This window comes from Gorilla gorilla, chromosome 1 (assembly GCF_029281585.2).
Source record: "Gorilla gorilla gorilla isolate KB3781 chromosome 1, NHGRI_mGorGor1-v2.1_pri, whole genome shotgun sequence".
Classification (NCBI taxonomy): domain Eukaryota; kingdom Metazoa; phylum Chordata; class Mammalia; order Primates; family Hominidae; genus Gorilla; species Gorilla gorilla.
Window position 1 is genome coordinate 193,300,995 of NC_073224.2, and position 69,528 is coordinate 193,370,522.

At 49.0% G+C, this 69,528-nt stretch overlaps 2 protein-coding genes and 1 long non-coding RNA gene across 29 annotated transcripts; 2 read left to right on the top strand and 1 right to left on the bottom strand.

The window, feature by feature from the left end:
- Nucleotides 1-579: 579 nt before the first annotated feature.
- On the top strand, nt 580-47,090 carry MKNK1 (MAPK interacting serine/threonine kinase 1). 27 transcript variants are annotated; one of them, XM_055347949.2, is made up of 14 exons: nt 580-683; nt 10,606-10,773; nt 18,602-18,702; nt 21,209-21,310; nt 23,911-24,008; nt 27,892-27,971; nt 29,526-29,599; nt 32,371-32,475; nt 36,019-36,074; nt 39,395-39,490; nt 41,682-41,876; nt 42,876-43,040; nt 44,241-44,284; nt 45,719-47,090. In XM_055347949.2, exons 3-14 carry the CDS (start codon nt 18,687-18,689, stop codon nt 45,942-45,944), a joined length of 1,257 nt encoding a protein of 418 aa, XP_055203924.1. In that variant the 5' UTR covers nt 580-683; nt 10,606-10,773; nt 18,602-18,686; the 3' UTR covers nt 45,945-47,090. The 27 variants fall into 27 exon arrangements, with proteins under 27 accessions (XP_055203924.1, XP_063555172.1, XP_063555185.1 ...); XM_063699102.1 differs by lacking the exon at nt 18,602-18,702 and adding an exon at nt 11,038-11,111 and having other exon boundaries at nt 600-683; XM_063699103.1 differs by lacking the exon at nt 18,602-18,702 and adding an exon at nt 11,038-11,111 and having other exon boundaries at nt 616-725.
- LOC115934634 (uncharacterized) lies at nt 34,269-54,618 on the bottom strand. The gene is made up of 3 exons (XR_004070385.3): nt 54,459-54,618; nt 46,177-46,294; nt 34,269-35,922 (listed from the first exon to the last, which is right to left on the bottom strand). It is a non-coding gene; the product is annotated as an uncharacterized lncRNA (long non-coding RNA).
- Nucleotides 53,290-58,855, top strand: KNCN (kinocilin). The gene is made up of 3 exons (XM_004025735.5): nt 53,290-53,440; nt 55,232-55,306; nt 56,677-58,855. Exons 1-3 carry the CDS (start codon nt 53,290-53,292, stop codon nt 56,754-56,756), a joined length of 306 nt encoding a protein of 101 aa, XP_004025784.1. The 3' UTR covers nt 56,757-58,855.
- Nucleotides 58,856-69,528: the final 10,673 nt, after the last annotated feature.

A 69,528-nucleotide genomic window follows, 5' to 3' on the forward strand; every position in this document is an offset into this window, starting at 1 on the left:
CCTCACGATAATCCTGAGACAGGCAGGGAAGGGATGTTTACCTCCATCACTCAGAGTCAGCACCTGAATTAAATCCCAGTCCACACTCTCATCCTTTCTCATCGCAGCTGCAGACTTGGGAAGGGGATGTGGGGAGACTGGTTGAGGCATTAACCTATTTACAATTGTTTTTCCCCAAGAAATGAACTTTTAAAAGTTTTTAAAATTTTGAAATACTGGGGATAATGTTGTACTCAAGGAGAAACTCTTTTAGTGAAATTCTAGGCACTCAGACTTTTAAAGAAATTGTACAGAATTGGCCCCCGTTTTAGAAAAGACTAGCAGCATTTCCCCACATATAAAAGGCATTTTAAAATTCCTTCCTGGCCTGCAGAAGCTCTCAGTACATGTTAATTACACCTGTCGCTCCCGGCCTCCTACCTTCCCGGGCTTCTCCACCCTCCATTCGGAAAAGAAAGCGCCGGAGGAGCTAAGCCCCACCCGCTTGCCAGCAATCTCCCCTCTCCCCGCCTCTTCCCTGTCACGCCTGCGCAGTTCGCTCAGCTCGAGCCCCCTGCCCTCAGGCGGCCCTGGGTAGCCATCAGGGCGCAGGCGCAGCTCCGCCCCTCACCCTCCACTCTGGTCGGGCCCACCCCCTGGATCTAGCACCGCCTCTTCCGCGTTCTCGGAGGAGCGATCTGCAGGTAGGGGTGCGCGCGACCGCTCCCCGGCGGGAGCCAGCGAAGGTAAAAGTGTGACCTGCGAGGTATTCCTCCGAGCTAAATGGGGCCGGGGTCTGTGAGTGAGCTCGTGTGCCCGGAAGGGGGCAGTCAGGGCCTTCACCGCTGCCCGAGGTCACGACCCGATTCAGCTGCGGAGGGACAGCCTAAGGGGACGCTTTTCAGGACTGTCCCGAGCTGTCTACGACCTCTGTGCCTGGGGTCGGGGCGCGGCCGGTGTCCGAGATGGCGCTTACTCTGTGGCCCGTTTGAGACTCAGTCTCTCCCAGGGATCAGGACCGAGGCTATGGCTGGGCGCAGGGCTCAGGCAGTCCAGTATCATGAATAGTTTTTCACGTGAGGAATTTGTGGAATCTGTGTACTGCGTTATTTTTAAGTTAATTGTTTTCATTTATTTCCAGTATTTAAAGGCTCCTGCCTGTGTGGGTGGCTGTCCACAGGGAAAGGTAATAAGAGTGTCAGGTGCACCCTGTCTTCTAGAGAGCTCCAAGCTCCCTGACAGTGGCAGATCAGAGGCAGGCAGGCTCACAGGAATGAAGTGTTGTTAGAAGTGCTCAACTTCAGGGTCAGGGAGTCCTGGGTTTAGATCTCATCTCTTCCACCTCTTAGCTGTGTGTCCTGGGGCAAGTCTGCTTCCCCTCCCAGAGCTTCACTTTCTTCCCTAGGAAATGGCCATAATAGGGTCATTGTGAAGGGTGAATAGGATTATATGGAAGTCACCTAGTATGGCGCCTGTCATGTAATGGGTGCTGAATACATGGTAGCTGTGATTTCTAGGATCTTGGTCATTTTGGATTGGGGTACTTTAGAAAGGCTCTGAGAGAAGAGTTGATGTGACCTGGGCCTTGAAGCCTCAGTGGGATTTACAGATGGAACTGACCCTGCAGAATGGGAAGGACACCACTGCCCATGCGCCAGGCACATGTTGGACAGTAGGTGTAATGTCTCACTGGATCACCACCCATCAGCCAGGTGCTTTCGGCCCACTCTCCTTAGCTTCAGCCCTTCATTAGAGGGCTGGGCTGGAAGTGATGTGAACAGGAAATCCAGGGTTGGGTTTTATATGGAACTGAGCCAGCTAGAGGCTTTGGTGCCCCCTCTGCCCATCTGCTCCCACCTCAACACTTCTCTCTGTAATCCAGAGAGTTGGTTAGGAGTCCTGTTACTCTGGTATTTTGCAGATATTGACAGTTGTGGGGGATGGCAACTCAGATTGCATGAAGCGAAGCCATGGGAGAGGGAAGCTCTGTGAACAGGAGCTGTCAGAGCCCAGCACGTGCTTAGAAAGTGCATGTGGTCTCCTGTAATGTGGTCCCAGAGTAATTGAATTACTTGGTTCCTTTTGCATCCTCTTCATGGGTGCCCCTGTGCTCTTCCTGAGACACTGCTCGGAAACCTTGGTGGGCATCATTGCCTACTATATAGAGCAGTGGTGTCCAATCTTTTGGCTTCCCTGGGCCACATTGGAAGAAGAAGAACCATCTTGGGCCACACATAAAATACTAACACTAACAATAGCTGATGAGCTTTAAAAAAAATTGCAAAAAAATCTCAGTGTTTTAAGAACGTTTATGAATTTGTGTTGGACCACATTCAGAGCCATCCAGGGCCGCGGGTTGGACAAGCTGGATGTAGAGTGTGGACTCCAGCCTCAGACAAGTTCCTGCACAGTTTGTTCCCACACCTCTCCCCTCCCTGTTTCCCTTGGTTTTCCCAAACCTGCAACCTGTGCTTCAGTCAAAATAAACTAGTTGTCTCTGTTTCTCCTTTTTTTTGAGATGGAGTCTCACTTTGTTACCCAGGCTGGAGTGCAGTGGCGCAATCTCGGCCCACTGCAACCTCCACTTCCCAGGTTCAAGTGATTCTCCTGCCTCAGCCTCCTGAGTAGCTGGAATTACAGGCATGAGCCACCACACCCGGCTAATTTTTGTATTTTTAGTAGAGACGGGGTTTCGCCATGTTGGCCAGGCTGGATTCAAACTTCTGACCTGAGGTGATCTGCCTGCCTGGGCCTCCCAAAGTGCTGGTATTACAGGTGTGAGCCAACGTGCCCGGCCAAATCTCTGTTTCTCAAACACTCCCTGCATGTTCCTGCTCGAGCCTTTGCTTATATTCTCTCTTCCTGGATTTCCCTCCTCCTCCTCATCTTTCAAGGCTTACATCTCATGTGGCCTCCATGGTGAAGCTTTTCTGAGCTTTCTGCTGGATTAGTTGTTCCCCTTTCTGTCTTCTGTAGCAAAGGCTGACCCTCTAATATAGCTCTCATCATAGTCTGCCTAGGGATATGTACACTCCATACGTACTCTGAGTACGTGGGTGCTAAGGGACCATGTCTCTTTCCTTCCTCCTCTGTCCAGCATAGGGCCAGCACATAGTAGGCCTCTTCAGTGTTTGTGGTTAAGTGAGTCAGTGACATTTTTTATTTACTAGGTTTGGCCCTTGTTTTATGAGCTGTCAGGTTCTGAATTGGACTTTGTGTTTTTCCTCCTCTTTGTGCCTAAGGAGGGCCCCAGTTTAGACTGATGCCCTAATTACAGGCATCAAAAACAAGAAAGTACAAGAATTCTGCACAAGCAAGGATTCTTCATTGCAGCCATTGTTTTCAGGCTCTTGTCTTGCCTTGACTGTGAGTTTTGTTGGAAGGTAGGTAATGCTCTGTTCAGAGACCTGCACTGGGTGTATTAATAGTACAGTTCAAACAGGGGAAAGCTCACAGGTGGTTTTCTAATCAGTTACTCTGCCCTTGGCCTTGGGAAACAGTGGTTCCTCCCATCTGGGGACCAGCAGCTATAAATGCACATTTTCCCTTGCCAACAGCCTCAGCATGTGGAAGAGAAAGTTATTTCTTGATCATAGAAAAATTTACATGGTTGAAGGTAGAAGGAGCTTGGAAACCAACCATCTGGTTCTGCCACTTTCATTTTATAGATGGGGAAAGGACTTGATTGAGATTACACAAGGAGGCCGGTGTGTGGCTCACGCCTGTAATCCCAGCACTTTGGGAGGCCAAGGCAGGTGGATCACCTGAGGTCAGAAGTTCGAGACCAGCCTGACCAACGTGGTGAAACCCCGTCTCTACTAAAAATACAAAAATTAGCTGTGCATGGTGGTGGGTGCCTGTAATCCCAACTATTTGGGAGGCTGAGGCAGGAGAATCGCTTGAACCCAGAAGGCATAGGTTGCAGTGAGCTGAAATTGTGCCATTGCACTCCAGCCTGGGCGACAGAGTGAGACTCTGTCTCAAAAAAAAAAAAGATTACACAAGGAATCAGTCAGTAGTGGAGATAGTTCTAGAAGTGAAATGTCATGACTCTGTTTTTTCCAGTCTACTACGTTGTTAATACAACATCGAACATTTATTGCACACTTGCTGTGTTCCAGACACTGTTTTTAGTGTTTTTAACTCTATGTTATAGCTTGGAAACTAAGGCAGATCATTCAGATCTACTTTCCAATTCCACAACTCTGGGTTTTCGTGTGGTTTTAATGGCAGTCACCTCCTACCCAGTGGGGTGGAACAGTTCTCCAAAGAGCTTGCTCCCAGATCTCCGTGAGTGAGAAGTGTTGTCCCAGCAATGTCTCCTTATATGTTGGAGAGAGATCCCAAGAAGAGTCCAGAGTGTATTGGAAGAATGGATGAAGGAATGAAACAAGCCCACATGAGTATTACCGGATCTTAGTTTAGGAATATTCATGTACTTCAAAAATTGCCTATTAAGTTAGGCAGTAAATGCAGTTTTAGAATGAACGCAGTCCGGGATCTTTCTGTAAAGATTCCCAGTATAGGATGGAAAGATTCAATTCGGTAAGCACATATTGAGCTCCTGCTATGTACAAGACCCTGGTATTGAGAAATATACACAGAGGAAAACAACACATTTCCTGCCCTCCTATAAATAATTGTCTTCTCAGAACCTTCTCCCTCCAGTGTAGTTGGGAAGATAGATAAGTACATAAATAACTGAAATCAGACTGACTATGGTAAATGTAGTAAGGAATGTAAACAAAGTGGGAGTTTGGGAGAAGGAGAAATCAATCCCAGCATGACCAGAGGATTCCTGAAGGTGGAGAATTTATGCTGGGCCTTGGAGGGAGTTTATTCCTGGGAGAAGGAACAGCTTGAGCAATGGTTGAGAGGCAGAAATGCACAGGTGTAGGGGTGTGTGTGTGTGTGTGTGTGTTGTGGGAGGAGTTGGTGAGGAGAAGAAATAAGCCGAATTGGCAGATTTTGGCTAAAATGTAGAGAGTGGAGTAGGGAGCAGAACACTAGCATTTATCAAGTGTCTCCTTTGCTTTGTGGCTTGCAGTATGCTGGTTGCTTTACATCCTATATTTAATCCTGTAATATAGGCCTATTTATCTCCAATCTAAAGATGAGGAAACCAGACCTCAGAAAGATTAAAGTGAATTCCCCAAGGTTAGATAGATAGTAAGGGCACAGCTTGGTTCAAAACTAGCAGTGCTGAGTTCAAAGGCCCATGTTATCTTCCTTATGCTACGAGGCTCCAAATGCCCTGACTGGCGCTCTGTTTTCTCTGGCAGCAGGACGGAGGTTAGACTGGAGCAAAGATGGTCCCAGAATGGGGACATCGGTGAAGAGGCTTAAACGGTGAATCACTGGCCTAGTTTGGAAGCTGCATGGACTAGGTCTGCTTGATAGGTTTAATAGGTGAGCATTTTGGCAGCACCCACAGTGCCATAAATCAGTGCATTGCCATCCTTAGCTAGTAGAATCTTAGAACCAGTTTACAGAAGCTGCAGGACCCTGGTATTTCAGGCATGGGTTCTGATGGGAGATTGACATTACAAAAGGGTCTGTCGGGGGAGGCAGCCCATTTGGCACATCCTGTCTCTTCATTTTCTCACCCTCAAATTCAACAAGAGTCTGTAAGTAGGACAGAGCACTAACTTGGAGTGCAGAGGCTGGCATTCAAGTCCTGCATCTGCTCATTATCATCTGAGAGTCCTCAGTCTGTTTCTTTCCTTTGTATTTGCTGTCAGATTATTCCCTCCTGCAGCCAGTTATGGTTCACAGAGTCGTTGGGTTGCTTTCCAGAGCCACAGCTGATCTGGGGAAGCCATATCAGAAGCGGGAATAACAGTTACTAGTTATTGGGTGCCTACTGTATGCCAGGCACTGATGCCATGAGCTCCATATACATTAGCTCACTTAATTCTCATGACAACTCTGTGATGTGGGTGTAATTGCCCCCATTTTATAGATGCTGATAATCAGAGGAGTATTTTGGTTCGCTTCTGAGGCCTCAACTCTTGCTAATGCCCTGGCTTGGGACTGTATGAGGAAGAAATGAGAATATAAACAGGATTCAGAGAGACTAGAGTTTATATTCCAGCCTCTCATCCTTACAGAGAGACAGTAGTTAGGTATATGGACTCTAGAGTCAGACTACCTGGGTTTGAGTCCTGGCTCTGTCACTTGCTACCTGTGTGACTTGGGCAAGTTATTTAATCTTCTTGAGTTTCTGTTCCTTCATCTGTAAAATGAGAATACAAATATTACTTACCTCATGGGGTTGTTATGAGAATTGAGATACAACAGCACAGTGCCTGGCACACAGTAGGTGCTCAATGAATGTGAGCTTTAATAGTAATAATATTAATAAATATATGAATGCCCAGTTTGGTACTGTTTTTATAGAAAGTATATTTATTAGGGCCATTTTCCCTTCCCCCGCATTGTTACCTTCTCTTTCTTTCCATTGCCCTGTCAGGAACCTTTGAGATACTAGATTGTTCCAACACATGGTTGCAATGCATAACATGGCAGAAAGTGCCTATAGGAAATGGGTCAATAAAAATCAGTGGCTCGTTAGAAAATCTTACCTGACTTGTGTTTTCACCTCTCTCCACAGTAAACAGGAACAGAGCAGCACATGTATTACTTTTTTCACAGCCTTCAACAAGAGTGCCAAGCAAGACTCCTCCAATTCACTTGCCAAAAGTACAATAACAGTATCTCTGGAAAAGTGGTGCCTAATTTGGTTCTTCTTTCTGTCCAGCTTAAACCCTTCAGGCCTTAACTTAAGCCATTTCTTCTTGTTCCATTTTCCATGAATATGGAAAAGTTTCTTCTGATTTTAAAGGGAGGATGAGATCAAGATTTTCTCATGAGAACCTTTTCTGTACTTAAAGCCAGAATCCAGTTAGACCCCATCTTCTCTTCTCCTGGCTAAACAGCCTTGGTCTCTTTAACCTCACTCTTAAAACCTATTTTCCATGGCTTGGATCACATTGGTCATGCCTCTTTTCTTTCTCTTCGGTTTTTCTGCTTTGTGGCAGTGACCCAGACTGTACTCGGTCTTCTAATAAGAGTCCAGCTAAAACAGCTTAAGGGAAGAATAACTTCAGCTGTTTCCCTCCATTCATTAACAATTATGAAGTGGTTGCCCCATGCCAGAGCCTCTGATAGGTGTAGGGGACCCAGAGATGAAGGAGACATAGTCTCTACCCTGTCCCTGGCTCACAGTCTAGGGGAAGATGTGTAATAAAATGTTACAGGTAATTTAATTATGCACAAGTGTGGGAAGCTGGGAATTGCTTAGAGCAATTAGGTGGAAATACAGTCCCTTTTGACTAGACTGCAGGTTAAGACTCCCATAAAGGGTTGGTCTGGGACAAGTTGATGGAGGCCCTGAGTGACAGCACAGAAGCTTGGTTACTCCAGAGGCAGTGGACACCCATTAGAAGTTTTAGAGCAAGGAAGTGACAGGTCGAGATCTGGCTTTTTGGACCAAGGGTAGAGACGCCATAAATCTTAGCCTTACCTGTGCCTCACTGATGTTTTCTGTCTTGAAAGTAATGTGATGGATCTTTTGTTTGTATACATGGTGATTTTTTTTTTTTTGCTCTAAAACGTCCGTAGAAGGTCTAGTTCTTAAGCACTGAAGAAATTTAATTCCCAGTACAGCAAGAAATTCATGAACAATTGAGAGAGAGTTGGGTGCCTCGCCAGGCCCAGCCTACTTAAGACCCAGCTGCAGGCCGATGGATCTGTGTAGGTTTGGTCTGGCCATGGTCACCCTTCCCCACCCCAGCCCTATACCAGCCGGAGGTACAGGAATGAGGAGAGGGCTCCAGGGTCCATCTGGGTAGTTGGTAAAGAATGCTAAGAATCTTTAAGAACTGTGAGAGTCAGAAGTAATTTTTGAGGAGGAAAAAGGGACCAGAGGAATTTTAAATGGTGCCAGAAGGAATTAGGGCTAACCAGGCACTTAGAATCCTGTGGCATGTATCTGAAAACCTCCACATTCTCTCTCTGCCTTTGTATTTGCTGTCAGTTTATTCCCTCCTGTGGCCAACTGTGGTTCACAGAGTGGCTGGGTTGCTTTCCAGAGCTGCAGTTGATCTGGAGAAGCCATGTCAGAAGCTGGAATAAGAGTTACTATTGAGTGCCTACTGTATGCCAGATACTGGTGCCATGAGCTCTATATACATTAGCTCACTTAATTGCCATGACAACTCTGTGATCTAGGTGTTATTGCCCCATTTTATAGACGATGGTAGTAAAGCTCAGAGAGTTTGAATTTTATGTCCAAGGCTACCCGGCTGGTAGATGGTAGGGCCAGAACTGGAACCTAGGACCTAATGCCCAAAAGCCCTGTGCTTTCTACTTCCCCAGGCTAAGGTGGCTCCACATGGCAAAATAACACAAAGCCCATAAGGAATTCTGAGGGGTTTTTTTTCTACTGTAGGCCAAGGGTTGGCAAACTATGGCCCACAGGCCATATTTGACTCACCGCCTGTTTTTGTGTGGATGCAAACTAATGTACTTTTTACATTTTTATGTGGTTGGGGAGAAATCAAGAAAAGATCAATATTTTATGACACGTGAAAATCAAATGAAATTTAAATTTCAGTGTCCAAAAATAAAGTTTTATTGACATATAGCTACAATCATTGATTTACATATTGTCTACTGCTTTCTCTCTACAAATGCAAAATTGAGTCATAACAAAGATCATGTGACACACAAAGCTTAAAATATTTACCATCTGGCACTTTACAGAAAAAAAATTGCCAACTCCTACCATAGGTAACAAGAAGGGACCAGGTGGGGGTCTAAAGCTATGACAAGACTAAAGACAGAATGGAAGCTCAGGCCAGGCGTGGTGGCTCACGCCCATAATCCCAGCACTTTGGGAGGCTGAGACAGGCAAATCACTTGAGCTCAGGAGCTCAGTACCAGCCTGGGCAACATGGTGAGACCCTGTGTCTACAAAAAAATACAAAAATTAGGCGTGGTGGCTCGTGCCTGTAGTTTCAGCTACTTGGGAGGCTGAGGTGGGAGGATCACTTGAGCCTGGCAGGTGGAGGCTGCAGTGAGCCAAGATCATGCCACTGCACTCCAGCCTGGCTAATGGAGCCAGATCCTGTCGTTGGATGGTGTTCAAGGCTGTCCCTGGAAGTGTGGTAGTAGAAGTGAAGAAAGAGAGCATGCCCTGAGTTTCCTTAGGCCCTGGAAACAGTTTCACTGGGTTTCAGATTTGTTTGGGAATAAAGAGCATAGTAGGAAGGACTGTCCAATGTGCTAACATCTTTACTGGATGTTAAAGAGATATTTCGTGTATTAAGTAATTCATTCAGATTCACTAGAGCCCATTTTTGCCAGATACTATGTTAGATGCTGGTAATGCAAAGATGAAAAAGATAAGTGCTCGCCTTTGAGGAATAACTGGCAGGATGACGTGATCTGATAGGGAAGAAGAGAAGTCAGAGGAAGGAGGCAGTGGGTGGGGGTTGGGCACAAGTCCCACTTGGGGCATGTGGTTTGAGGTCATGGTGAAACACACCCAACTTCCAGTTAGAAAGCCTTTTTAGAAATTTTGGCTCAGAATTCAGAGTTAAACTGCATTTTCAGGGCTTCTCCACCGAGAAAAGGGGAAATGCATATTTATTTCATAGGGAAGTTGACAAAGCAACTTTGACTTGTATAGCTAGAGCCATGGTACTAAAATAACAGTGAACATAGAGAAAATGAAGTCATCAGATTGAAAACTAGCAATAATTATGTATTCGACACAAAACCTTGTTCCCATTCATGCCACCTCCCGCTCTCAGCATCTACTTTATCTTTCGGGCTCTGTTTCCTCTTGCCTGTGAGACTTGGACTTGGCCACTAAGAGAGAGAGCCCAGCTCATTTCTCTAAAAATGTGGATAGCAGAGGAGTGCCTCTCTCTGTCACCCAGGTTGGAGTGCAGTGGCATGATCTTGGGTCATTGCAGCCTCCACCTCCTGGGCTCAAGCAATCCTCCCGCCTCAGCCTCCCAAGCAGCTACAGGTGTGTGCCACCATGACTGGCTAATTTTAGTATTTTTGTAGGGATGGGTTTCACCATGTTGCCCAGGCTGGTCTTGAACTTCTGAGCTCAGTCAATCCACCTGCCTCGGCCTCCCAAAGTGCTGAGATTACAGGCACGAGCCACCACACCTGGCCTGTCAACTTTTATCTTTTGCCTGAGACTCCTCAGAGCAGAGGTGTCTTATCTCTATCATCCAGGTCCAGTTACATCTTTTTGGGTCTGGAATCCCATAATGGAAACAGAATCTGAAAAATTTCACTCAGACCTTTGTTAAATCTTCCAGTGCTTAATGGCAGTGGGGATAGAGAGGAATTAGAAGCCACCCCTTCCCAAATAATCATTGCTAATAATTTGGCCAGCCTGGGCAACATAACAAGACTCTATCTCTACAAAAAATTTAATTCAAATGTCTGATTTTAAAGATGGGAAACCTGTGATTGCTGTGTGTATATCTACTTAGTGGGGTAACTCATAGGTTTGGGGCACGTTCAGATTGATCTTTCTGTTTTCTGGTCCTTTTAAAGAAGTCAGCATTTTGATTTCCTTTCTATTTCTGCTTTTTCAAGGTTTCCATGTCAGAGGCCGATGGAGAACTGAAGATTGCCAGCTACGCACAAAGGCCATTGAGACACTTCGTGTAGCTGGAAGACACCAACTTCCTGACAGGAGCTTTATTTCATTTGGGATTTCAAGTTTACAGACGGTATCTTCTCAAAAGTTGGAAAAACCTGTAGGTAAGATTGGGTGTACATTTTAGTTATCCTTTTAGATTACTTCAAATTGAAATGATCTGATACATCCAGAGGAAGGGGCGGGTAAGAGACCGTGGTTTTCAGCACTTAGTTAGTTAGCTAGGAATAGCGGAGCTGCCCTGGTACGACTCAGATAACGCTTAGTAGGAGGAACACATTTCTACAGAATGACATGGCAGGGTCATAAGGAAAACATGTAACTAAAACATATTTATTTACTTTTTTTTCTTTTTTTTTTTTTTTCAGATAGAATCTCCCTCTGTCGCCCAGGCTGGAGTGCAGTGGTGCAATCTCGGCTCACGGCAACCTCTGCCTCCCAGGTTCAAGCGATTCTCCTGCCTCAGCTTCCTGAGTAGCTGGGATTACAGGCGTTCACCACCACACCCAGCTAATTTTTGTTTTTAGTAGAGACGGGTTTCACCATGTTAGCCAGGCTGGCCTCAAACTCCTGACCTCAAGTGATCTGCCTGCCTTGGCCTCTCAAAGTGCTGGGATTACAGGCATGAGCCACTGCCCCTGGCCAGATCTATTTAATTATGAAATTAAAACAACTACTTCATAACAAAACAAGATAAAATACAGCAGAAGTATATGAAGCCCCTCTTTGCCTGGCTCCATACTAGGCAGTGGGGATAGAGAGGAATTAGACACTGTCCCTCCCCAAATAACCATTGCTAATAATTTGGCCAGCCTGGGCAACATAGCAAGACTGTCTCTACAAAGAATTTAAAAACTGGCCAAGCATGGTGGTACACGCCTGTAGTGCCAGCTACTTGGGAGGCTGAGGCAAGAGGATTGCTTGAACCCGGGAGGCGGAGGCTGCAGTGAGCCGAGATTGTGCCACTGCACTCCAGCCTGGATGACAGAGCGAGACCCTAGCTCAAAACATAATAATAATTTGAGATGTATCTTTTCAGGTTTTTTTAAACATATATATGATATATATGATGACATTTTGAAGTGTTCTGTGTTACACTGTCACCAGAGGTTTTGTCATGCGTGGGAGATTATGAATAATGCCTCATTTGCAGATTTGGGTCAGATGAGGGCTGAGTGAGAGTGGTTTTAGCCTGATCGGTGAGTTTTCATAGTCCCTGGTGGCTGTGTGTCACCCTTCTTCATCTGAAGGTCCCCGGTGGTGCCATTGTCTTTCCCTGCTCCCCGTCCCCAGCCAGCTCCACTTCCTGAATTTTCCCCCTCTTTGATGGTCCTACTGTTCTTATGGTGACCTGACTTTGGTTAATAAACATGTAATCATAAGTATATGAGGCCCTCCTCTTCCTGGCTGCATGCTAGGTAGTGGGGATACAGAGGAATTAAACACTGTCCCTTCCTTCAAGGAGGGCTGTGGTCTTTGCCCCCACCTTCTTCAGTCATTTGGTAGGACTAGAACCAGTTCTGCCTCGATGACTTCATTCCCTCACTCTGTTACACACCTCACCTTCTCTTCCTTGCTCTCCCTGCTCTCCCTGTCTCTGTTGTAGGCCTTTCTCGCCCTGCCCCGGGCTGTTCCAGCAGCCTCTTTCAGCCCTCTTGCTCTAGCCTCCAGTTTATTCTTCACATCACAGTCAGTTCCGTGGCCCCGAGGCACAGCTCCAGTCACACCCAGTCCCTCCCCATCACCTAGGCCAGTGGTTCGCAGCATACACTGCAGACCATGGGGGTCCCCAAAACTCCTTTAGGAATCTGCACAGTCAAAATGATTTTTGTAATCATACTAAGATGCTGTCTGTTGCTGGAAAGCAACAATGAGTAAGACTGTTGGTGCCTTGGTCAAGGTGGTGATGCTGAACCGTGCCAGTGGCCACTGTATTCTCCACTGCTATGTACTCCCAGGTTTTTGTTTTTGTTTTTATTTTGAGATGGAGTCTCACTTTGTCACCCAGGCTGGACTACAACAGCATGACCTCAGCTCACTGCAACCTCCGCCTCCCGGGTTCAAGTGATTCTCCTGCTTCAGTCTCCTGAGTAACTGAGATTAGAGACACCTGCCACCACAACCAGCTAATTTTTGTATTTTTAATAGAGACAGAGTTTTGCCATGTTGGCCAGGCTGGTCTCGAACTCCTGAACTCAGGTGGTCTGCCCACCTCAGCCTCGCAAAGTGCTGGGATTACAGGCATGAGCCATCACACCCGGCTTTTTTTTAATGCCATTTTCACACAAGAATGTCTTTGATGAAGTAGCAAAAATTGTCAGTTTTATTGAATTCCAACCCTGAGTACGGATCTCTTTAATATTCTGTGTAACAAAATAGAAATGCTCATAAAGTACTTCTGCGGCAAACCAAAGTATAGCACTTGACTCAAGGAAAAGCATGTGTGGGATCCCTGGAATGGCAAGTGAAACTAGCCACTAGTTTCATTTTTACATGAAACAATGGCTGTGTTGGGTGCTGAGGCTGGAAGGTAGACAGGGGCTTGGGGTTGGAGAGCCTCGTGGGCTGCGTTTGTGCTTGGGGGCCTTGAGTGCAGCCCACCTTTGTCAGCTTTCTACACGCTGCTCCCCACTCCCATCCAGCCCTTTCCTCCTGCTTGCTCTTTCTTCAGCACACACTTCATTCTCCCTTTCCATGTCCTTCCTCTTGTTCCTTCCACCAGGAGATGCAGTGACAGCTCTGAAGGCTGCCTGTGATCCCAGAATCAGAACAGAGGGAGAAGACGGACTGGAGTTGTGACCTTTTGTCTCTAGGACTCTCAGGCCCCCAGTCCTGTCTGAGGCCTGTGGGGGATCCCTTGCTGGCACCCTAGCAGGCCTCACCTGCCAGTTTCATTGCAGCGGAGTGAGATGCTGCCACCTGCATGCTGCAGCCCAGCCTCCCCTCACACCAGACTCTTGGGGAAAGAATACCTTAGCCCCTTGCAGTATCGCTATGGACAGACGGTCCTTTGATTGAGCTGACTTTACAAGTGGCTCGTTTCATCCATCATGTGTTAAATCTGACTAGTGTCTGTTTGAGTGTACCCTTTCCTTGTCCCAGCATAATCATGATGCCACAAAACCAAATCTTCCCACTAATGGGTCAGGCAGAAGAACGTAGCCTGTCCCTGACACCAGAACTGCCATGAAATAATGTAGGTGGACTTTGGTTGGTAGCTCATCTTTCATAAGATGACAAAACACAAAATACAAGGCAAGCTCAGAGCAAGAAGAAGAAACTTCAGATAAATGAAGTTTTTGATTAATAGGATGATGATAATGTGGTAATAATGCCTTCATATTTCCAGAAGCTAGGGCAGTGCTGCCCAACCTTTTCACATCATAGCACACGCTGAAAATGATACTGTTCTGCACACCTAAGTAACAGTGAGTGACTGGAGGCCTGATGAGGGGATCAATACCTCATTCACAGCACATCAGCAGGGAAGCTCTGTGCTAAGGTTTATAAACAAAAGCATTCTCATTGGTGCCTGGCTACTTTTACTAGCTACCCCTTCTGCCTTTCAGCATTAAGGTTTAAATACAGTGTAATGGTTAAAAGCTTGAATTCTGAGCCAGACCATCGAGATGTAGATCCCAGCTCTGCCACTTACGAGCTATGCAACCTTGAGCAAATCATTTAATCTCTTTGTACTTCAGTTTCTTCATCTGTAAAATCTGGATACTTAGCTCATAAAGTAGTGATGATTAAATAAGTCAGTATATGTAAAGTGTAGCGTTGGTAAAGTGCTTAGAATGCTGCCTGGCCTACAGTAAGCAGCATGTGTGTGTGTGAGTAATGTCACTACTAGGAGTAGTCATGTGGACTCTAACTAATACTGCTCCGGCTACTACTTCAAAGATGTAAATGTTCTGGGGTCAGTCTCCCCAGGCACCCCCTCATTGCCTCCTCTGTCTCACATTTCTTAGTCTTGGCCACTTCCTTAAGAGTGCCCATGACACTTCCTTTCAGTCCCTCAGTTCCTGATCATTTTCTCCGTTCTCCATTTGTTTTGGAATGCTCAGCTAGCTGATGCCCGAGAAGGCAGCTGGGTTGGTAATTACACTTCTCTGCTTGCTCTCACCACTATTTCTTCTCAAGAAAGCTCTTGTGGCTGAGGGAAATTGCTCTTAAAGGTTGGGGAGACCTTGAAAAGAATTCTGAAGTGGTTGGGAGAGGAGTGTGAGCTAAGTTTGCAGAGCTAAGCTAGCCAGCAAAGTCGGGTTCTTAGTGGGGAGAGGATCATCTCTGGTTTCATGCACAGATATGAAAGCTGATGAGTTCTCTGCAGGCTCTTCAAAATTTGGAGTACAGATCTGGTTCCTTTGGGGACAATGTGGCTCATAAGACTATGGAGAAGTAACACAGTTCTTCCAGAGGGTGGGCCTCGAGGTCACTTTCTGGGGCAGAATGGTGGATGGATGCTTGCATGTCAGGAATCTCTGTGCTGCAGTAGTCCTTCTAGGGAGCCTCCCTAACCCTTCCTCATCTGCTCTATGAGTTCTCTGTACCTCTCCCCTGCAGGAACCAGGATGATTCCTGGATCTGTATCCTTAACACTTAATATACCTTCAGTACCATCAGTGCTCGTTCACTCACAGGTTTTACAAAGAGACGAAACATGCATTCCTATTTTAATGGAGAAAACAAGATAAACGTATGCCTAGGAATGGAGACATTTATTATCATCGATGACGATGAGACTGCTTGTGAGCTAATGTCATCCCTCCTCCCATGTGCTCTGTGCCCCCGCCAGCCTGAGCGATCACCAGTGGCCCCCACCGGCCTTCTATCCCTCCTCCAGGCCTCAGCCTGTGCCCTTCCTTGGTCTGGGACACTCTCTCCCAGGCCTCAGCCCTGTCCCACTCATCCCTCAGGTATTGAGGCTTAGCTGTCTCTTCCTCTAGTTACCCAACTGGGTTAGCTTCCTCTCTCCTGCTCCACGGCACCTGGTACCTCCCTGTCCCAGCACTTGTCCTACTATGTTGAAATTGTTTTAAGCGTCAGCAGCAGATTTAAACGCCATCAGGGAAGAGACTGTGTCTTCTCTTATACTCTCACTGTCTAGCACCAGACGATCAGTAGGTGCCCAATAAATATAGCATTATTGAAGAGTAAGTCAGTGTTGCTTTCACTTCTAGTCTCTTATTTGATCCTCACAGCAGCCTTGTGGTATGGGCAGCCCAGGCCTTCTGCTTACCTCATTTCATATACAAGGAAACTGATCCTCAGAGAAGCTAAGCAGCTTGCTGCAGTTCGTGCAGTGGAGGAGAGCCATAGCTCTCAGGCTCCAATGTTCAGCACATTTTTTCATTTGTTTTTATAAAATATTTACTTTTAAGAAGTAGCATTTTTTAAAAAATAAAAATAACATTGGTTGTTTTGAATGATTGCGAAATTAGTATCTTCATGGCACCAATATTCCTAAAATGTTTCTTTCATCACTGAATGTTGAATTTTAATACAGAGAAATCTAGAAACATTTTTAAAAACTAAAATCAGATACCAAATTCCAATGTGTATTAGAGAAAGATTATGGTGTACTTTATTTAAAAATAAAACGTGAGTTAAACAATAATAGCAGGAAAAATAAGTTTCATTGTGTACAATTTAGAGAATACTGCAAATATAAAAAAGAAAATAAAAATCACCCCATCACATAAAGAAAACTCTTATGGATTAGAAATGGTCTGGACTTGAAAGAGCAGCATTGAGTTTGAATCCCAGTTAAACCACTAACTAGATGTTTGGCATTGGGTTGGTTATTTAATCTACCGGCTGCCTGCTCTGAGCTTCTTTCCTTACCTGAAATATGGCAAAAATATTTACCTTTTGAGATTATGATAAGAATTAGAGATAGTGTGTACAAAGTATCCATATAGTTGGCACTTTTTAAAATTGTAGCGTATTAGCAGTTTTATGTATTTCTGTCTAGTCTTTCTACTCTGTTGGGTTCATATGTGTGCATACATACCTGTGCATATGCATATGTTTTTGGAAACATATTTATGTGAAGTATATCACTGGGTATTTTTTGTTTTTTTTTGAGACGGAGTTTCACTCTTGTTGTGCAGGCTGGAGTGCGATGGTGCGATCTCAGTTCACCGCAACCTCCGCCTCCAGGGTTCAAGCGATTCTCCTGCCTCAGCCTCCCGAGTAGCTGGGATTACAGGCATGCGCCACCATGCCTGGCTAATTTTGTACTTTTAGTAGAGACAAGGTTTCTCCATGTTGGTCAGGCTGGTCTCAAACTCCCAACCTCAGGTGATCTGCCTGCCTCGGCCTCCCAAAGTGCTGGGATTACAGGTGTGAGCCACCACACCTGGCCATCATTGGGTCTTTACAACAACCTGTGAGGTAGACAGGGCAGGTGTGTTTTTAAACCTATTTGATAGATGAGGAAACTGAGACTCTAAGAGGCACAGTAACTTGGCCTTCATTCTGTTATAATATCTGAACCAGGGCTTCTGCCTTGCTCGCCTGATGCCAAGCTTGTGTGCCTTCCGTGTCAGCAAGCAGCATGCTGCTTCTTCAGTTCCACTTCCACCTCCACTAATAGACACATGTGGTGGACCGCCGAGGCTTTCCCAAGAGGAAGGCAAGGGCTGGAGGCAGTGGAAGTGCTGGGAGCCTCCAGACCAGCTGGGATCTGCCTGAAACTGAAAAGAAGTGCTCACTTCTTCCTCTGTAATAACAGACACATTGCCCAATCCTATAGCAAGAACCAGGCTTCTGTTTAGAAAGTGAAGGACCTGGCTGGACGCAGTGGCTCACATATGTAATCCCAGCACTTTGGGAGGCCAAGGCAGGCGGATCACCTGAGGTCAGGAGTTTGAGACCAGCCTGGCCAACATGGTGAAACCCCGTCTCTACTAAAAAGTACAAAAAATTAGCCGGACATGGTGGCATGTGCCTGTAGTCCCAGCTACTCGGGAGGCTGAGGCAGGAGAATCGCTTGAACCCGGGAGGCGGAGGTTGTACTGAGCTGAGATCGTGCCACTGCACTCCAGCTTGGGTGACAGAGCAAGACTCCATCTCAAAAAGAAAAGAAAAGATAAGAAAGTGAAGGACGTTTTGTGTCCTAGACCCTTTTTCAAAAGGGAGTTTATCCAGGAATTAGTAGAATTCCTGAACTGGATTCATAAAACTAAGTAGCCTTACTCTGCATTGTCTGCAGGGCAAAGTTGTACCCATGTTTCTTTCAGGATGTGCACTGGGTACCTAAAAGGCTAGTGTGACATACCCCACACCTAACAGTATGCATGTCATTTCATATTTCTATTTCAGTGCAATTTCTGATGGCTGCTATGTGTCTGACACTGTGCCATGATCTGTAGGAGAAACAAGTGAACAGGGGACAATCTCAGCCTTTAGGAACACAGGGGAGCACTCAAGGCCAAATAAAATCAGTGCCCTCGTGGAGCTTCTCGCAGGGTGTTTGGGAGCAGAGGATGGAGCACCAACTACTAGTTCTGCTCATTAACACCCTCCATTTGCATAGCACCTAACTGACTTCCAGAGTCTCTGTAGAAACCTTAACTCATCTGGAGTTATCAGGGAGCTGCACAAGGGTTGGGACTATTGAGCCAGCTTTTGATGACCAAGAAGAATTCCTAGGCCAAGGGAAGCAGGTGAGCCAAGGTGCAGCTTTACTGCGGGGGTCCCACTCCCTGAGGCAGCATTTATCCCGTGAGTGTTTGCATGATGAATTAAGGCCCCACAGACCTGCTAGTAGACTCTGTGATGAAAACAGTGTGTGGCCAGGCTCCACGTGGGCAACTAGCGACCCATTGGTGAGATTATGACACCTCTCGCCTCCCCCTGTGTAACCAGGGAAGCTAAGCATGTTTCTTTCACTTCACCCATCTTCCTACATTTTTTCCTTCCTAGTTTCAGAAACAACTCTCCAAGTTCCATTCCCAAGGAAAGTCTTAACCATTTGTCCCTTCTGGCGTACCCTCTTTCATTGAAATCCATGCAGAATATACCAGGTACTCTGTCTTTGTGTGTGTGTGAAGCCATAAAATCTAATATTACGTGTGCGGTGGTGCTCTGAGGTATGCTTCTCGTACAAGCGGCTCCCTCAGCCCTGCTGTGGTAAAGACCAAGTATAAATTGTCGCTAACAGGGTTTTCTCGTTAGAGTCGTGTGCCTGAATGTCCCCTGTGAATTATAATGCCTCCGGCCCTCTTGCTGCTCCTCTGCTCTGCCTGTCTTTTGGCTGTTTTGCTTGTCCTGGGGCCCTCCATCAAAGTGTGGACAGGGGAAGGAGAAAGAGCTGAAAGCCAAATCTGTTTCCTCTGCACTGGGCCTGCGGTGCCGATGAGAAAATAGATGCAGACACGGGTTGCCACTGGACTGCATTCAAGGTCAGCGCAAGAGAGAGAGACAATGGTTCCTCCTTCTCAGCCTGCTGCCCCGATGGCCAGCACCCCCTCCCTGAGCTGAAGATGAGTGACCCTGTGTTTTATTTCTGCTGAATTTCTCACCATGTTATACATTTGGGCAGCTTTTTTCCTTTTAATTTACCTTGGTGAGGGTGGGTGTTGAGGTGCTGATTTTTTTTTTTTTTTTTTTTGAGACAGAATCTTGCTCTGTCACCCAGGCTGGAGTGCAATGGCATGATCTCGGCTCACTGCAACCTCTGCCTCCCAGGTTCAAGCGATTCTCCTGCCTCAGCCTCCCGAGTAGCTGGCTCTACAGGCACCCGCCACCACACCCAGCTAATTTTTGTATTTTTAGTAGAGACAGGTTTCACCATGTTGGCCACGATGGTCTCAAACTTCTGACCTCAAGTGATCTGCCTACCTCGGCATCCCAAAGCGCTGGGATTACAGGCGTGAGCCATGGTGCCTAGCCAGATGTTTAATTCTTTCAATTCATAGGGTGTTGCAGTCCCCAGATATATCTTGTGTTTGAAGCTCTTGGCTAGAGTTATATTTTGAGATGCTCTGTGGATTTCTTTTATCCATGTGTTTATCTGTTCCCCATTCTAAACTATAATTTAAAATGTGCTGTCATCAGATCCCCAGAATGGATGGGAGAATGCACCTAAATTGAGCTGTCAGGCACTTGGCTGCGTAACCATGCTTTCTGGATTGTGGCGTTGAAAGTGCCATCCTGTATGCTCTCTCCGGATGGCTGTCATATACTTGCGTCTGAGAACAGTGTATGGACCTGCATGAGCACTAATCAGTCTTCCTAGCAGACTTGCTCTTTCTCTGGTCGTATGCCGCCAGATCCTCTGAGAAGAGAGTGGGCCTTTCCCCTCAATGGGCAAAGAACCAGCTTCCATTTTAAAAGCTCTCAGAAAAAAAAGAAAGAAAAAAAAAACCACCAACAACCAAGAGCATGTGTTTATTGAAGGTTGGTCTAAAAGTCTCTCACATCGTATGCCCCATCAGCACTCCAGTGCCTCTATTTTAGAAGGATGTAAAGCTTTAATCACCCTGGCGGGGATTTAGACCCAGAGACTTTGGAGAAATCTTATTATTTCTAACTGCAGGCAAAGAGTATTAAGGCTCCACTCTGGATCAGGGGCATGACATGTTCTATAAGTAATTTATCTTTAACAGGGAAAGGCCCATACTAGAGTGTCTTAGAAACAGGACTGTGATTGGGCACTGGTTCACTGTTCCTCCTTTTTTCTCTTTCCCATCTCAGTGTCCTGCTTATTCTTTCCATCCGGCCTTTTTCTGCCCAATCTGTGCAGTGTCTGAATGCCTGCCTCACAAATCCTCCTTTTAAGGTGGGGAGCCAGGTGCTTGCCAATGAAAGATAATAAGGTTTTTTGCAATAAGTGACCTCATCCAGCAGCCTGGCACAGACCTGTCAACTGCCGACTTCTGAATGGGCACTACCTGCAGCCCTTCCGATGGAGGAGCTGTGGGAGGAGAGGATGCCGTAGGCTCCATAGGCACTCAAGTCCGTGCTCTTGGACATGAAGTAATTTGGGGCTATTTTGAACCCCAGCCCTATTGCTGCCTTCACAGAGGCTGTCTCCACTCCAGGCCATTTGTGCCCTGTGTGCATCCATAGCGATGTTGCTGAGCCTATGACTCATCTGCATGGTCCCCCACTCCCAACCCCCTTCTTGCCTAGCTCCCTCGGTTTTGCCTTTCTAATGCTGAGGCTGGAGGATGTCACAGGTGGGGTTCTGCCTGTGGAGTCATTGTTCTGTTTGGGGAATATGGTTTGACCAGTGGCAGATCTAAATCCATGCGCTAATGAGCTTGGTTAAAGCAGGCTTCCGCTGGCCTCTTTTAATCTAGCCTGCCTGTCTGAGCTCCTTTCCACAGTTAATGATCTCCCGTAATAGCTTTGCCTTTAGTTTTTCCTCCTGGGTCAAAACAAATCAATAGTCTTCACAGATATTTAAAAACCATCAGTGTAAACCTCCTGGGTCCTCCCCCACTACCTTTTTTTTTTTCCTTCTGGGTAAATTTACAGCTTGATCAGTACAGTGATGTTTCCCTTACATCTCCTCTTATCTCCTAGAGATGGGCAGTAGCGAACCCCTTCCCATCGCAGATGGTGACAGGAGGAGGAAGAAGAAGCGGAGGGCCCAGGCCACTGACTCCTTGCCAGGAAAGTTTGAAGGTTGGTCACACAACTTCCCTATATCTGGGCCTGCAGCTTCCCAAGCATGGGAGGAGCATCCCGGGAGCCACAGGTCCGATCACAGAATGCGTCAAGTTAGAGCCAGATGGTGGTTATCTGTGTGGTAGGGAGATAAGATGGGGATGAGGGAGTTTACACAGGGCATTACAGAAAGAGAGCGGGGATGGAAAAAGCTCTCAGATGATGCACTGGCCTCCTGTGAATGGCTCAGGTACTGCTTCCTTTTCAGGGAGCAGGAAGACCCATCTATCAGTGGCGTTGCCTGGGGTCTTCCTTTTTTCAGATGTGATTCTTCCCTCAGCTATTCCTGGAGGGGCTGCTGAGAGATAGAACTATATAAGAGGAAGAGAGAAACACCAAAGGCCATGGCCGCAAATGAAACTTCAGTCTCCTGTAAGCAGAGAATTTGTCTCTCAGATTGTAGCTACTTATGCTGTATGTGTTTGACTACATTTTAAAGAATACGTGTTGTGTTCAGTAGAAACGATGTTGGGTCATCAGACATTTTTTGACACTCTCTGTGTGCGAGGCACTAGGCTCAGTGTGGGTCCTGTTATCACTGGGCATGTGATGGAGTGATTGGACACTTGTGCAAAGCACCAAGAGGATCAGTAGCTACTCCTAGGAGTAACGTGCCCCACTTCATCTGTTTTGTTTTCTTTCGTTGTGAGGTCTGAAGTAGCTTCGCCTCTTGGTCCCTCCTTCCAGCCTTCCAGACACACTAGTGAATTGGCTGTTGTGTAAAGTGGTTCCAATAACAAGCACTTTATAGGTTGGGAATATGGGACCTCCAGCCACCCACCTATCCTGATATGTGTAAAGGGCTAATGCCAGTGTGTCCATTGTGAGAAGCATGTCATTTAAAACACTTACGAATAACAGTGTGCCATCTGCTCTTATAAACAACTGAAAGACCGAACCGTGATGGAACCAAGAAGGTACTTTCAGCAGGGTTTTTTTGTTTGCCTTTCACTCAAACAGCAGGGGTGTGTGTCTGTGTGTGTGTGTCCGTGTGTGTCAGGGTATGGGGATGGGGGAGAGACAAAGATCCCAAGGTATTCAAATAGTTTCCTAATCAACAGCTCTTTTGCTCTTTCAGTTAACACAAGAGAGTACTTCCTGTTTTTAAGGACAGCTTGTGCAATGACAGGACTTCTCCTGACTGAGAGTGATAAAATCTAATTCATGGTTGAAATGTCTTCTGCTCAGGCTGTGGGTTTCAATGCTAGGTGCCTCAAGAGGAAAAGGCTGAAGAATGGAGGCCGAGTGGGGATGAGGTCAGGCAGCTAGTGCTGTGATGGAGATGTAGCGTCCTTTGGAAGGGGCTCAAAGAGCTGTGCTCTTTGTGAGCTTGGGCAGGTCATCTAGATGTTCCTTTAACCCAGGTCTATTACTCTGTTAGAGCAACTATGACTCAGTACCCTAAAAACCTCAAGGCGTCCTTTGCATCCTACTTCTATTTCCTGTGGGTGACTTCTGGAGACTTCTCAGAAGCCTCCAATGACTTCCATGTATGGGGTATAAAATAGAACAGTGTTTTATTCTCCTTTGTATAGCCAGTGCTTACACAGAACTTGGCACATAATAGGTGCTCAGTAAATGAGTAAATGAGTATTCATTCAAATCATACCACTTCTCCTCTGATGACCCTCCAGATTCTCTGAACAATTTTTTTTTTTTTTTTTTTTTTTTTGAGATGGGGTCTCACTCTGTCACCAGGCTGGAGTGCAGTGGCACGATCTTGGCTCACTACAACCTCCGCCTCTCGGGTTCAAGCGATTCTCCTGCCTCAGCCCCCGAAATAGCTGGGATTTTAGGCGCATGCCACCACACCCAGCTAATTTTTGTATTTTTAGTAGAGACGGGGTTTCCCACATTGGCCAGGATGGTCTTGATTTCTTCACCTCTTGATCTGCCCACCTCGGCCTCCCAAAGTGCTGGGATTACAGGTGTGAGCCACCGCGCCCAGCCTCTCTGAACAGATTTAACCCTTTCTTCCCCCAACTTTTTTTTTTTTTTTAACTGTACCTTGTCCCTCTGTGATAGTATTTACCAATGCCTGGTTTATTCTGGAGTCACCTGTGTATGTGTCTGTCTTCCCCACTGGACTGCGACCCTTAGAGGAGAGGGATCATGCGTATATATATTTTAGAGATGGGGTCTTGCTATGTTGGCCAGATTGGTTCTGAACTCCTGGCCTCAAGCAATCCTCCTGGCTTGGCCTCCCAAAGTGCTAGGATTACAGGTGTAAGCCCCCGCACCTGGCCTTTATTTTATTCCTTACTCTGTTATGCTGTCTGGCACATAGTAGATGTTCAGGAAGTATGTGCCGAATTGAGACCCTTTTGCTAACCTCATCGCTAGAATGAGGAACAGGATGCCTTGTATGTGGTCTTGTTGTTGAGAAACTGGGTCCTCAGGTGGCTGGGAAAGCTACTTGTCTTCCTTGTCACTGAGTGCTAGAGTCATCGGGTGCCTGTGTCGTCCGATCAGGGAAGCTGAGCCACAAAAGTTCTTCCCATCTGAGCTTGCAGTAGGGTGACTCATCTTGTTATTCCTCTCATCCATTTCACCTCTAGATATGTACAAGCTGACCTCTGAATTGCTTGGAGAGGGAGCCTATGCCAAAGTTCAAGGTGCCGTGAGCCTACAGAATGGCAAAGAGTATGCCGTCAAAGTGAGTGTCTCAGCTGAATGCCAGGCTTTACTTTGCAAATAGTCATTCCTAGCTCATCTTGAACCAAATAAATGTTATATTCCATAAGAATGGGGACTCTGAAGCTGTATTCACTGGATTCAAATCTTGGTTTCTCTACTTACTGTGTACCTCGGGCAAGTTACTTAACCTCTCTGTCCTTCAGTTTTCTCATCTGTAAGATGGGTATAATACTAGAACCTATGTAGAATTGTTGTGAGGATTAAATAAGTTAATATAGGTAAAGTGCTTAGCACAATGCCTGGCTCATAGTAAGTTTCTCATTATTCTGACAAATGAAGTCAGCTTCAGGGAGTGGACAACCAGATTTGGAATTAGAAGGCCTACCTGAATATCTCTTTTGACAAACTATAACTGTTTGACTTTGGGCAAGTCATCAAATGTCCGTAAGCCTCAGTTCCTACATCTCTAAATGATGATACCTGCCCTTCGGTCTCCTGAGGCAGTTTTGAAGATGAAAATTAAAATATCCTGGGAGAGGTGGAAACACTTTACACGTCACAAAATGCTATCCAAGTGTTAGATGTTAGCATGATAGTGAGGATTAAAAACTAAGGTGACTGATTTGGTAACATCTGAATGATGTCTCAGAAAAAAAAAATTAAAAGAAAAAAACAAAACTAAAGTGACTGAGCACTCAGTTTTGGGGCAGGAGAAGTGGCTTCTGGCCTCATTGCTGCCTTTAATTAGCTGTAAGGCCTTGAAGTGGCTCATGTCACCCCTCTGTGCCTCCACTTGCCCTCTCCACATGGAAGAAGAGCTGGATCTTGAGCAGTGGTTCTCAAAATGTGTGCCCTGGACCAGCCTCAGCATCGCTTGGGAACTTGTTAGAAATAGAAGCTACCTGGCCCTACCTGAGACGTACCAACTCAGAAACAGGGGTGGGCCCAGCAATACAAATGTTAACAAACTCTCCTGGTGACTCTGACACTCACTAATCCTTGAGGACTACTGTTGTAGGAAGGGCAGTTGTGAATGCCACTATGTGTTAGAAGCCCTTAGAGCTCTAACAAAGCACACACAGATCCAGGTTTCCAGATGTAGGATAGGGTCTGGATCTCTGTAGCTTGACCAGATTCCCCACGTGAGTCTCATAGCCACCAAAGTTTGAGGACTACTGACCTAGAGAAAGGGTCTTTTTAAATCCAAGCTGATTTCAAATCACCCACCTGAGCCACCAGGTCAAATGCCACCTCACATTGGCAATCCCAGCCCAATGGGCTCCTGAAGGAAATGTTTTCTCTTCTTTGAACCAACTTTCCACAGTCCCAGCTGCGGGTTAGAAGGTTGAGCAAGTCTGCTAAGCCACGTTCCTTTCAGCTGGAGTATTGCTTCACATGGTAACAAGAGCACTGTCTCAATTTCTTTTGGGAAACAGATCAGTATAAATTACAAGTGATTTTTAAAACATACGCCTAAGTGTAAATAGAAAAATTAGGCCAGGCATGGTGGCTCACACCTGTAATCCCAGCACTTTGGGAGGCTGAGGTGGGCTGATCGATCACCTGAGGTCAGGAATTCAAGACCAGCCTGGCCAACATGGTGAAACCCATCTCTACTAAAAATACAAAAAAATTAGCCGGGCGTGGTGCATTCCTGTAATCCCAGCTACCTGGGAGGCTGAGGCAGGAGAATCCCATGAACCCGGGAGGTAGAGGTTGCACAGTGAGCCGAGATCACACCACTGCACTCCAGCCTGGGCGACAGAGCAAGACTCTGTCACAAAAAGAAAAAAAAAAAAAAATGTTAGCGTGGCGTGGTGGCATGTGCGTCTAATTCCAGCTACCTGGGAAGCTGAAGTGGGAGGATCACTTGAGCCCAGGAGGCAAAGGTTGCAATGAGCCAGGATCGTGCCACTGCACTCCACCCTGGACAACAGAGGGAGACTCTGTCTCAAAAAAAAAAAAAAAAAAGATTGATATATCTGTCTAAATGTGGTAAAAACCACAAACATAAACTGATTTTCAAAAGTTTCAATACATTTATGGATGAGAGGTATATTTCTTCAAGGTTGGATAATGGGAGGAAAACCTGGCCCTTCCTCCACATCCCCCCTGGCATCTTTGAGGCAAACACTGGACTCTGGCTTGGCAATTCCTTGGTTTCAGCAGTTCTGCCCATGTTTCTTCTCTCCCCTACTCTTTCAAAGCTCCCTAGAGATGGGCTACTTCTCCAACATGGCCCCACAATACTTAGCTTATTACAGCTTTTCCTATAGGCACCCAGCTGATCCTAGACTCTCAAGGTTGGGATGGAATTTCAAGATAACCCTGAATTTCCTCTATGACTCCCCAGATAGTTGTCCATGTTCCGCTCCCGCATCTCTAGTAGCAAGAGCCCATTACTTCCTCAGAGAAGACTGTGCTGTGGAAAGCTTGCCTGCTAGAAAGTTCTTCATGACTTTGATCTGAAATGCTTGGGGAATGAAGTTGAATCACTTCTGTTCCCCAGCACTACGCCTCTCTACTCAGATAATGGGCCCACCGTGGTTTATAAACAGACACAGACTTATTTAGAAAATTACAGTTGGTCACGGATGTCTGTGCCACATCATATCGGAGAAGTTTGAAGTCTCAATGAAGGAAGAGGATGTCATTGTGCTGCCCACTGTGCACGTTGGAGCTGTAAGGCAGAGCTAGGCTCTGCAGATTTGCTCACAGGCTCGGTGTGCAGTGGTTTGAGGCTCCAGATGGGTCCAGAGAGCTTTGCAGAGGCTGCCAGTCCCTTTGGAAACCACCCTCCCATCTGTTGGCTTATCTGTTCCTTCAGTCAGCATTTGACAAGCATCTCAGGTAAAAGTGTGGAGGGGGAGCAGCCCACCGTATCACAGGAGAGACAAAGCCTCCAGATCCTCGAAGAAGTTAGAGCATCTAAGCAGGTGTGGGATAGCAAGGGCTTAGGAGTCAGCTCTGGACTGTAGGCAAATGTTTCATACCTCCCTATCTTTTGATGTTGTCATAAAGGTCAACTGAGATTATGTAAATAAATTATTATTGTTTATTTATTTATTTATTTTTTGAGATGGAGTCTCTCTCTGTTACTCAGGCTGGAGTGCAGTGGCACAATCTCGGCTCACTGCAACCTCCGCCTCCCCAGTTCAAGTGACTATCCTGCCTCAGCCTCCTGAGTAGCTGGGATTACAAGCACCCACTACCATGCCTGGCTAACTTTTTTGTATTTTCAGTAGAGACGGGGTTTCGCCGTGTTGGCCAGGCTGGTCTAGAACTCCTGACCTCAGGTGATCCACCCACCTCAGCCTCCAGAAGTGCTGGGATTACAGGTGTGAGCCACCACACCTGGCCATAAATAAATCATTTAACACAGTATGTGCCAGAGAGTAAGTTCTCAGAAGAGGAAGAGCCTACTTCTGCCAGGGGGATCGTGGAGGCAGCCTCTGAGCTGGGTGTCAAAGCTTTAGCTCCTCGCCACGGTGTCCTGCATCAGCCTCTCCCTCCAGCACGAGAAGATCCTTCAGTAGACGCAGTAAATGCTTACCCTTAAGGCAGAAAGAGGTGCCCACGGGAGGAGAAGCTGAGTAAGGTAGCTCTTTGTCTTGCCGGCTGCCTCAGCCTCCCCTGGGCAGCTGGGGACAGCAGCCTCATTCACTTCCTTGGTGTTGTGCTTGGCCAGAGTGGAACGGGCTCAGCTGGGCTGGAAAGCCCTGAGGCCAGTCTGCTGCTTTGCCAACAGAGCCACAGTGCCGGTGTCACCAAGGCCTAGGCCAGACTTCTGCTGGACACTGGATTTGGACTGAGTGTGGCCTTGCATTCTCCCAGAGGGCTCCTGCCAAGGGGCTGTTTGGAAGTCAGGTGGGTGTACATGACAGATTTTATTCTTCCCACAGATCATCGAGAAACAAGCAGGGCACAGTCGGAGTAGGGTGTTTCGAGAGGTGGAGACGCTGTATCAGTGTCAGGGAAACAAGTGAGTATCATGTGATTCTCGCTGCTTCTCTGGGGGGACGCTTGGCCACAGAAGAGGAGGCTATTTCTTACCATCTCCTGACTCCAGCATTTAGCTCTCATTCCTGTCCCCACAAGGCAGGTACCTCCTTCCGCCCCTTTCAGTGTTAGGGAGAGAAAGGAAAAGCAGCAGTAACAGCAAAGGAGCTATTATCTCTTCTGAAATACTGTAAATATCATCTATTCAGGCAAGTTAGAAGAATGAACTATCTGAATCAGTGGTTGTTGGGGGGAAATGGGGTTTTATTTCTTTCGGTACCTGTGGAAACTAGGTTGACTGAGTGTTGCCTGGTAGAAATCTTTAAGGACTTGCCTTAAAACCAAGATGAGGAGAACTGTTAAGAATATTTGCTGCTGTTTCTGCTCCTAGAATATTTACATATGTGTAGATACCAGTAAGATCCTGGAACCTTCTAGATAGCTGGGTCCGGCTCATCTCTAGCCCCAGTTCATTCTGCCCACCACCAGCTCCAAATGAGCGGCTCTCCCACTGTGGCTTTAAATCAGGGGCACCTCTAAGACTCCACTTCCCCCTCTCTCCCTCCACAGCAGGGTCAGCGGGGAGCCAGTGGCCTGGTATTGATGGCTTTGTCATTAAGCTTGGAGGATTGGAGGACGGGGGCTGCTGTTGATTTAACTCCAGGCACTGCCTCCACAATCTGCTTTCAAATTAGGCCATTTTGCCCATCTTATTTGGATGCCTTCACACTAGTAAAAGCCTCATATCTCCCAAAGTAGTCAGCATTTTTTTTATGAGGGACAGATTTTTATTTTCAGCCCTGCAGCTTCTTAGTTCAGCATTAGAGACTCTACTTGGTTTATTTTATTCTGTAAAAGAAAAAAAGCCTACAACACCTCCAATGTCCAGGCTGGTAGCTTCCCTACTGAGTTACAAGACGACCTTGTTGGCGGAGCACTGAAATACTCGGGCAGACAGAGAGTGCTCACCGGGGAAGGCCACAAGTGCTACAGCAGCCAGGAACGCGGCCGTTTCATTAAGCAGCGCTTAGCAGTTAGGGTCTAGCGGTGCCCACGTTAGGCCCCAAGTCTATTTGACAGATGTTTCCATTTTCTCCAGGCAATGTAAATACTGCCCCGTGATTTATGGGCAAGAGGGAGGGCAAGTAATTATTTGCTGCTTGCCTCCAGGACACACACCTACTATTCAGTGTTATTAGCCGCAATTGCTTCCAGTCGGCTGCAGATTTTATTCAGTTTAATGTGACCGGGACTTTTTTATAACTCTACCTAGTGGGTTTTAGGGCTGGGGTTTGACAGCACAGACTTGGTGAAAACACCAGAGACTAAACATTATGGAAAGATAAGGTGACCTGAATCTTGCTAACACCATTGGCTGCTTCCATACGCGGGTCTTTAATAAGCATTCTGATTTCAAGTTGGTTTCTGCCCCACTACCAGGTGTTGTATATTTTTTTCATTGTATATTTGTAAGTAGACTTTAATATATAATACCATTTCCCCCCTTTTCCCTCTCCTCCTATTTTCCCTATTTAAGGAACATTTTGGAGCTGATTGAGTTCTTTGAAGATGACACAAGGTTTTACTTGGTCTTTGAGAAATTGCAAGGAGGTACTTACCGTTGAGTATGTGTGTGGACTTCTGATTAAGACCCAGGGTGGTGATCATCCATCATGAATCCCAGAGACTTCCAAAACGAGTCAAGCTAATAAAAAGGATGAAGGACTTAAAAACTGCCCTTGATTTGGGAGAAGGGAGGCCGGAGGGAAGGATGATAATTAGCATTTTGCAGAGCTTAGAATGTCACCTGTGTGGGTATTTTATAAATGCCTTTTCATTGTAATAGGAGTCATATATAGATACATTTAGTCATCGATTTATCAATCCCGTTTTGACATGTTCACTGTTTAACTACATTAATTATGGGGTGGAAGCTCTCAAATACATTGCGAAGTCTAGAAAGGCTAAAACAGAGGAAGGAGGGTCCTATTGTTTGGGACACAGACCCAGGATAAAGGGGAAGCCTGAGAATGTGCCATCCTTCAGATGGAAAGATGCCATCACCCACACACATAATCACTGGGGTGTATACTTAAGTTGCTTTTCTGACATAATGAGGTGGGGTAGAGAAACCCTTTCCCTTCCCATCACTCCCCCAGTCTTAGGACACACTTGCAGGGATGTCTGGAACTGCATGGAGGGCCACACGGAGGGGCTTGGTGGTTGAGGGAGCGTGCTTTAGAAACCAACACAGCTAAAGCTTATGTTATGTCTAGCTCCATCACTTACTAGCCATGTGATCTTGGGCAAGTCACTTAACCTTTTCTAAACAATATTCCCTTCTATAAAATAGAGATATTGATAGCACCTACCTCACTGGGTTGCTATGAAGATTAAATGAGATAATTCATGTGAAATGCTTAGGACAGTGTCTGGTAGGCACTAAGGGCCCAATAAATGTTGGCTACTAATATTATTAAAACAATTTGGTATGCTGGGGGATGTCTTAGAAGTATGTAGAGTAGACCAGGTACAGTGGCTCACGCCTATAATCCCAGCACTTTGGGATGCCAAGGTGGGCAGATCACTTGAGGTCAGGAGTTCAAGACCAGCCTGGCCAACATGGTGAAACCCGGCTCTACTAAAAATACAAAAATTAGCTGGGCGTGCTGGCACATGCCTGTAATCCCAGCTACTCAGGAGGCTGAGGCAGAAGAATCGCTTGAACCTGGGAGGCAGAGGTTGCAGTGAGCCGAGATCACACCACTGCACTCCAGCCTGGGAAACAGAGTGAGACTCTGTCTCAAAAAAAAAAAAAAGTATGTAAAGCATTATTCTCTGCTTTTAACAGATTTGGAAACGAGGCTCACTACAGCAGAGCAAGCTAGGACCTAGTCATGAGCCGGTTTTCTGGGAATGTTCCCTAGCACATTGGGATCTGTTGTTTAATCTGGCAAGCGAACAATCTTTGGCAGTTCTTCCCCTTCTCTCATGCCCTCCCCATCCCCCCTAAAAAACAGTAGACATGTGCCATTTTTAGGACACAGAGATAATACCTTCAGCCCAGAAATGCTGGCTTCTAGTAGTAAACATAAACCACATGAAGCCAAGCCGCATGTTCCTGCCTGTGTCTGCCCCTGCACCACCCAATAACACATGACTGACTGTTAATTACATGTTTGAAATGCTACATGCAGATGGGATCCTCTGTTGCCATATCAGTAAACTTAATGTAGCTTATTGAGGCCAGAGCCAGTGTGGTTGGCTCAAGAGAGTCCATCCCTGCAGCAGTCAGACCACAAGTCCTGCTGGGGGATGTCTGCACAGACTCGGAGGCCTGACTGCCCTGGGCCTAAGTCCTGGCCTCACCCCTTACTGGTGCGTAATCTTGGGCAAGTTGCTCAACCATTTTTCTTTTTGGCTTCAGGATCTCTCTCTGTAAAACGAGAATAAGTGTACTACCCATTTTGTCCAATTGTGGTGAGAATAAGACAGTTTATTTCAAGAGTATTCCATAGCACATGGCACTAGTAACTACTCAGTAAATGTTAGCCATTGCCAACAAAACAATAATGAATGGGAAAGCTCAGGAGGAAAACCCATTTTTCCCCCCTTTTCCCAGGCCTTTACATGTCTGGCAAGGGTGTGGCATTTCCATTTGAAAGTTTGTGCTCTTATTTGGATCAGAGATAAGATGCAGGGGAGAAAATGTTGCTGCAGAAAGGCCCCCTCAGCTCCAAGTGCCTTCAGTTTTATTCCTTTTGATTGCAGAAGCCAAATCAGCCTCAGCATCATTAGTGTTTTTTGGCCCTATTTATAGTTGTTCTCTCTCGCTTCTGAGCTCCTCATAGACAGGTACAGAAGAGAGTAGTCCAGTTTTGTTTAACAGACATACAAGCTGGTACCTCCTCCGTACCAGGCCCCACACTTGGAGCTGGACAGGTAGTGATGAGTCAGCGGTGAATCCCTATGTCCCCACCCCAAGTTTTCCAAACTTGGGAAAACTTGGCCTCTAAGAAGTTATACGGCCAGGCACAGTGGCTCATGCCTGTAATCCCAACAGTTTGGGAGGCTGAGGCAGGCGGATCACTTGGTCGGGAGTTCGAGACCAGCCTGACCAACACGGTGAAACCCCATCTCTACTAAAAAAAAAAAAAAATACAAAAATTAGCTGGACATGGTGATGCCTGCCTGTAATCCCAGCTACTCAGGAGGCTGAGACAGGAGAATCGCTTGAACCCGGGAGGCGGAGGTTGCAGTGAGCCGAGATCGTGCCACTACTCTCCAGCCTGGGTAACAGAGTGAGACTTCGTCTAAAAAAAAAAAACTTATACTTACCAGAGCCCAAAAAGGCATTCTTCTGTGTCCCCTCTGCTCCCCAGGTTCCATCTTAGCCCACATCCAGAAGCAAAAGCACTTCAATGAGCGAGAAGCCAGCCGAGTGGTGCGGGACGTTGCTGCTGCCCTTGACTTCCTGCATACCAAAGGTGAACCCAGCCTTTGCCTTGGTGGGTGGGTTGGGCTGGCCAGCCTCTGGGTACCAAGGGAGGTGGTAGGCCAGGCAGAGGGCTGGTGCAGGAGATGGTGTGGCTGGAAGGCCGCTTGAGGTGTGAACATGCTCACCCGTGGGAGTTGGGGGAGAAACAGTCCAGGATGGCTCCTAGGCTTATGCTGCGGATGGTGGGTGGGTGGTGGAGCTGTTGAGCAGCACAGGGATACAGGAGAAAGAGCAGGGAGGAGAAAGAATAAATTTCACATTGAACAGGGTATGTGTGACTGTGTGTGGATGATGTTTCTTTTCTTAGATTCTTATCGTGTGAGGAATATAAAGCTCATACACAATACAACCTTCTTAGTGTGAATATCTTGATGTTATTCCTTCTAGTCTTAAAATACACCACCTCTGTCTCTTTTCAAAATTGGCATGATAGGATATATGTAGTTTAATATATCTTGTTCACAGTAAATGAAAAATCTATTTTTCTTTTTCCTTTTTTTCTTTTTTAGACAAAGTCTCTCTCTGTCACCTAGGCTGGAGTGCTGTGGTGCCATCAGGGCTCACTGCAGCCCCAACCTCCCTGGGCTCCAGTGATCCTCCCACCTCAGCCTCCCAAGTAGCTGGGACTACAGGTGTGTGCCACCACCTGGAAATTTTTGTATTTTTTTTGTAGAGATGGGGTCTCCCTCTGTTGCCCAGGCTGGTCTCAAACTCCTGGGCTCAAGCGATCCTCCTGCCTCAACCTCCCAAAGTGCTGGGATTACAGGTGTGAGTCACTGTGCCCAGCTTATACTTTTCTATTAACATGTACATTTGAGGTATCTGTTGAAGAGCACATTGGTATTTGATTTATACTTCAGGTTACAGCCCCTTTCCTATGACTGATTATTCAGGAACTCTTGTAGTGAATTAAATCTTTCCACAAATTGTTTTTACATTTCCATAAATCCGTTTGACTATTACATACTTTTTTTTTAATTTGCCTAACAGCAGTACCCTGGAAAAAATGAATTCTGGTTTCACTTTTCTTCTAGCTATGTGTTCTCTCAGTAATAACGCCTACCCTATGGTGAGAATTTGAGATAATAACATCATCGACTGTAGTTAACACTATATAGCACTTGGTATGTGCTAGGCACTATTCTAAGCCTTTTATAGATGAAAAATGTATATCTTGTGTTTGTATTGTATATGTGCAGCATAGATGGAGCATAGTTCCTGGTATGTCATAGTTCTTCAATAAATAACGATTTCCTCCATCCTCACCTCCCACCAGGAAGAAAGCATTTTTATTCCTAATATTAATTCCCTTAAAGCATTCTGCCTGGTGGGGGTGGGAGTGAAATGAATAACTTGTGACTTAGGTCTGCCCCCTCTGCTGTTGCAGATGTTGGCCAGCCACGTTGGTTGTGGGTGCCCGGGACCAGTGGTAGGCATGCCACTCACACATCCCACCTGGTGCCCACAATCCGGTGCAGACCAGTGTGGCACGTGTCCAGGAGGTTCAGGTTCATTGACCCCACCTCCCTCCTCCAGTGGCTGAAAGAGGTCTGCATACTGACAGTGCCCATGTTGGGGCCCTGACTTGCACCTAGGATGAAAACTAGAAGGGGGTGTCTGTACCTTCCGCAGCATGATGAATAGCATCAGCTCTGTTTCTGAAAGCTGGGATGCATAGTGGTAACACCTGCCTGACAAAGATTTACAACTGCTCCCCAAGCTGCCTCTGTAGATTGCAAAACTGGGTCACGCTTTTTACAAGATCCACACCTTGGAGGGAGTGGTAAAGGCAGGTTTTATTATTTATTTATTTACAAGAATGCACTGAAGGGAACAGAGGCCGGTGGTGTCTTAGGAGTTCTGAGGCGCTTGTTAACATGTAGCTGGCCAGCTGCCCATGTGACTAGAAGTTGGAGGGGATGAAAAACGATTTCCAGCTGAACTTCGCTGTTTGCTAAATAACTTCACACGGGGAAGATGAATTGGGCAAGAATGGGTCAGCCCTGAAACAAGTTCCATACTTTTAAATACTGGACACACTGCAGCTCAACCTCTGGGAAATGAACCGGAGCAGCTCGATGGCTGCCGTGCTCACACGGCAGTCCCATTATTACAGCCTGGCTCTCTGAGTTCTTAGGCTAAGGGACGACTGGGCCATGGGCGCCTATTTGGAGAGTAAGTCTCCATGTGTGGCTCGTGATCCTTCTGTGGGAGCACTTGCTGTAATGGAAAATATCTTTCACTTTTAGTGCAGCGAGCTGCAGAGCAGTGCTACTCAATTTGTGCAGCCTGGACTGAGTTGCTCTGGGTTCTCATTCAATTAGGTGACTGATGAAGTTACTGAGCTTGCTGGAGCTCAGGTTTTTCTTCTTTAGTGAAGTGCCTCCCGTGGCCTGGGCCAGGCTTTTGCCTTCTAGTCGGGAATTGGAGGACTGCTGAAAAAGTTGATCACCGAGGGAGTTTTAGTGAAGCAGATTTTGCTTTTCCCATCACCCCGAGAATCCGCTGCCGCTTTCCAATACTTACAACTGTAGCTCTGACTCTTGCTCAGCTTTCCAGCCCTGTCTCTGTGCTGCATGTGCTGTGGAAGGAAAGACGAAAGGGAGGTTTCTGTGTCCTCCACCAAAACACCATGACCCTGAGTTAGTTCTTTGTCCCTTTCTTTGGTTAGAAGAGGGCTCTCCCGGAGGTGCCTTCTTGGCCAGGTCAGCAGGTTAACCCCTCATGGGCTAAGCTGCTATCTCCAGTCGCCTTCAGGAGGCCTGGCCAAAGTGCAGAGGTTTTCTCTTAAAAACAGCAACCCTCGGTGGGCCTAGCGAGGTGGCTCACACCTGTAATCCCCATGCTTAGGGAGGCCAAGGGAGGAGGATTGCTTAAGGCCAGGATTTCAAGAACAGCCTGGCTATAGCGAGACTCCATCTCTATTTTAAAAAACAAAAATAATAGCATCCTGGTGCCAAAGCGGTCTTTGCTCTGCTGCTGGCAGGGCTGCCTTGGACATGCAAAGCAGGTGAGAAGGGAATAGGTCACTTTGGGAGATTTGGTAACTAGCACTTGCTCCTCTGAACATTCAGACAGTCGCACTGAAGGAATTTTTTTTTTAAATCGGCCACACAAGAAGAAATGAGGTAGAGCAGTTAAGCCCCCTGAGATGCTCTTAAACAAGGCACTAATTATTTCTGCATTGCTGGTCCAAGCATTGCCGTTTGCAGAGCTCTCTGCTCTGCTCTGCATTAGGCCTTCTTCTTGGTGGTCACTGTGGTACTGAGGGGTAGGCTGGCTGGGATTCATTTAGCCCTTCTTATCCCTGCCAGACTTCTAAAGCCTCCTCTTCAAAAGAACCCGCAGAATCAACTGTGCTTTTGGTTTGTGTCGCTGGTTACTTCTGCCTCCTGCAGCTCGTTGATTTTTTAATGTACCATAATTGGGAATTAATCTGCGAACAACAGCATTTGGAAAAAATTAATTGTGTGTGGAATGTTTGATAATTATGTGCATATGTTAACCATTTTTTTGCTCTTTGTCATGTCAGGCATTGCTCATCGTGATCTGAAACCAGAAAATATATTGTGTGAATCTCCAGAAAAGGTACTTTGGGCCTGATTTGGAATGTTATAGTTCATACTTACCGAGGAAGCCACCCTTGCTTTCAGGATGGATTGTTAGCAGTTCCGTTGGCCTCAGACACCAACTTGAACTGATCGTCTTGGACATGTGAGAATGTTACACTTACTGTGTGATGTTTCTGCCCATCCTCGTCCTTTCTTCACTCTTGATCATCAGTGTGATTGATGTAAGCCTGAGAGTTTGGAAAATATATAAGACCTGCACAAAATTAATATTTTCTAGTCCAATGCACCTATCTTTATATCAGTTGATGGAAGTCGTAAATACTTTTTTTTTTTTTTGAGACGGGGTCTCACTTTGCCACCCAAGCTGGAATGCAGTGGCATGATCACAGCTCACTGCAGCCTCGACTTCCCAGGCTCAAGTGGTCCTCCCACCTCAGCTCCCCAAGTAGCTGAGACAACAGGCATGTGCCACCACACCTGGCTAATTTTTGTATTTTTAGTAGAGACAGGGGTTTCACCATGTTGGCCAGGCTGGTCTCGAACTCCTGAGCTCAAGCAATCCACCTGCCTTGGCTTTCCAAAGTACTGGGATTACAAACGTGAGCCACCACGCCCAGCCAAACAACTTAATCTTATGTGAAGCAGATCTCTTTAAGTAAACAGAAGTGTATGAATTTGACAAATTCTGTGTTTATTAGGAGAGATTTAGGCCCTGTGGTGTTGGGGCCCACGTTCACAGCTCTGCGTGTATATACATGTGTGTATTCAAGAGCATATATATTGTGGTCTGGATGAAGCCGTGGCTCCTAAATAAGGGGTGGCCTTGAATGAATGAGTCAGTCTGCTACTCACAACTCTTTTATGGGGAATAATAATGGATTCGCTCAAATAAGATCTTGTGACTTCTGTCACTGGTTCTGTCGTAGACCTTTATAATTTATCATTATGATGATGATTACTACTAATAATTACAGTGAACACTTCTTGAGTGCATACATTGTGCCAGGCACTTATATTTATTTAGTGTTTATGAAATATCATGAGGTAGATACTGTTATTACCTTCATTTTATGGACGAGGAAACTGAAACTCAAGTTAGGAAACATGTATAGCCAGTGAGCCATGATTGCACCACTGCACTCCAGCCTGGGCAGCAGAGACTCTGTCTCAAAACAAGAATGTGAGGAAAGGCAAGGCAAAAGGGGGGAAGGAGAAAGAGAGGAATAATTGGGACCAGGCAGTGACTCACGCCTATAATCCCAACACTTTGGGAGGCTGAGGCGGGAGGATCCCTTGAGGCCAGGAGCTTAAGAACAGCCTGGGCAACAAAGCGAGACCCCATCTCCACAAAAATTTTAAAAATTAGCTGGTCACAGCGGTTGCATGCCTGTAGTCCCAGCTACTCAGGAGGCTGAGGTGGGAGAATTGCTTGAGCCTGGAGTTTGAGGCCAGCCTGAGTGATATAGTGAGACCCCTGTCTCTTAAGAAAAAGAGAGGGTAAGTTTCAAAGGACATTATCTATCAAGAAAGTGAAAAGACAGTCTACAGAATGTGAGAAAATATTTGCAGATCATATATCTGGTCAAGGTTTAATATCCAAAATATATAAAGGATTCCTAAAACTCTACAACAAAAAGACAAACCAATTTAAAAATGGACACAGGACTTGAACAGACATTTCTCCAAATAAGGTACACAAATGTCCAACAAGTACATGAAAAGATGCTCAACATCCTTAGTCATTAGGGAAATGCAAGTCAAAACCACAATGAGATACCACCACATACTACTAGGTAGGCTGTAATTTAAAAAATGGAAAATAGTAAGTGTTGTTACGGTTATGGAGAAATCGTAACCCTCATACATTGCTGGTGAGATTATATAATGGTGCAGCTTCTGTGGAAAAGTTTGGCGGTTCCTCAAAGGCTAAACACAGAATTACCATATGACCCAGCAATTCCACTCCTAGGTATTACCCAAAACAATTGAAAACAGATACTTGTATAGCAGTATTCATTACAGCATTGTTCACAACAGCCAAAAAGGTAGAGACAACTCAAGTGGTCATTAGCAGCTGAACAGATAAACAAAATGTGGTACATACATTCAATGGAATACTAGTCAGCCATAAAATGGAATGAGGTTTTGATACATGCTGCAACATGAATGAACCTTGAAAACATTATGCTAAGTGAAATAAGCAAAACATAACAGGACAAATATTGTGTAAATCTACTTATATGAAATATCTGGAATGGGCAAATTAATAAAGACAGAAAGTCTTAATTAATAAAGTCAGATTGGAAGTTACCCAGGGCTAGGGGAAGAAAGAACGGGAGTTATTGCTTAATGTGTATAGAGTTTCTGTTTGGAGTGATGGAAAAGTTTTAGAAACAGATCGTGGTGATGGTTGCACAACCGTGTGAATGTACTTAATTAATGCCACTAAACTGTCTACTTAAAAATGGCTAAAATCTCATATTTTATGCTTTATATTTTACCACTAATAAGAGGCTAAATGAAAAAGAAAAGAAGAAAAAATAGAGAAAAGGGGAGGGAGGAAGGAAGGAGAGAAAGAAGTCGAGGGACTTGCCCAGGCTTCCCGGCGAGGACATGGGTCTCAGAGAACCAGCATTTAGTTCACTCGCTGTGCTGCTTACATGCCATGTAGGCCATTCTCATCCATTCTCATGTGTGCACCCAAACTGCCCTCCTGGTTGGCTCCAGAGATGAGGCACCTGTCTGTGGTCTCAGGCACAGCATCCAGTTCTGGTGGAGTTGGTTACTGTGTTGATGCCACCTACGGTGACCAACCATCCCAGTTTTCCCAGGCTTGAGGGGTTTCCTGGAATGCAGGACTTTCCGTGTTTAAACTGATCAAGTCCCAAGAAAGCCACCCAAGACAAGTTGGTCACCCTAAGCCACCTGAGGCGGTCAGAGGTTTTACTGCACGCTCCTTTGCACTCCACTGAATGGGCTGCAAGAAGTCTTGTCTCTCAGGAGTACACAGTAACTTCCCTAGCTGCTGTGCTGCAACCTGTACCATCATTTGCCAGCAAGAGTTCCATACTTCCTTTAGTCTGAGTTCACAATAATCTGACACCAAATAGTCCACCCATTTTTCCCTTAGTTGGGAAATAAGAGAGCTCAGGGAATAAGACACTTGGGAAGAAATCCTCAGGGGACTTCTTGTTAACCTCCGGAGAGCAAACATGACCTGATAAAACCAGCTGCGGAGTGACAGCCACGGAGCCATGCACCTGTACAGCCATGCCTGGCTCCTCTTGCCCCATAGTTTCTTATATCTGTGACCCTGTCTTCTGTTTTCCTTTTCAGGTGTCTCCAGTGAAAATCTGTGACTTTGACTTGGGCAGTGGGATGAAACTGAACAACTCCTGTACCCCCATAACCACACCAGAGCTGACCACCCCAGTACGTATGCTTCCTCTGGGCTCCTAAGTATTTGGAGTGTTTCCCTGATCCAGAGCTGGGAGGTCCAGAACAGAGGGTTAAGGATGGAAAACCAAGTGGACCTATCTTCCTGCTGCCTGAGTGATCATTTTGCTTGCTGCTCTGTGTTCGTGGCTCTCAAGCCTCCCCTGACCCCTTAGTTGCTAACGAAACTGACACTTGGACTGTTAGTTTGGGGTGGGTCCTCTCTGCTGATGAAGAGACAAATTATATCTATAAGCAGAGGCTGGCCGTTTGCAGTGGCTCATGCCTGTAATCCTAGCACTTTAGGAGGCTGAGGCAGGCAGATCACCTGAGGTCAGGAGTTTGAGACCAGCCTGACCAACATGGAGAAACCCCATTGTACTGAAAATACAAAATTAGCCAGGCATGGTGGCGCGCATCTGTAATCCCAGCTACTTGGGAGGCTGAGGCAGGAGAATCGCTTGAGGGGCGGAGGTTGCAGTGAGCCGAGATAGCACCATTGCACTCCAGCCTGGGCAACAAGAGTGAAACTCCGTCTCAAAAAAAAAAAACAAAACAAAACAAAAAAACACAGGCTGAGCCCTGACTCCTGACCCAGGTGAAAATGGACCCTACTCCCAGGCCAGCCCTTTTGCATATGAGCATTTGGGTAGTTCTGTAAGTCCTATTCCCACTGCTGAAGGCACAGCGCAGCCGCCTTGTGATGGGGGATGGAGAGCTGTTCTCCCTGACTGGACAGGATAGTCTCTCTGTGGTGGGAACTGTGAGGTCTCAGGCTATATGCACATGGGATCGCCTGGCCAAGTTAGCCTGTTTGCTTCTCTGATTTCACATTTCATGACCAGATGGTGCTGCTTGGAGCTACTTCTTCCTAAAACATCTCTTGTATAACTAATAGAGTATGATTCTTTTGAGATTTGTATGCTTCACAAGTAAATTTTCCTAATAACCCTTTTTTTTTTTTTTTTTTTTTTTGAGACAGAGTCTCGCTCTGTTGCCCAGGCTGGAATGCAGTGGCGTGATCTCGGCTCACTGCAAGCTCTGCCTCCTGGGTTCACGCCATCCTGCTGCCTCAGCCTCCCGAGTAGCTGGGACTACAGGCGCCTGCCACCACGCCCGGCTAATTTTTTGTATTTTTAGTAGAGACAGGGTTTCACCATGTTAGCCAGGATGGTCTCGATCTTCTGACCTTGTGATCCGCCCGCCTCAGCCTCCCAAAGTGCTGGGATTACAGGCGTGAGCCACCACGCCCGGCCCCTAATAACGCTTTTAAGACATGCCCTTTAAGGGCATATTTAATATGCCTGTGTTGTATCTTATTCTAAACAACATTATCAGGAATGTTCCTTTATTAGCTTCTAACACACTGGACTACCTTGTTTTCAAAGTCATTAATTCTAATTGACAATAACAAAGAAAATATCCTCTCTTGAGAACAGTTACCATCTTTCAGTCAAATTAGTTTTGCAGGGTGTGTGGAGGCGGGAGGTGGTTGTTTCTTGGTGAGCCTGAAATAATGAAGAGTGGAGCAAAAAGAACGTGTTTTATTCCTATCAGCTGTTTTCTACACAAGGGTGAGAGAAAGGAATATTGGATTCTGGTCCTAGGGCTGCCATTGATGTGCTCAAACAGATCCCTGTCCCGTTCTTGGCCTTGCCCTTGCCATCTATAAATGGGAGGGGTGGGAAGGTTGGATTTGTTCTAAGAGCTTTGTAGCTTTGACGGTCTCTTAATTGTTACACTTCCTGCTCTGAGCTAGCAGGGGAGCACGACAGGATTCACTTTAAGAAATCTTGCTGTGTGGAACTGGATCTCCTTCCCAGAGCCATATTCTTGGTGCATTTAAGTACCTGTACATGAAATATCTGTTTATAGGAAGCTGAGGCAGGGGGAGATTCCTGGAACTTCTTGGCCAAGGGTCTTTGCCTACTGGAGGAGGAACTGGAAGGATAAGGTGACCTGAACTGCTCCTCTGGATGATGGAGAATGATGGAGCTCAGTCTGCAGATGCCTTGGTGGCATCAGGCGGCTCACTGGCTGGCCTTCCTGATGACTTCCTGCTCTGTATCCCATCCTTCCAGCCTCCTGCTCCAGTCCCATCACAGTCTGCTCTCTGCCATCCCCTCTGCTGTAACTAAGCCTCTCTGTTCTCTGCCATCTCCCCCTCTCCCAACCCTGGCCCCCACAGTGTGGCTCTGCAGAATACATGGCCCCTGAGGTAGTGGAGGTCTTCACGGACCAGGCCACATTCTACGACAAGCGCTGTGACCTGTGGAGCCTGGGCGTGGTCCTCTACATCATGCTGAGTGGCTACCCGCCCTTCGTGGGTCACTGCGGGGCCGACTGTGGCTGGGACCGGGGCGAGGTCTGCAGGGTGTGCCAGGTGAGTGCGGCCCCAGGGAGCACTGCGTAGACCCTGCTAGGGGTCAGTGTGGTTGGGGGATGCCAAGCAGGACTGGGCTGGGAGAGCGTTCCTGATCGGGATGGGGGCTCATAGCGCCCTCTCCCCCTCCTGTCACGGTGGCCACAAGGTAAAATAGAGATAATCAGACACTCCGTCCAGCTGGGAGTTCAGGGCAGGATTGTTAGAAGATCATGCCTGAACTGACTCTTTTTTTTTTTTTTTTTTGAGATGGAGTCTCGCTCTGTCGCCCAGGCTGGAGTGCAATGGCACGATCTCGACTCACTGCAACCTCTGCCTCCTGGGTTCAAGCGATTCTCCTGCCTTAGGCCTCCCGAGTAGCTGGGACTACAGGCGCCGGCCACCACGTCTGGCTAATTTTTTATATTTTCAGTAGAGACGGGGTTTCATTATGTTAGCCAGGATGGTCTCAATCTCCTGACCTTGTGATCCTCCCGCCTCGGCCTCCCAAAGTGCTGGGATTACAGGCGTGAGCCACCGCGCCCAGCCCTGAACTGACTCTTAAAGGGTGCATCCTGCCCTGGGGAAGAGGGACAAGAATCACAAGTAGAAGGAACAGTACGGGCATAGATGTGGGCACATGAAATAGCTGGAGTGTCTAGGAAGGAAGAGTGGAGTAGTAGGTTGGTGGTAGTGGGAGATAAGGCCTGAGAGGTTCACAGAGAGTCCTCTAGGAAGAGCCAAGGAATTTGGGCTTTGTTCTATGGGCGATCTCCACTCATCACCCATCCAGCCCACCAAGGGCATAGCCATCCTGGCCTGCCAAGGGCATTCTATATAGTTTGATCATCTAGGGGACAGTGCGGGGTGAGTCTGGGAATTGGCCCCAGTCTGTGGCATCCCCAAGCCATGAGCTGCAGCTACAGCTGAGATCAATTGAAGCCGGTTGATCAAAACAATGACAGGCACATCCTGCCCATCCCTGGCAGTATGGCCTCAGGAGGAATCTTTTGTACCTAGAACAAGCTGTTTGAAAGCATCCAGGAAGGCAAGTATGAGTTTCCTGACAAGGACTGGGCACACATCTCCAGTGAGGCCAAAGACCTCATCTCCAAGCTCCTGGTGCGAGATGCAAAGCAGAGACTTAGCGCCGCCCAAGTTCTGCAGCACCCATGGGTGCAGGGGGTGAGTGACTCCAGGGAGGGGTGTTTTCCACCACTTCAGGCCTGTGGCATGGCCACAAGGAAGCTGTCATGCCAGCAAGTGCTGAGCACCAGCCTTGTGGCTGGTGCAGCTGAAGAGGACAGCGTCTATCCCTGAGTGTGTAGAGTGAATCGACTCCTCCTGTTACCCCAGATTGAGCCCCTTATAGGCCATAGAGTTGGCTGTAAACTTGGCCACAGACTAAGCCTCAGCAGAGTCCTCTGGGGATTTGGTACATGCACCCAGCCCCGCAAGCATCCTATTGTCATTTGAAGTCTGTAGCATCCTCCTCTTATATAGAAGCATCATTAGCTGAGAGCACCCAGAAGTGAGCAAGGCCGTGCTGCGCTGATTGTTGTGTGGCCGAGTTGGGGCACATAGGTTCTCCTCATGGTCTGGGAGTCTGGGTACAGCTGGCCTGAAAGGCAAGTGATCGTATTTTTTCCCTAAGCTTAGAATTCATGTCTTCACTAGAAAACATTTTTAAAAATCCTCCTTGGCTACTCACAATACCTGACCTCTGCCCTCCAAGGGGTCTGCCAGATGCTCCCATGACTTACTGGTCTCCTTGGTGTGCCAGGCCCTGGCCAGCCTCAGTGACCCTACCAGTGGAAGGAGGCAAGCATTGCCATCCTATGTTACGGATGGGGACTCAGTTTGAGTGTCTAACTGGCTCATTCCCAGACCCGTAAGTGAGCACCTACCACATGCCAGAGGGACAAGTGAGACCCAGTCCCTGTCTCTGTGCTCTAGTGGAGAGAAGTAGACAAGGGGATAAGTTACAGCATGATAAAGGCTTCTGAAAAGTGCTAGGGGCACAAAGGGAGCAGGACCCCACTCCCCACGCCGGGCCTGAGACTGAGGCAGGAAGGTGGCAGGGAAGGGGAAATGTGCGTCACAGGGGAAGTGACCCTTGACCTGGGTCCTGGGGGATGATTAGGACTTTGCCAGGCAAAGGGAAAGAGGGGCTCTCCATGCAGAAGCAGCTATGTTGGGGGCTGCGGCTGCAGATTGTACCTTTCTTGCTCTCTGCTTGGGAGGCCTGACCCTGCAAGCAAGCATAGCCATTTCCCTGTGCTGCGCCAGCAGCCTATAGTAACCTACCCACTGCTGGCTTGGGTGGGGCAGTTCTTGAAAGGAGGGAGCAGTGCTTTACCTACACATCTGTCCTTCCCATTCTAGCAAGCTCCAGAAAAGGGACTCCCCACGCCGCAAGTCCTCCAGAGGTAAATGCTCTGACCACCCCCACGCCATGCTCTTCCTCAAGCTCTCAGCCACCATGGGGGTGGGGGCCGGGGGAGCCCATCTCTAGGCTCAGGTAGCTTTCTCCAAAGGGGCTCCCTGCCCATTTCCCCTCCTCATTCTCTTTTCCTCTACTCTGGATCTATCTCCCACCCCTCCCTTCCTTCACCTAGATTGGTTCCTCTGCCCTCCAGCACCTTAAGGCCCCTCCTAGCACTGTTGGCAGGAAAAAAAAACCTGTTTTGCCCATTGAACTGTAACTTACAGCCCAAAGACAGACCTTACCCATGGGTTATTCACACAAGGCTTCCCTCTGCCCTTGTATTTAATGAAAGGAGCAGAAGTGAGGGGCACGTAAGGTACTAGACGGACAGTGATAATAGTGGCCACCAGGATTAAGTCCTTACCATGGCCAGGCATGGTGGCAGGTGCTGTAATGCCAGCTACTTGGGAGGCTGAGGCAGGAGAATCGCTTGAATCCAGGAGACGGAGGTTGCAGTGAGCTGCGATCGCGCCACTGCACTCCATCCTGGGCAACAGAGCAAGCATCTGTCTCAAAAAAAATAGTAAGTCCTTACCACATGTCAGATGTGGTGCTAAGGGCTGGATATAATTATATCCATAATCTTCACAATGAATTTAAGAGAGGTGTTCTAGATGAGAGAGGTGAGGAGTGGCAATCAAGTTAACTTGCTTAAGGCCACGCAGCAGCCCTGGGCTGTTTGACTCTGGAGCCCTTTTACAGCTGGACTGCCCTGTTCCCAAAGAGCCAGGGCTAAGCAGTGTGGGAAACCTTTTTGGCACCAGCCTCATGGCCAGCTTTTAGGAGCTACACAAGGAAGTCATACACCTCCATAATCGCAATTCGTGTGACCCAGTTGCTATTGCCCAATTTGGGTTCCTACCTGACTCTCTAGAGCAGCCTCCAGATGCCTTTAGATGCCAAACCTCAGATCCGCCTTAGAAGATTTATTCTGCAAACCCAAAGTGCCTGTCCACGCTAGCACTGAGCTAGGTGCTGGGGACGTGGCATAAGCAGCGCAGGCCTTGCTCTGGGAGCTTTTTCCCCACGCGGGCTGGGAGAGAGAGGGACAGGTGTGTTTCATGTGCCCAGTCTCTGCCTCTGGTAGACCTGTATGTAGAGTTGTGGGAGCTCAGAGGAGGGTGCTCTGAGGAGAAGGGGGAGCTTGCCCCTACCATCAAGTCCAGGGATGGTACTTGGGGCTCAAATTAAAATCCCTCAGTCAAGAAAGATTCCAAACCTAGGCAAGAACTACTTTGGAGAGAGCAGCCCATCCCAGCTCTGGGAAATCTGGTGGGAGCGTAGAGCCACAGCAGCAAGTGGGAGTGTCCCGGAGCTGTCCTGGCTGACCCTAGAGTCCTGACCCTCTTTTCTGTGCTTTCCCCTGGCCCTGCAGGAACAGCAGCACAATGGACCTGACGCTCTTCGCAGCTGAGGCCATCGCCCTTAACCGCCAGCTATCTCAGCACGAAGAGAACGAACTAGCAGAGGAGCCAGAGGCACTAGCTGATGGCCTCTGCTCCATGAAGCTTTCCCCTCCCTGCAAGTCACGCCTGGCCCGGAGACGGGCCCTGGCCCAGGCAGGCCGTGGTGAAGACAGGAGCCCGCCCACAGCACTCTGAAATGCTCCAGTCACACCCTATAGGCCCTAGGCCTGGCCAGGCATTGTCCCCTGGAAACCTGTGTGGCTAAAGTCTGCTGAGCAGGCAGCAGCCTCTGCTCTGTGGCTCCATTCAGGCTTTTTCATCTACGAAGGCCCTGAAGTTCCCATCAACCCCCATTTCCCTAGGGTCCTGGAGGAAAAAGCTTTTTCCAAAGGGGTTGTCTTTGAAAAGGAAAGCAATCACTTCTCACTTTGCATAATTGCCTGCAGCAGGAACATCTCTTCACTGGGCTCCACCTGCTCACCCGCCTGCAGATCTGGGATCCGGCCTGCTCTCACCGCTGTAGCTGTGGCGGCTGGGGCTGCAGCCTGCAGGGAGAAGCAAGAAGCATCAGTTGACAGAGGCTGCCGACACATGCCTCTTCCCTCTCTGCTCTGTCACCCTCCTCTGGCGGTCCTTCCACCTTCCTCTGTCCTCCGGATGTCCTCTTTGCCCGTCTTCTCCCTTGGCTGAGCAAAGCCATCCCCTCAATTCAGGGAAGGGCAAGGAGCCTTCCTCATTCAGGAAATCAAATCAGTCTTCCGGTCTGCAGCACGGAAAAGCACATAATCTTTCTTTGCTGTGACCGAAATGTATCCCTCGTTTATCATCCCCTTTGTTTGTGATTGCTGCTAAAGTCAGTAGTATCGTTTTTTTTAAAAAAAAGTTTGGTGTTTTTAACCATGCTGTTCCAGCAAAGATGATACCTTAAACTCCCACTGCAAGCCCATGAACTTCCCAGAGAGTGGAACGGCTTGCTCTTCTTTCTGGAATGTCCATGCACTTGGGTTTTAATCAGCAGTTCCCTATTATTCTGATTTTAAGCTGTTCCTGTGATGAACTTAGAGACAGCATCGGTGTCTGCTGCTGTGTCCCCAGGTCTTGTGTGGGTGGCACAGATCTGGGCAGTTAGATAGAGCTCTGTGCCTAAGGTGAAGCCACACTAGGGTGAAGCCTCACTTCCCTGTTTGAGCAATGTGCTGCCCGTGTGCATGAAGGTACAGCCATTCAGATAAGTGGAACTATTGAGTTACATAAAATAGATTTGCATTTGTCAGGCAGACGTTTATACAACACCACGGTGCTTTTATACATTGTGCTTATTTTAATAAAACTGAAATTCTATGTGTGGCCTATTTGGTGGTCCTTTTTTTTTTTTTTTTACCTGCAGACCTGAGGAGGAGACTGGCCTTCTAAACTGGGGCTAAGTCCAGCCAGGTGGGGAGAAGGTATCTCTTATTGGGACCCCTGAATAAAAACCATATTTGACCCAAAAAACAAAGTGAAGGAGAAATTGTTTTTTTTTTTCCTAGGTGAGGAAATGAAATTCATCAAACTTTTATCAATTGCTTCTTCTGAGCCAGGACCCAGAAATGAGTGAGAAACAGCCTCTGCTTTCTAGGATCTCCCCATCAAGTGGTAGAGGTGGTGTCAGCAACCATGACACAGGAAACCAGAATGTACTTTAACAGATGTCCTCTGTGCCCAGCAGCCCACAAGCAGGAAACAAATTTCTCCTCTGTCTAAAGCATTACTAAGCCTTTATCAAGGGTGTGTCATGTGCCCGGGACTATGCAACAAAGAAAAATGGCACCTCCTATCCACAGCCCTCATGTACATCATGCAAAGGACTTTAGTGCCCATTGTCCCAGGCGATCATCAGAGCCAGACAGGAGAGGACTGGGGTGGAAAGGACCTTTATAAGTTCCCAAGGAGGTGGCAAGGGAGGTCTGAGTGGGCAGTGGACTGGGTGCTGATGACAGCTGGTCTCCCTCGGGATGGCAGAGAGGGGAGATGGGATTAGGGGCTCTTCACTTGGGACAGTTGACGGGCCAGGCCTCCAGCTGTCCTACGCCATGAATGCCTCCCCGTTGATGATACATACTGTTTGTTGACAGTCTTCCCTTGACAGTAACCCTGACACCCTCACATCCCTTTTTCATCTACCTGGAGTGGGCCTGGTGAGGAAAACAGACCTGCAAAATCTGATCCTTTTGGCCCACAGACTCCCAGCCCCTGGAGACCCAGAACCAGGATGTGAGTTCTAACCCTGAACCCCAGCCCGGCCTAGTGGGAGGCCCAACAGGAACGTGTCTTCAAGGGGGCTTCCTGGGTCAGGCATTCTCCACCCCTGGCCCACACCCTGCCCAGCTGCGACTCCCCATCTGTGCCTTGGCTCAAGCTGTGCCCTTTCTCAGCCCACCTCCCCAGCCTGGCCCGTCTGGCAAGGCCCCTCTCATCCTGCATGGCTCTGCTTAAACGCCATGACCTTGGTTTTGGCTGACCTTGGTTTTGCCAGCATTGTCATGCACTTACTAAGTAACAGGTACTTTCTAAGAAGTTTACGGGCATTAGCATTTAATTCTCAGCAGTCCTCTGAGGTAGGTACTATTATTTTATCCCACTTGACATGAAAACCAAGCAGAGAAAGGAAAAATAGCTTGCCCAGGGCTATACAGCTAGGAATGGTGGAACTGGAATTCCCTCCAGGAAGGCTTGGGACCCAGCGCTGTGCTGCCTGCATTCAAATCCCAGCTCTGCCACTTACTAGCTCTGGGGCTTGGGCCAGTTACTTAATCTCTGAGAGTCAGTTTCTTCAACTCTAAATGGGGATGATAGTGCTTACTTCATGGTACTGTTGTGAAAGTTACAAATTAATAAATGCAAAGTGTTGAGAGCAGTTCCAGGCCCACATAGTAAGTGCTCCATAAATGTTAGCTATTATAGTTTTAGCTAATCGAGTAGTCCCCGTTGATCCACAGTTTCGCTTAATTCCATAATTAAGCAAATTATGTGGTCAAAATAGGTGAGTACAACACAATAGGATATTTTGAGAGACCACATCCATATAATTTTTATTACAATATATTGTTACAATTACTCTATTTTGTTAATCTCTTACTATACCTAATTTATAAATTAAACTTTATCACAGATATGTATGTACAGGAAAAATCATAGTATATATAGAGTTTGGTACTGTCCACGGTTTGAGACATCCACCAAGGGCCTTAGAACGTGTCCCCGAGGGATAATGGGGAACTCCTGTATTTACTGTTATCTACCAGGGCAGAATTACACAACTCATGGTCCCAGTGCTAGAGACGAGCCCTCCCTGGTCCTTGGCTCCGGGAGCACTCTACAGAAGCACTGTGTGCTGTGGAGATAGGTCTGGGCCTCTTAAGATGAGCCAGGCCTCTGTCCCTCTGTGGGATCCTCCGGCGGACAGGCTGCTCCGCCCCTCCGGGATGCAGTCCCTGGCCCAGAGTGGCAGCTGTGGCACAACAGGAAGAGCCTGAAGTTGGGACCAGAGCCCTGGGTTCCAGTACTGCCTCTGCCACTATTCACTGGTGACCTTGGAAGTCCTGGCTCTGCTGGACAGAGGCAGATCCAGCAGATGCACTGAGGAGGCGCTCAGACCACAGAGCCCGAGCCCCTTCCAGGCATAGGATCTGCGATAATGGAAGGCAGCTCCCCAGCTCCAGAGCTCATGCGTGGGCGGGGCCTAGAAGGAGAGCACTGGTCCCAGCCAGTTGGAGTGTCTCAAACCTCAGGTCTCTCTTCTCAAACCTAGTGATCAGGCCTTGGCCCCAGCCCCAGCCCTGATTCAGCTGGATCCTAAGGACTCCAGTCTGAGGGCCTCTGGGCACAGGGACCGTCCAGTTTTTGTCCCTGTGTGTCTACCTGCCTGGGCTCTGGGGGCACCTCCTCCCTCCTGGCCAACTGCCCTCCCACACCCAGCCCCATGAATAGTGGTGCCTTGGTCCCATGCCAGCACTCCAGCCGCTTCAGGTCTGGAGGGGGCTGAGGAGCAAGGTCCCCCAAAGGCTGGCACGCTTGTTGCCATGGTAGCAGTTGCCTTGGAAGCCACTTCCCTGACTTCAGCTTCCAAATGGTCCAAGAAAGCTACCCGTCCCCCGGGGGATTGGTGAATTAATCACGCTCTTTTCCAGGGTTCTCACCCCTCAAGGAAAATAAACAGAACCAAACCAAACTGGGGCCTTTTCGCCCACTGTTCCTCCCCACCCCCACGCCACACTTGGACTTGGTGCACTGAGAAGGAAGGAGCATGGGCAGACACTCTACAGCCCTTGCCTCAGCAGGAGACAGAGAGAAGAGACTGGGTGATGGAATCCAGCAATGTGCCCGTGGCCTTGCCATGCCTGAGAACTGTGGCCTCCAAGAGCACCCAGCTTCAGCGGGGAGGCTCCAATTCTTGGGAGGGGTGGAGCGTTGGTGGGGCAATGGAGCCCTGGTGCCTTGGGCCTCCCTCTCAGCATGGCTCACAGAGAGGTTCCTGAACTCATTTACCTATTGCTCTGAGCACATCACTCAAGGACACACATACATTTTCTTTTTCAGAGATGATATAGCCCAAACTGAGGAAAAGAATTGGCAGGCCTCCCTCTCTACATCACAACTGTTTTGGGAACCTTTAATGATGCACTCCTGGTCCTGAGGGAAAGAGGCAGGCCTTGACTGATTTTCATTGTTTTGTTTTGTTTGTTTTTTTGAGACAGGATTTCACACCCATCACCCAGGCTGGAGTGCAGTGGTGTGATCGCAGCTCACTGCAACCTCCTCCTCAAGCGATCCTCCCACCTCGGCCTCCCAAGTAGCTGGGACTACAAGCACACACCACTGTGCCTGGATAATTTTTGTTTTTGTAGAGACAGGGTTTCACCATGTTTCCCAGGCTCGTCTTGAACTCCTGGCCTCAAGCAATTCTCCCGCCTCAGCCTCCCAAAGTGCTGGGATTGTAATCCCACAGTGCCTGGTCCCTTGACTAATTTTTTAACGCAATGTCTCCCTCTGAAGGTGGGGCTGCCAGTTCCTCCCACCTCAACTAAGACAGTGTTGAAATTCAGGGGCAGATAGGCCAGAGTACTTCCCAGAGAGGCAGAATCCACGAGGACTCTGGGGCAATTCCTCTGTCTCCCCATGTCTTGGATTCCCCACCTGTATGAAGAGCTGGGACGGCCCTGGTTCTGTGATCTTGGAACTGAAAAAGGCTTAACGTGCCTCTCCTTTGAGATCACAGTGTTTTCTGAGACCTGAAGCAGTGCACAGGTGCCCCTGCCACCCCCATCCCCATCACCAGACAAGGCAGTGGGCTCAGGGAGGTGGAATGGCTGGCCCGAGCCCCATAGTGCGAGGTGGAAAACGTGGCCCCAAGAGCTTCTGCCTTGGTGAGGGTGTGAGAGAGTCGCCCTCAGCCTTAGACTTTGAGAGGAGCAAGGAACACGTTTCATGGACAATTATTTTGGTGGCTCCTTCTAAAACTAAGTCAGTGGGGGATCAATTATGTGTGACAGAGACATGGGCTATGATTTGATGCCTAATTAGAGGAATAATCAGATCTCATCCAGGCAGGAGTCACAGCGGATGCTGGCAGCAGCACCGTGGCTGGGGAATGCCCACCTCCAGGGGTGTTCCCTCTGTGGGGAACAGGAACACAGTCCAGGGCCCATCTGTGTGCTGCAGTCACCCCTCTCTACAGACTCATCATAAGCCGAAGCTCCACTCAGGTAACCCTGGGCCTTCTCAGGCCCCCTTCTCCACATACAAGGAATGCCTCTTGTTAGAGACAGAGGTTCCCTTGTGTCCACAGCCCTCCTCTTTGATGACTGGAGGTGGTTGTGCAGTCCAAGCCCTCTCCCTGAACTCTGTCCTCATGTCCAGAAGCCTAGCTCAGGTCCCTCCCAGCCACAGCATTCTGGGGAGCTCACTCCTGGAACCTGCCCTCAAGGGGCTCTCAGTCTACAGAAAAGATAGAACAAGAACAGGGCAGCCATGGAGGCAGGTGGAGGAACAAGAAGTTGAGCCTGGCAATATGAGACTGCAGATGCGGTGCAGAGAGGGGGCATCCAAAGAGAGGCCAGGGAGGCTGGCGACGGGACTCCAAGCAGGATTATGGGACCCTAGGAATTGTGCCCAGGTGCAGGGCCAGGCCGGGGCCATATTCTGGGACTGGGGGGTCCCCAATCCATAAAGGGCCAAATAATGCAATGAATGATAAAGGCTGGAACTGGGGGCTGGGGCAGGGCTCAGGGCTAGGCTGCATTGGTTACCACTGCCCAGCCTTGGGGTGGGGCATCCTGCAAGTAACTCAGACAGGCTGGGTGCAGGTGCTCAGTTCAGCAGATGGGAAGGCACCAACCATGACCCAGCCTTCCACTCCCGGCACCCAGCCCCTACCAAGTCCTCTTCCCTACCCTACCCCTTAGGTGTTTTCCTCCTGCCCACACCAGCACCACCACTGCTCTTCCCTGTCACTCCCAGTCGGGATCCCCAAGGTGGCTAGAAGGGTTCACTCTCCATTCCACTGGCCACTAAAAGGGGGGTGGGTACCAAGCCCACCTGAGGACAAGGGAGTCCCCTGAGATCAAGCCTCAAACTAGGACGCCCTCAGCCCTACCTGGGAGCCGAGGTGGACAGGATGGAGATGGGATGGGCAGGGGTAGGGAGCAGACTCGGAGGGATGCCTCTCCCTGTCCTCTTTCCATCCCAGGTGCAGTTCCTGTCTCTTGGCCTCCTGCCGTGTGTCTATCTCAGACTCCAAGCAAAGACCCCAGGTGCACCTCCAGGCCAAAGGGCAGAGCACAGCACAGCGGGCCCTGAGCATGTGATCAGGAGTCTCCTCACATCCCTGCCTTCTGAACGACATGCAAAGCCACCAGCTCAGTCTTCCCCCTCAGGAACCAGCAGTGGAACCTGGGCTGACTGCCCGCTGGGCCCCGGGACCCAGACAGCCACTCACATTGCAACCTCATGAATAACTCAGCACCTCCCTGCTGCCTACATCTCTGAGGAGCCTGTGGCCGCTGGACCAACTCCCCCCTCACCCTGCCTCTCATTGCTTTAAATTTTCATAGGCTGAGGCTCAGTGGCAAGTGAGTGGCTCTAGGAAGCTGGGGCAGGATGTCCTGGGCAGGGGAGCTTGAACTGTCCTGGGTGGAGGCTGACAGGGAAGGATCCTATGGAACAGGCCCAGCTCCCTAGAACTCTGGCAGCCAAAGCAGAAATGTAGCCAGACAGGAGTCCCAAGGGTGGGCTTCAGCTTCAGAGGGCTTTGAGAGAGGAAGAGTAAGCTGGGTGACCTCGTACAGATCCCTGGTCAAGGTGGGACTGGGGGGCCCCTAGTGGAGCAGTGGAATAGGACTGCAGATAAATCCCAGGGTTCCCCACCTATAATCTTACTGCCCAGAAGCTCCTACCCTGAAGTTGGAGCACCAACAAGGAGACATCCAAGAGCCCAAAAACTTCCAGGACTTTTCTGGGGCCAGACTGCACCGGCTGGAGGCAGTGCCCCAGGTGGGCCTGCATGGACATCCCCATCAGCAGCAGAGACTTCCGCTGCCTGCAGCTGGCCTGCATGGCTCTCGGGCTGGTGGCTGGCAGCATCATTATCGGCATCTCCGTATCCAAGGCTGCAGCTGCCATGGGCGGTGTCTTTATTGGCGCTGCTGTTCTGGGTGAGCAGGGGCTGGGCTGGGATAGGGAAGGGAGATTCTGGAGGTGGGGGCAGGGGCATGGTCAGGTGAACAAGGAACAGGGAAGGGCTGGGTCAGCAGGAATCAGCTGGGGAGAATGGAAGCTAGAGGTGTGAGCAAGGCCGCCATCAGGGGCACAGGCGGGAGAGGAGCGATGCGCTGGGGCTCCTTCCAGCCACGGGGAGGAGAAAAGGAGAGCTGGCTGTCACATTCTTTTCTGGCTACTCCCGCTGGCTCTCCAGCCCCAAGCTCTAGGCTCTTGGATTTGTGGTGGGATTCATCAGCCTATCTGGGCGGAACAGGGGGTTGATGGCGGCAGGTAAAAGGACAGAGCTCCTGAGGACTCTCTGAGCCAAGACAGGCTCCAGCTCAGAAAAAGGGTTTCGTCTTCTTTCCCTGTTTGCCTCCACAGCATCTGTGTCCATCTGTCTGTGTGGGCCAGGCCCACTGATTGTCCCGCAGTGACGCTGAATGCCATCCCTCACCTCACCCCACCCCCCGCCCCCGCCCCCGCCCCCACCCGGGCCAAAGGCAGGACCAGAAGCATCAGGCTAGGGGGCTTTAGGTATCTACACCTGCGGGTTCTGGCACAGATGCTCATCGGGGGATGGAGCGGGGGCGGGCAAGGCAGGACTGGCTCCACTGCTCCTGCTCCCCAGGTCTGGGTGGGGAGGAACATGCTGAGGACAAGCGCCCAGTCCGGCCCTGGGGGCCCTGGGGAAGCGTGGGGACAGCAGAGACGCAGCGGTGGTGTCAGCCAGGCTCATTCCAGCAACCTGCTCTTCACTTAGGAACGGTGGAGCCAGGCAGCTGGGGCCTTCACAGTCTGTAGCCTCTTCCCCAAACAGGCACTGCCCCCACCAACCCAGATGCACACACCCACAGGCTCACATTTACACACTCACAGTCCCAAGTCTGCACACTGTGCTCCTCCCATGCACACCCATATCTCACAAACCACCCCTCAGGCTCCCAGCCCACCCACAGCCTCAACACTCACCAGGCTCCTCCCCATCACAGAACCCCCTGTGTCTCTTCTCAGGGTTCCTCATCTTGGCCTACCCCTTCCTGAAGGCTCGGTTCAACCTGGACCACATCCAGCCTACCATAGGTGAGGCCTCTCCCTGACCCCAGCAGACCCCTCTGCCAAGGACTGTTCCAGACCCTTTGTGTGCTCGTCTGTGACCCACTGTGTGGCTGGGATGAGCCCATGTGTGAGACCGCGCTAGCTGTCTGTGTTAGAGCTGCTGTGTGTGTGTTGTGCAGGCGTTGCCATGACTACAGAGCGGCAGAATCCAGCCTGCAGCAAAGGTGCCTGAACCAGCTCAGAGCTGGGAAGTTCATCTCCCTTGAGAGATTTTATGACTCCCCAAAGCCTCCAACATCTCTAAATAACTCCCTCTCCATCCCTGAGCCCCCATGAAAGACCCTCTATTTCCCCTAAGACCCCACAGCCTCTGCACAGCTCCCACCTCATCTCAGCTCCCCACATACAGGCTGCCATCTCCACCAATCCTATGGGGCTTCCCATGGCCCCAGTTCTCCCCGGGACCTCACCTCCCTAAAAGATCTGCCATTTTCTCCTTCAAGGGCCCAGTTCTTTTTCTCCTGCCCAAATCAGCCCAGATCATGTGAGACCTAAAGGAATGCAGTGGAGCAAAGACAGCATCAGGAATGGAGACTAGACAGCAAGAAGGACTTCCCTTCCCAACCTGGGCTTGATTTGGGGAATGGCTCAGTAATCAGGGGGCTTGGGGTGGTCTCATCCTGCAGGGAGCCTAAGAATCCATCCCCATCCAGGGCCAGACCACGGGGAAGGAAGATCCAGCACTAATGGCAACAAGGAAGGTAAATTCCAGAAATTCCTGAGTCCATCTTTCTTTTTTTTTTTTTTTTTTTTTGAGACAGAGTTTTGCTCGTGTTGCCCAGGCTGGAGTACAATGGCATGATCTCAGCTCACTGCAACCTCCACCTCCTGGGTTCAAGCAATTCTCCTGCCTCAGCCTCCCAAGCAGCTGGGATTACAGACATGTGCCAGCACGCCTGGCTAATTTTTGTATTTTTAGTAAAGACGGGGTTTCTCCATGTTGGTCAGGCTGGTCTCGAACTCCCAACCTCAGGTGATCCACCCACCTCGGCCTCCCAAAGTGCTGGGATTATAGGCATGAGCCACCGTGCCCAGCCTGAATCCATCTTTCATCTCCCCTCCCTGACTGAGCAGCTCCATGGGGCCCGGGAGCCTTGAGCGGCATGCTGAAGGGGCTTCCCCAGTGCAGGGAGACGGTACTGCCGGCAGTTCCCCCATGTGCACAGTCAGACCCTTGCTGCTCCAAGCTGAACTGATCTCCTCTTGCTTACTCTGAGGGCTTCTGTCTTGCCCAGCATGGACACTGGAATGAGGGCACCTCCCTGCCCCTTCCCCTCCCCCAGGTCCTATGCCTCAGTTTATTTTCCCACTCCCCTCTCCCATCTCCCCCAGGGTCAGAGGAACTCAAAGGGACCCAAGGCTGGGGTTTCCAGTGCCCAGGGCATAGCTGGGATAGAATGGGGAGGGGGGGGACAGGCCAGGGGACAGTTTCAGCCCAGTTTAAAGAGGCACCCATGGGTACCAGCTTTGGGTACTAGCTTTAACCACCCCAGTTTAAAGTTCATAACCCAAACTGGGCATCTCCTTATTCTTCCACCCCACACCTGGAAAATTCCAGGGCAGGAGTTTCTCAAAGATGGTCCCAGCCCAGTCTCTGCCACCAGGGGTTGGATGCCTAATACTCAGTGAAAGGCCCCATTCCAGACACTGTTCCCAGCCCTGTTCATTATTCACTCTTTTAAGTCTCACAACAACCACATGAGGGCAGCACTATCATTAGTTTCATTTTACATAAGGGGCAACTGAGGCACAGGGAGATTTAGTGACATGCCCAAGACCACACAGCCAGGAAGTGCGGCAGTCAAAGCTCAAACCAGGCAGTGGGCTCCGGGGTCCCGCCTCTACCCCCGGCCTATGCTGCTGTCCTCTTGAAAGCCATCCTGACTGGAGGTACCTCTTTAAACTGGGCTGAAACTGTCCCCTGGGATGCTCCCCTCTCCCCATTCTATCCCAGCTCTGCCCTGGGGTCACCAGGCACCCCGGCCTTGGGTCCCTTTGAGTTCCTCTGACCCTGACAACTCCATGGGGACCTGTCTACTGAGGCAGTCCTCGTCCCTGTTCTCTCCCCCAGGAGCCCGCAGCAGCCTGTCCACCGTGAGCAGGACCCTGGAGAAGCTGAAGCCGGGGACCCGGGGGGCTGAGGAATGCTGAGGCAAAGTCTGAGCGGCTGCCCATGCCCTGCCCTCTCGTCCTGCCTGCTGCCCCTATCTCAGTGCCCTCCTGGGTTAGAAGACCCGGACCGAAGACAAGCCAGGCCCTGCAGACCCCAGAGCGGCTGGGAACAGTGTCTGGAATGGGGCCTTTTGCACTCGCCCGGCCAAGCCTCTCCAAAATGGATTCCACTGGTGTGGGCTGGGGCCTGGAGCAAGGTGTCGCCGGACGCCCCCACAGGGTTCCCATGTTTCAGTCTCCTGCCCTGGCCTTTCTTTCTGGACTGCAGCTCAGCTTTGTTGCCTGTTCAATCTACTGATTTGTTTCTCTGGAATTTGGGGTCCAAGGCCCTGACTATGACCAGGATGCCCCAGTCCCTTGCTCTAACCCGGCTACAGAAGTGAACCACAGGCCCACAAGAACCACAGACAGGGACCCTCCACCCCCACGGTCTAGCCCAGGGGCTCTAGAGCTCACTAGCCCAATAGAGGGGCTAGACAAGATTCTTTTCCAAATATCAAAACTCCTGGCAGTTCCTCAGGGACAGGCTTGAGCAGCAGTGAATCAGATGGGGGAATTTGGGGGGCTCACAAAGGGACAGGTACAAACAACCTTGCCTGGGGGTCAGAGGAGGCAACTTCTCAGCTGAGCCCAGGCCTGAGACCCTTGGTGTCTTAACTCCACCACTCAAGGCTTTTCGTGATCTGACTTCTCTCTTCCCCCCATCTTCTCACTGCTCCCTGAACAAGCAAAACACATTCCTGTCTCCAAGCTTTGCCCTGTGTTCTCCAGGACCCCCCCTGCTTCTGTCTGCCTATCAAACACCCCACTTTTAAAGGCCCCGTTCAAAAAATCTCCTACCCACATGGTCTCCTCATTCTCTTCTGCCAACCTCTGTCTTGCCACCTTTCAGGCAGGGCTGAAGTCTTCCTTTTCACAAAACAATTATTAAGCCATCTTAAGTCTACTGAACGTTGCCCCTGCTCTAGTGTCTAGCACCAGACCAGTAGCTGCTTAATAAATGTTAATGGATTCAATTTAATGTAAAAACAATTCCCTAGGCTTTCCCTGGGAAGCCACTTCAAAGTCCCATCTACGGTGGGTAGAGCAAGTTTGGAGCAAGGAGGCCCAGGTGTGGCCTCACAGAAAACATTGCTCCTCCCTCCACACCTGCACCCTCCAGGCAGAGTTGTTTGACCTCTACAGAGATACCCTCTCCATACGGCCTCTGGCCTGGTTTAGTGAGCAGAAGACAAGCTAGAAATCACGTCCTTCTTCCAGGATCAATGGAGACGGCACTGCCTCTTAGAAGCCTCCCCTGACTTCACTGTGCTTCCCAGCCCCAGGGTTTCCCTCCTTCACAGACCAATCTGAGTGGCCTTTGTCTATTTCCCCCCTTGAGAGTGGGAGCAGAGGGCCAGGCACCCAGACGACACCCCAGTGGATGTTGGAAAAACCAAAGTTTTCTGAAGCAGCAGAGTCCATCTCAGATGGGAAAGCTGAGGCCCCACTGGAAAAAGGACTCATCGAGTCCCATGGTGAAAGATCACGGGGCCAGGCCTGCAGCCAGGTCTCCTATCTCTCCCTATCCAAGGCTCTATCTTCTGCTGTCCTCTGCACAAGTGGCAGGGATCAGTTCTCTGACAACAGCGCGACAGACCTCCATGAAGGGGCTGCCTTCCACAAATGCTGGCCAGGTGTAGAGACTTCGGTTCCTTCAGCTGAGAGAAGCAACTTCCTCTCTTTGAATTGCCCTCCTCTCCACCCAGCTGCTGCCTATTCCCTGCCCCTTCTCCTTTCCTTCATCATCATCAACAATATCTCAGGCTGCTGGTCCCTCCTCAGCCAATGAGGAGACCCTTCCTCCTATCCATCTTCTATCTTCACCTCAGTGCCCCAGAGATGCCCCAGGGTGGAGGGGGTGGGAATGGGGGATGTGGAGACTGAGCTGTGGAGAGTGTGATTCCCTCCCCACCCGCCCATCAACCCCTCTCAGCCATGCTCTCCCCAGGGTGGGGCTATGGAATCCCCGATGCCTGGCGGGGCCAGGCAGAGAGATGCTGGGGACCAGGTGGAATAAATCAAGGAATGAAAGCATACAACGGCCAGAGCTATGTCCACTGGGGAAGAACTGGGTAAGGCTTCAAAAGACCCTTAAACTGAGTGGAAATTCTTGAGCCTGGGACTCTAGCTCCTCTTTTTCCCTGCAGTGGGCTTCCTGAAACATCTTCCCTCCAGCCCAGGTGAATATCCCAATACATCTTGCTCAAGTACACCCCCAACCTCAACCTCCCCACTCCCTCCCCGTGGTCACAGGAGTAGTCAATGTGGAGACATGTGGCTTCTCCCCCTCACACTTCGAGAAAAGGTGAGGTCAGGCCTAGCTGGCATGGGTGGTATGGTAGGTAGCGTTAGGGAGTAGAACCCTCCAATATTTCAGCATGGGACAGGGGCGTAGACAGGGACAGGTCCTTGAACCAAGCTCTTCCAGTGGTCTGTTCAAGAAATGAAATTGGTTCTTTCCAATAGCCATTCTCACACCAGGACTGTGACTGTGACTGTGCCCAGCCCTAGGCTGGGTGCTGAGAACACACAAGTGAGCTAATGGTGGGGAGTACTTGGTCCAAGCAGATTCCTTGAAGTCACATGCCTGCTGCGCCAACCTGGAGGAGGACTGCACAGGCTGGGGCTGGAGTCTGGAGATAAAACTCACATCCTGGTTCCCAGGGGCTGGGGCAAGAGGCTGTGGGGCCTTGAGCCTGGCTTTCCCCAGATGCAAAGGGAGGATATGGTAGCCCTCCCCCACAGGGCCACTGTCAGCATGAAGGCTGCCTGGCACACAGTCACATCGGGTAGGGTTTATGAATGGATGAGTAAACGAATGAAGGCAGAGGTTGGAGAGATGCTCTTTCAGCTGAACTCTTCCAGGGTCTGAAAAGTCAGCACACCTCAGTCCTCCCTCCCACACAACCCAGCCTTGAGGTGGGCCTGCTGCCCAGCACTTCCTCCCCAGCCCTCATCCCAAAAAGCTCCTACACACACCACCAGGAGATAGAGTCACATCCTAGACAGGCTCATGTCCACACCCCTTTCTAGGGTGCAGGATTGGTGGTTGATTGGGAAAGGGGTGCTGAAAACAAGTCCATCCGTGGAAAAATCCCGCCTCCCCCGCCCCACAGCTCCAGCCCCGCTCCAGAAAGAAGAATCCATTTGAAGTTGAAGGCAGAGCCAGTTCGACTTGTCCCCCTGCCGCCTGCCCTAGAGTGAGTTGCAATATATCCGTGCCTGGCTCTCGGAAAGTGCGGACGAGACGGTGTGGGTGGGCTAGGAGTTATTTGCAAGGGTGCTTGCAAACCGCGAAGCCTAGAGGAGAACGGGAGAAGGACGGAACCGAGCGGAGAGGGGAGGTGTATGGTAAGAACCCCGCTCGCCCCGGGTTGAAGGGGAGCTGTGGGTCGGCGGTCAACGCTTGAAGGAGAGGCGTTCCGGGTGGCGGGAGGCGGCTAGGGACCCGCGCAAGCCAGCGCGCTGGCCCCTCCCAGCCCATCGCTGCCGCCGCCGGGGCTGCTCCAAGGGAGCCGAGCGGAATGGGAGCGGGTCTGCGCGTCTCTGCCCTGCGCGCAGGGGCGGGGGGGCCCAGGACGGGGCGCCCTTTCCCACCCACCTGCTGATCTAGGATCTCCAAGCGGCTCGGCCCAGGACACCGCCTGGAAACCCAGCCGCGTGGGAGAGGGCGACCCCACCTCCAACCCCCTTGCTGTGCGCCGGCCCAGCCCCTAGAAGTCAGCGGACGGCGGAGGAGGTGGCCCGGCCTCTCTCTTGGTGGTCCTGCGCTCTCGGGGTCCTTCCTTCCTGCTGACCCAAGGTGCTCAAGGGTCAGCCGGGTCGGACCCGCAGGGGAGTGTCCACGGACCGGCTCAGGCAAGTGAAGGAGCTGGGGGACGCTGGCGGACGCTGGCGGGAGGGGGCTGAGGAGGGGACGCTTACCTGAACTGGGAGAGAGACTCCACCCAGCCTGAGCTCCAGGAGACAGGAGCAGTGCCCAGACAAGTGGTCAAGAACCTGTAGCCGTGAGAGGACAGGGGTGAGAAAGATAGAGAGGGAGCAGGAGAAGGGGAGACACTCCGCAGGCACTGGCCGCTGGCTCGGGGGCTTCCTCTGCTCCACTCTGACCCCGCCCTGCTCTGAACTGGGTAGGACTCTGCCCTAGAATCTCACCTGTCCCCTCCACATCCTCCCCAAGGCCCAAAGTGAGGAGGGGATGGGAGAGAAGAGAGCACAGAGTAGCTTCAAATCCAAGAGACAGGGGAAGCCAGGAGGGCAGAAAACGCCTCTCTGACCAATGCCCCCCCCCCCCCACCATTTATTTAACCAGTATTCACTGGGCCATTTATTTAACCAATATTCACCTGGGGAGAGGCAGGCACCGCCCCTTCCCCCGCCCCCCGCTGGGTATACTGCAACAAACAAGGTGGACATAATCTTGGCCCTCAAGGAAGATGGCTGGGGCCTGCAGACCTGGACACAGGAATCATGGCACCATGAGGGTATTGGGAGTTTAAGAGCCCTGATTTGCAGAGTTTTGGAAATCTGAAAGAAGGAAGGAAGCAGCATCCCAGCTGCACTCTGAAGGTAGAGCTGGGGTCAGCCAGGGAAAGAGAAAGTAGGCTCAGGGCTCAGGCACAGGGAGCTCACACACCTGGTGAGGTCAGCCCTGCAAGAGCAAAATCAAGGCGGGGGTGGGGAGGGGGTCAGGGCTGGGCAGCAGCCATGAGGATCCTAGGAGGAGAGATGGTGCAGTGGTGAGACTAGAGAGGAAGGGATGGATTCTGGGATGCTTGGCAGGGAGAGTCTGCAGGGCTTGGTGATAGATGGCAAATGTGTGGAGGGACGCCTCGGGAGACAGGAGCTGAGGATGAAGCCCAGATTTTCTGGCTGGGTCTGTGGGCTCTGTGGGCGAAGATGAAATTGAGGAAACTGTATCCCAGGGGAAGAGTATGTTTCCAGGAGGGAGGCTTCAGTAGGTCCCAAGCTCTGGAGAGGTCAAGTTAGCTAAGGGTTGAACAGTGTTCATGGAGTTCAGCAAAAAGGAGTCAGCTGGTGGCCTCGGTGAAAGCAGAGTCTGTGGTGTGATGGGGCAGAAACCAGACTGGAGTGGATTGGCTCTTGACAAGGAGATGAGATATATACTGTAGACAGTGCTTTCAAGAAAGGGACAGAGTGTTAGCTGGAGGCAGATGTGGGGTTGAAGGAGGGTTTTGTTTCAAAATGGGAGAGGCCTTCTTAGGTGCATCCAGTGGGAGGTACAGTCCAGTGACGGGTTGGTGAGCTCAGACTAGGAAGTGGGAGGTTTCCCGGGATCCTTAAGGACCACAGTGATGCCAGGATGTGGATGTACAAAGGGCCCGTGCCGCCCAGCTGTGGTTTTTCACCTACAAGGCTTAGCAGTTTAGGCATAGACTTGAGGTGGCAGAAAGCCAGACTGTTGCAATTGAGGCTTTGCTGGCAGCTTTGGCAGAAGGACAAAGGGACAAGTGAAGTTACAAGAGAGTGATGGAAATAAGGCAGTTTGGGTTCTTGGATAGATGCAGACAGAAGTGGAAGCAAGAGTATCGTGGAGAAAACTGTAGAGTTTCAGGGATTGCATGAGATCAGAGAACAGTTACAGCCAGAGGCAGTGTGGAGTTATGAAGGGCACAGATTTAGGAGACACACAGCCTAGGTTTGAATCACAGCTCTGCCCTGTATTACCATGATGTCTGTGACCTTAGGCGATTCTTCTAACCTCTCAGTCCTCTGTTTTCCAATCCATAAATTAGCGACAGCAGTAGTGCTACCTAAGGGTTGTCATGGCACTTAAATGAGTTAATATATATAAAAGGCGGCCGGGCGCGGTGGCTCATGCTTGTAATCCCAGCACTTTGGGAGGCTGAGGCCAGTGGATCATGAGGTCAGGAGATTGAGACCATCCTGGCCAACATGGTGAAACCCCGTCTCTATTAAAAATACAAAAATTAGCCAGGTGCGCACCTGTAGTCCCAGGTACTCAGGAGGCTGAGGCAGGAGAATCGCTTGAACCCGGAGGCGGAGGTTGCAGTGGGCCAATTGCACCACTGCACTCCAGTCTAGGCAACAGAGCAAGACTCCATCTCAAAAAATATATATATATACATATATGGCTTAGAACAGTGTTTGTGCTGTACCCGTGTTTGTATGGAGGTAGCAGTGGAGTTACAGTCGAGAGTAGGGTGTCAGGGTTTCTCAGAGGTGGAATGGCTCAGGGTGATGACAAGGGTGATAAAGTCCTGAAGGTGATGAGGTATGAGGAAGTGTAGCTGAGGTGGAATGAAGGAATTGAGCATTGGAGATGAGAAGTCAAGAAACTAAGAGGTCAGAGGGGTTGGGTTGTTGGGCAAAAGATGCTGAAGTTCCTCAGGCTGGAGAGGAAAGTGGAGCTAGTTCCAGAGCCTTGGAGGGAAGGAGACAGACAGGAAGAGCAGTTCCACTCCTGCCAGTCTGAAGTCCTCTCTCTCCACCCCTCCGGCTGGATCCAGGCAGCTGAGTTGCTTAGGGTAGAGGCAGAGGCCCAGATTGAGGTTAGAGATCCCAGTCTGGCCACCTATAAAACCACTGCTGGGGACTGTGGCCTGAGGATTCTGTTGGGGAAGTGTGAGAGCACCAGGAAGGACTGGAAGGGAGCATCTTTGCCTGGACTGCTACAAAGGCTTGGTCCAACCAACACAGACCTGTGATCCCTCAAAGAAGCCTTCGGAGTCTTGCGCCACTGGGGCCTCTCAGCTGTGCTGGAAGCCAGAGCTTGCAGGGCCTGCAAAGACCATCTAGATCAATCTCACACTTTACCAATGGCAAAGCTGAGCCCCAGTGACGGGAATGGTGAGTGCTTGCCTTTTGCCAGCATGGAGACCCATTGTGAATGGGGAGGCACCATCAGAGCAGCCAGAATGGAATTCCTGTTCACCCATCACCTCTCCCAGGGGCTCCTGCTCTCAAGCACCTTCCCTCCACCATCACACTTCCAGGCAAGGAGAAGTCTCCAGGGCAGCAGCTCATCTCCACCAGATAGGCAGGCAACTGACAGTGTGTGATATGTTGGCCTGTGTCTGCAGCTGTCTGTGTGTAATGCATCTGTGTTTGTATTTCTGGATATGTCCGGTCACTGCGTGTGTGTGTCTGTGTGTGTGTGTTCGTGCATGCACATGGGCTCAGAGAGGAAGATGATAGATCCCAGGAATCAGACACAGGAGCTGGAAAGCCACGCCTTCAGGCTTCATCCTCAAACCTTGTTTCCAGCTTGGGGACTGTGTGTGTGTGTGTGTGTGCGTGCGTGCACACGCACATGCACACATGTGTGAGTATGCATGTATATATGCCTGTGTCTATGGTGAGGACAGGCCCATGGATTGGCTAGGGTGAGGGTGATGGTAGCTCTTTGGGCTCTGGGTATGCAGAATTCAGTTGGCAGAAGCTGAGAGCTCCCAAGGTAGTGAATAAGCCCCAGCCGGCGATGAGTAAGAGTGATGAGGGAGGTTCCTGAGGATGCGGGTGCTGGGAAGAGGGCTGGCCCAGATTTCCAGGGACTGAGAGGGAACCGAAGGGCTAAGACTAAAAGGAACAGAGGAGTTCATAGTGAGTAGTAAAGAGCTCAGACTGAGCAAGTGAGGGGCTCAGCCTCCCATGGAGGACAGGGGGCTGGGGCCCCTGGCTGATGTCTGGACTGAAGCCCCCACACCCAGAGGTTCTTGGGCCTTTGGACCAGGAATCTGGAGCCAAGAGGCCTGGCAGCTACCTGTAGTCAAGCAACTGCTCTTGTGCAACACAAACATCCCAGAACCATGGGTTGGGGGCAGAGGGGGGCGCAGGCTGACCTGCTGACCCGAAGGGACTTCAGACAGAGACTCCCTCTCCAGGAGCTCTTGCCTTCACCTACTGAGGACCACCCCCTTGAGCCCAAACTTTTTAAATAAGCAAACATCTCTATACCTTTCAGTAAACAGCAATTCTAATGAGCCAAAAACATGAGCTTTTCAATCTGACAAAACTGGGTTTGAATCCCAGCTTTCCCTATTGCAGCAGAGTAAACCAGAGTAAGTCCCTTCACCTCTTTAGCCTCGGTGTCCTCACTGTGAACTGGGGGCAGGACTGCAACAGCTCACAGGGTTATAGTGAAGGTTAAATGTGCTAATGTAGGGAAAGTGCCTAGCAGAGAGTTGCTGTTCAACATGAGTGCCCCTTCCCCTCAACCAGAACCCCTGTGCAGCAGCTGATTTCCCAGGGAAATAACGGAATCCCAGCCTAAAGCAAATAATCTGGTACAATGAGCAGGTACAGCCATATACATTTATATGTATACCTATACATAAATGTGCCATATATACATATATGTATACATATATGTAAATGTGCCATTTTATGAGACCTTTTGATACACTGACAGTAATTTCTAAACAGGTCCTCATTTCCACCTTTACAAACCTCAAGTAGTTGAGGGTGGGGCAGCAGATTGATTGACGAGGGACCTCAGTTTGGGGACAATAACCTCATTATACCCCTCCCTTCACATTCAGACAACAAAGGCCCAGAGAGGGACCCCAGCTCTCCCAGGCTGCCCAACCAGTGTCTGCTCCTCCCCCAAACTGCTTGTGGACTGGACTCCCCATGTAGAGACCATGAGGCCTCCCTAGCCAGAGGCAGGGCAGCAGGGAGGGTAAATTGCTTGGCCAGCGTCATGGGCAGCTGAATGGCAGTGTTCAGAGCCCTGGCTGGTTGGGAAAGGGCCTGGTTCTGGTCTGGCTTGGCCACAGACCTCCTCTACTCCAAGCTTCAGTTTCCCGCTTCTGAAGATTTAGGGATTGAACTAGACGATCTCCATGGGCTCAGCAGCTTGGAGTACTCACTAAAGTGAAGGTCTTCCAGTCCTCGCAACTCAAGAGTCAGAGCAATGTCCCTCCCTCCTGCTCAGGCACTGGGGTTGAAGGCTGGACTTGGAATGAAATAGAAGGGGCTTAGAGGACTGGGGAGAGCAATAGCGTCAACTCAGAGTCCTGCTTCCATAATCCAATAGGCCAGCCTGGAAGTGGCACGTGTCACAATTCCCTGGCCAGAACGTCACACGGTGCCACCTAATCACAAATCAGCCAGGAAGTACAATCTTAACCTGTGCTCAGTAGAGTGGAAAACCAGAAAGATTTAGTGAACAGTGCCAAGGACACCCCACAACAGAGCTAGCCAGAACACCCACAACAAAACAGAACCAACACTGCAACAGCAGCCGCGGGAGGCCACAGTCCACCAGATGAAATGGTGGTGCAAATTGAATTACAACAGCTGAGCAGCCTCAACACCTCACCCCTGCACACTCCCAGATCCCAATTAACCAGGGTGGAGGGCAACCTCAGGAATAAGCCCAACACCCACATGTTCTTAGTCCTTTTTGTGCCTAGGGCAGAGGTTCTTTTGTCTTACAGTCACTCTGCCTCCCAGGAGCAGATAAGAATCAATCATTCATTAGCAATTAGCACTTAGAAGCTCAGCCCCTGGGCTGGAATTATTTTCTGTTGAACCTAGTTTGCTATACCAAGGAAGAAGCAAAGTGATTTTTACCTTCCTTGAACCAGAGAAAACCTGTCTTCCTCTGTGGTTGATGTTTGAGCAGTGTAAGTTCTAATTACAGGAGCTTATCTACAGGGCCTCAGAAGAGCCTGTGCCCTGTGCCTCAGTCATTCAACAAACATTTAGCAAATCTAGCACTGTGCTAGGTTGAGAGCTCAGGCTTTGGATCAGTACACCAGATTTCAAATCCTGGCACCACACTGCAATTGAGTGGTTTGGGGTGAGTTTACTTAATCTTTTTCTGTCTCAGTTTCCTCATCTGTAAAATGGACATGTAAAAGTAATAGTTAATCTTATGTTGTAAAAATTAAATTGGATATTATTATAAGTGCTTAGCATAGCATAACTTAGTTGTAGATCTAAATGTGCTAATTTCAGATTATCATCTAGACTTCTGTTTCTGGCTAAAGTAGACTAGCTTCTATCAGACCAATTTACCTGCTGAGGATAACTTTAAAAGCTGGATTAAGCATTTAAGAAATCTGTTTAAAGGCATGGGAGAGCTATGAAGGCAGTGAGGACTTGAGGGGGCCAAGACTGTGGAGAGAAGTAATACTAGATTTTGATTTTTCCCTAAAGGCATTTTCCAGTTTGTAGGAGGCAGTGGTCATGAGACTGGGGAGTCAAATTTGAATTTGGGGACTAAAAAGGGAACAGTTTTTATTGGGAAGACCAAAGAAACACTCTAGGAATAATGGCTAACCAGATATAGACTAGACTCAGAAAGACTGGAACAAAGTTTCCAATCAGTATAATCCTCGATTGGGTTAAAGTGGCCTGTCCTCCTTTAAGTGCCTGTCAGAAGCAAAAGCAAATCCCCTCTGGAGAAAGATGGTATCATTCAGAGCCTCATGCTAGCTCTATAATTTTTTATACACAATGTTGGACATTCAATAAAAAATTATCTGGCATTTCAGGAGATAAGACCAAATGAACAAAAGCAATAAAACAGACAAGAGCAATAAAACAGACAATAGAAACAAGCCCACTGGAGATCCAGATGTTGGAGTTTTCAGATATGGACTCTAGAAGGTTTAATATGTTCAAGAAAATTAACAACAAGGGAATCTTTCAGTAGAAAACTGGAATCTATGAAAAAAGATCTAGTGGAAATTCCAGAACTGAAAAGTTATAACAAATGAAATCAATAACTCCGTTGATGGATTTAGCAGCAGAAAAGACACATGTGAAAATAGGATTAGTAAACTAGATAGTAGAAAAATATTTCAGTAGAAAAATATCCAGACTGAAACAGAGAGAAGGAAGGAAGGAAAAGCCTAGAAAATATAGAATAAAGTGTAAAAGAGACATGTGGGGCAATAGCAAATAGCTGAACATACAAGCAATGAAGGTCCCAGAAGGAGAGGAGAAAGAGAACGGGGAAAAGATAAGAGCTGACATGTTTCCTGAACTGTGGGGCGATATGATGCAGCCACAGATTGTAGAAGCACCAGGAAGGATACATACAAAGCAAATATCTACAAAGAAGGATAAATACAAAGAAAAACTCACTTAGGCACATCACAGTAAAACCGTTAAAACCTAAAGGCAAAGGAGAGTCTTCCCCGTATGGGAAAAGAAGCAAGATCTTGGCCAGGCGCAGTGGCTCACACCTGTAATCCCAGCACTTTGGGAGGCTGAGGCAGGCGGATCATGAGGTCAGGAGTTCAAGATCAGCCTGGCTAACATGGTGAAATCCCATCTCTACTAAAAAAAAAATTATCTGGGCATGGTGTTGGGTGCCTGTAATCCCAGCTACTCAGTAGGCTGAGGCAAGAGAATCACTTGAACCCAGGAGTCGGAGGTTGCAGTAAGCTGTGACTGCACCACTGCACTCCAGCCCAAGTGACAGTGCAAGACTCTATCTCAAAAAAAAAAAAAAAAAAGGAGAAGCAAGATCCCTGGACTCTCCAGCCTGCAGGGCCTTCCTGACCCTCATCCAGTGTCAGCTTCCAGGAGGCTGATGTGAAGTGAGGTGAACCAGACTCCCTCCTCTCCATCGGGGCACCCTCATACTGAGCCCTCCCCACAGGAAGGGAACCCCTGCCTTTTTCAGATTATGTCAGATGTTGATGAATGAGGTTGGGGAGAGGCTTGAAAGGGGAAGATTTGGGAATCTCACAGCCCCTCAGAGGATCAAATCCTTCTCTTTAAAATTAAGCAAGATTGTGTGGGGTGTGAGCCAGCTCATCTGTTTTCTGAGTCTGGTCTCAGAATGTCTATTCTTCCTTTTAGTCCAGCCACCAGAGCCCCAATCCACTTCCCTCTCTGAGCCTCAGTCTCCTCAGTTGCAAAATGTGGCTATTAAAAAAATTTTTTTTAATTCTTTTTATTCATAAAAAAATAAATAGATGCAGGGTTTTGCCATGTTGCCCAGGCTGGTCACAAACTCCCAAGCTCAAGCGATCTGCCTGCCTCAGCCTCCCAAAGTGCTGGGATTACAGGTGTGAGCCACCATGCCCAGCCAAAATATGGCTATTAATAGGCATCAAGCAGTAGTAGATTGTGATATCATAGATGTAAAAGTGCTTTGCAAACTGTAAACTGCTGTACCCTTTTAGTGGTTGCTATCCCTGCCTGGCAGGACCATCAGCAGCAGGTTAGAGAGCAAATGTTCATGCAGATGAGGAGCTTCCTCAGGAATCTGTGGTCTGTAGATGCCCTCAAGGGTCAACATGTGCTTTCTTTGCTAAGATTTGGGGATTTCTGACTTCCTGCCAGCTTAGTACGGCAACAAGGTGATTCTGGCTGGAGTCTCAGTAGGGCTGCCACCTCTCAGCATGGTGCCAGGAGAGGGAGCCCTGGAGTCATCAGCTCTGGACAGGCCTGGAGGTGGCCTTTGAAGTCCTCCGACCTGCGCATCCTGTGTGTCGCAAGTGAAGGATCTGACACTAGCCTTCATTTTCACTCAGTCATCAAGCTTTCTCCAACTCCACTGGGTATAGGGTTTGGACACTCAGAAAGGTACCTCCACCTGGGAGACAGCCCAACTTCTCTGTTTCCAAAACCAACATGACCAACCTCCCAGATTTGAGACTTCATGACTCCCTTCTCTGTCAATCAGCACCACAAGGGCATGGTTAACATTTATTAAATACTCACTGTTCTAAGCGCTTTATTTAGCTTAAAGTATTTAATTATC

What these genes read in the sequence shown, in the direction of transcription:
- MKNK1 (XM_019017899.4), top strand. Translation starts at nt 18,513, where the DNA reads ATGACACCTCTCGCCTCCCCCTGTGTAACCAGGGAAGCTAAGCATGTT. An exon ending in CTTTGAGAAATTGCAAGGAG is followed by an intron (nt 29,600 to 32,370) that starts GTACTTACCGTT and finishes TCTGCTCCCCAG; the next exon opens with GTTCCATCTTAGCCCACATC. An exon ending in AGGTCTGCAGGGTGTGCCAG is followed by an intron (nt 41,877 to 42,875) that starts GTGAGTGCGGCC and finishes TTTTGTACCTAG; the next exon opens with AACAAGCTGTTTGAAAGCAT.
- KNCN (XM_004025735.5), top strand. Translation starts at nt 53,290, where the DNA reads ATGGACATCCCCATCAGCAGCAGAGACTTCCGCTGCCTGCAGCTGGCC. An exon ending in TATTGGCGCTGCTGTTCTGG is followed by an intron (nt 53,441 to 55,231) that starts GTGAGCAGGGGC and finishes CTCATCCTGCAG; the next exon opens with GGAGCCTAAGAATCCATCCC. An exon ending in CACTAATGGCAACAAGGAAG is followed by an intron (nt 55,307 to 56,676) that starts GTAAATTCCAGA and finishes TCTCTCCCCCAG; the next exon opens with GAGCCCGCAGCAGCCTGTCC.